The following is a 61,433-nucleotide window of genomic DNA, read 5'->3' as shown; positions in this document are numbered from 1 at the left end:
AATCCGCAGAACGCAACCCACCTGGAGACTGTGAGCATGTGCAAAGATATAGGCGCATCATCCGGAGGGCGGGGCCTCGGAAGCGACGCAGAGTTGCAGCTCATCTGTGGTTAAATGGGAGGGGCAAATCGGATCACGTGACTCCTCCTCGCGCGCGCTCTCTCTCTCTCTCTCCACCCACCCCCCCACCCCCTTCCCGGGGCAGTGACTCCAGCTGTCCATTACTCTTTGGAAAGAAGCAAACATGCCACTCACATCTCCTCTCACCCTAAATGTATTAGACATTTCACCCCCAGGAAAAATATATCGTCTGTCCACTCTATTTATTCCTCTCGTCATCTTATAAATGTCCAGTCTCACCCCAGCCTGCGCCGCTCTGGAGTAAACAACACAAGTTTGTGCAACCTCTCGTTACAGCTCATGCCCTCTAATCCAGGCAAAATCCTGGTAACCCGCTTCTGCGCCCTCTCCAAAGCCCCGACATCCTTGTGAGAATGGGGGCGACCAGAACTGTATGAAATACTTCAGATGTGGTCTTAAAACTGTGTTACGAACTGTTACGTTTTAGAGACGAACCAGCAGCAATAGAGTTCACACTGGAGTCTGGTTTTGATGTTTAAACCACTCTCTTTATTAGTATCTACTTATAGTAACAACGAAATAAAGGAAAGGTAACAGTGTTATGTGTGTATATGTGTAACTATAACTCTAAACTATCGAGCCTGAGGGAACAAAGCTTAGAGTCTTGAGATGGTAAAGTAGGAAAGTTCAGTCATCCCCGGAATAAATGATGGCAGAGAGATATTTGTGTTCCACGGTGAAACGTAGAGAAAAGGCCGTTACTTCGACATAACCGTCATCGAACATTTTATCCGTTGAATCTGTCCATATACGAGTTATCAGCGAAAGTGACCTGTCACAGGAATACCGTCTACCAGGGGTTACCGTACAACATACCCAAGCAAGGGTTAACACAAGGGACAACCATACACGTTCGTTGTGGTTCTGTGCACCAATGATCAACCCACTCTTCTGGGCATAGGAGAGTTCCAAGCCACAGCTGCAACAAACTGAAGCTATCAGCTTTTCCAGTCTCTCCTTCTCTCTTTAGACGGGCCGACTGCCTGTCTGCAGATCTCTCTCTCTCTCTCTCTCTCTCTCTCATGGTTAATCCACAGTCAGCGCCGTCAGCCTGTGACTGACGACATAGTCCCGCCCCCTCACGCTGGCGCTCTTAAAGAAACAGTTACGACCGCAGGCTCGTAACGGCTGCAACACAACTTCCCGACTTTTGAACTCAATGCTTCAACTAATGGCAACCACGCCATTTGCCTTCTGAACCACCCGATCAATCTGTGCAGTCTCTTTCAGGGAGCGTTGAACTTGGAGTCTGAGATCCCTCTGATCATCAACAGAGTTCAGGATTTTGCATTTAACAGTGTACTCATTGTCTCATACATTCCACCTACCGAGCTTCCGAGATTATCATCACTAATCAAATCTCACTGAGATTTCTCAGGTCCTGTTGAATTTATTGCCAAGTGCACAAGTACGGGAAGGTACAGGCAGAGAATCACTGACTTGTGGCAGCATCACAGGCAAGTACATTCAGATAACACACGGAACAAACAATGATACGATTCTCTGTCAGTAACAATCTATTATCTATAAATATGTCATTATGCGTATTTTAAATACAATACGTTCTGTCATATTCAATATTAAAATGTGCAATAACGGACTTGGAAATGTTGAATTTGGTCCCTGTTTCCATTCCTCCTGTAATCCACCACCAGCTCCTTTGTTTTTGTCACAATGAGGGAGAGATTGTTATCTTGACACCACTGTGTCGGGGTGATGACTTCTTCTCTGTGGGCTGTCTCGTTATTATTTGAGATTAGGCCAGTCAGTGCAGTGTCCTCACATATTTAATAAACTGATTGGAGCTGTGGGTGGCGACACAAGTCATGGATATACAGAGAGTAAAGGAGGGGGCAAGGAGACACCCCTGTGGGGTATGTGTGCTGAGGGTCAGAGAGACAGAGGTGAGGGAGCCCATTCTCGCGATCTGACAGGAAGTCCAGGATCCAGCTGCACAAGACAGGGTGAAGGCCGAGGTCTCTGAGCTTCTTGTCGATACGTCACGCCTTCGTATGGCTACTGCTCTGCCCATGACCGCAAGGAACTGCAGAGAACTTTGGAGAGCCGAGAACATCAGAGAAACAAGCCTCCCCTCAATGGACTCTTCCTACACTTCCCCAGCCTCGGAAAAGCAGGCCATGTACTCAATGATCCTCACAACCTGGACATTCTTGCTGCAAACCCGCTCCCCCATCGGGGAAGAGACACAAAAGCCTTAAAGCGTGTACCACCAGGCTCAATGTCGGCTTCCTGTCTGTGGTTATAATCCAAATGAATGGTCTTCAGTCCGATAAAATGGACTTAACCTCACAATGTAACTCGACGTGACCCTGCACCAGCTGTCTATCTACACTGCACTTTCTCTGCAGCCATAATGCTTTGTTACAGTTATTGTTTTGTCGTATATCAGCTCAATGTACTGTCGTAATATATTGATCTGTGTGGATGGTACGGCAGGCAAGATTTTCACAGTAGCTCGGTACGTGATAAGAAAAAAACGAATTCCCCATTTTAACTGTGTGGAAATATTAGACAGACTGAGCGTCTGCTTTGGAACCTCAGGAGGAAACTTAACTGAACTGTTGTCATTTCTGAGGAATGCAAATAAATAGAAAAGGCTTCAATCTCGCGTTACGATCTGCGGTAACTGGGATCAGGTGACCGGTGATCAGTTTACCACCGACAGATGCCGGGGGGACATAATAATCAGAAAGTCCCTAGTCGCAGCCGTATAAATAAAATGTGATATCAGTAGGTGTGTGGTGCATGACAATACACAATAGGTGCCGGAGTAGGCCATTCGGCCCTTCGAGCCTGCACCGCCAGTCAATGTGACCATGGCTGATCATCCACAATCAGTACCCCGTTCATACCTTATCCCCGTATCCCTTGACTCCGCTATCTTTAAAAGCTCTACTTAACTCTTTCTTGAAGACATCCAGGGAATTGGCCTTCACTGCCCTCTGCAGCAGAGTATTCCATAGATCCTCATCCCTGTGGGTGAAAATTTCCTGAACTCCGTTCTAAATGGCCTACCCCTTATTGTTAAACTGTGGCCTTTGGTTCCGGACTCCCCCAACATTGGGAACATGTTTCCTGCCTCCAGTGTGTCCAATCCGTAAATAATTTTATCTGTACCAATCAGATCCCTTCTCATCCTTCTAAGAATGTGAAGGAGATAGACAAGCTGAGCAAAGTCACAGATTGATGAAGGGGAGGAATGATCCATTTTGATACAGAGGGAAGCGGAGAGTTTGATATTGTTCCTGATGCCGGAACTGTAGCCAGTAAGAAGATGAAATCTTGTTTCTCCAAATTGTTCTGAGCTGTGACAGAGTTTTTTTTTTATCAGAAGACACCATGGAGACTAAAATTATCTGAGTTGAAATGTCCTTCACCCACTGACGTGCTTTGTAACGTTTTAACAGTGTAGAGAAGTCAAAGGATTTGTGTATGGGAATCTCAAACACAACAGCACGTTAGTTCCGCTGTATCTGTCAGTTCGCCAGTACTTGAATGCCACCGATCCTTGAATGTGGAGGCAGAGATGTTGGGGAAGACAGCGCCCCACTCGCTGCAAGGAGAGCCCGAACACGTGTCCATGTCCGTGATCTGATTTGATACATTGCCATGACTTGATAGCAGTGTGACGTCATTCACTGACGAAAGGTCTCGGCCCGAACGTTGACTGCTCGTTTCAACGGATGCTGCCCGACCTGCTGAGTTCATCCAGCTTGTTTGTACCTGTTGATGTCATTCACTGGCTCTCATTTTGGAAGGGATTCAGTCGGCCATCGCAGATACACCAGCAGCTTCGCACTGGGAAGCGGCCGTTCACCTGCTCCGTGTGTGTGAAGAGACTCATTCAGTTAACCCACCTTGTCATGCTCCGGTGAGTTCACAATAAATAGAAGCCACATTTCTGTCCGGAGTGAGCAAAGAGTTTTACTCAATCATCCCGGCTGCTGCAACGCCAACAACTTCACATCAGGGAGGAAGTTCAAATCAGCTCCGTGTTAAATGTTTAACCATCACGGTGACAGAAGGCAGCTGCAGGTTCATGAGGGACTGTTACTGTCAGATTCTGCAGTTCCTGCGACTGCTCATCGCACCCAGGATTGAACCCTGGTCACTGAGCATTGGAGGTTTCTGTTCTGCTGATGTTAGCCTTGAACTAGACTGGTGTTTAATATTGTGGATCCGTGAAAGATAAATCAGTTCTGTATTCACTCCACTGTCTCAGGTAGTTACTGACTTTACCACACTCACAATGTACGCTAGAAAAGCCACTCGGCCTATCTTACCCCTGCCCATGTTTCTGTTCCATATCAGTACATCAAAACCTATCCGTGCCATTCCCCTATCACTCTCCCTGAGATGATAGGTTTCAACTAGTCACCACACAGTGGGATAGGAGATTTCCGTTGAATTTCATAGAATCATAGAAGTCTACAGCATATTACAGCTGTGCCGACCATGTAAATTACTCTGGTAACTGTCTAGAATTTCCCTACCGCATAGACAGCTATTTTCCTGAGTTCCATTTACCTCTCTAAGAGTCTCTTAAAATACCCTATTGTATCCGCCTCTACCACCGGCGCTGGCAGTGCATTCCACACAGGCACCACACTTTGTTTTAAAAAACTTAGCTCTGGCATCTCCTCTGCAGGTACTTCCAAGCAGCTTAAACCTATTCCCCCTCGTGTTAGCCGTTTCAGCCCTGGGAAAAAGCCTCTGGCTATCCACACGACCAATGCCTCTCATCATCTCATACACCTGCATGAATCTCCTGCATGATTTTCTCCGGGCTGAACAAGACGATGAGCTCAATGTGGTTTTGACGTTCTTCAGGGCTCCGGACGAAGTTGGTTAAACTCCTTCTTCCCCGCTCTTTTCAACGTTTTGGGTCATTTTCACCAATTTTAAAGGACTGTGCCTCAGACAGCTGGGTTGTTGCAATTGTTACGTACCAGCAGCAATAGGTCACTAATGGAGTCTTGTTTCGATGTTAAATCCACTATCTTTATCAGTATCTACTCCAAATATAAAAGATTAAACGAAATAAACAGAAGTTAACAGCGTTATCGTATATATATGTACGTACGTAGAGCTTCCAAACTATCAAGCTTGGGAAACAATGCTTAAAGTCCTAAAATGGTAAGGTAGAAAAGTTCAGTAATCCACGGAATACGTGAGAGAGGGGAGAGATTTATAAATCCACCCGAACATGTAGAGAGAGGGCAATTACGAAGAATTCCACACACATTCCACGCTGGGTAAACGAAATATCAGTCGCCAAAGATCTTATCCGTTGATTCGTTCCGAAATCCACTTCGAACTATCACCAGGTGACAGTGACAGGAATACCGTCTTCAAGTGGTTACCGTAGAACACCCCGATACCAGGTAAGGGCCAACAAAAGTGATACCACAGTATACTCCAGCAAATTCACAAATATGGATTATACGAAGTGACAGTCACACATCCGTTGTGCACGGCGTGCCGATCATGAACCCGATTTTCTGGGCATTTCAACCCATAGCAGTGACAAGCTGAAGTTCCAACAGCTTCCTCTCTCTCTCTCTCTCTCTCTCTCTCTCTCTCTCTCTCTCTCTCTCTCTCTCTCTCTCTCTCTCTCTCTCTCTCCCTCTCTCTCTGCCGCAGCTTGTGTCTGACGTCACAGTCCCGCCTCACTCAGACATTTAAAGCGACACTCACAGTAAACGAACCTGCGGTCTCGCAACACAATGCATCTCTAAAGTCTGATAGTTGACTAGCTAGTGAATCTTCCATGGTGCAGTCGGAAACCAAAGAGTTGCCAGCCTTAGTCAGGGCTTTGGGGCTCCAGAGAGAGATGGGGCCTGGAGTTCACGAGGAGGAGGTGGAATCAAACCAGCAGGCTGTGGCTACAAAAGAAAGATCGGAAACATTTGGAAACAGGTTGCCCGAAAAAAAAAAGGTGGTTAATTTCTGGAAAATAGTAGTGGAAATTAACAGATCAGGCAATAAATGTGGAGAGGAATAAATAGACAACGTTTAGGCGGAGTTCCTTCTGCATTTTGTGTGTGTGCGTCTCTGTATTTCCAAAATGCAGAATCTCCTGCGTTTCAGATCTGCATTTTACTTTGGCATGAGATACACGTTGATACTGAGTATATTGTTTATCGGAGCCGCTTTCTGCGTTAAAACAGCTGCAGATTTTTCTATACACACGAAAAAAAATGAGGTACGGACATTAAACCAGTGCTTGCAGAAATGTTTAATGGCACCGTGACTACCCATAAGCCCCTGCGTTATAGTTTTTGGCCGGCATTGAAGCACAGATGAAATGCGCAGGCGTCAGGGTTGTGGCGTCTCTGAGTATGACGCATGCGCACAGTACTCAGAAGGCCTTTGAAATATCGTGTGCAGGTAAGAGCGATTTTCTGTCTCTTTACCTTAAACACCGATTTCGGGGCAATTCCTGTGACCCGCAACCCCAGGAGAGTCCTGCTCTCTTCCCTCTCTCTCAGCCCCCGATCCGTACACGGGCCCCAGGGAATGGGAACCGATGGTTCTCAGACAGAGCTGAGCTCCAGCTTGGGAACTCAGAGAAAGGGCACAAAATCTTTTACATCACCAGTTGAGAAAATCACCTTTGGTCTACCTCCAGTCGCAAGCAAGAGGAAATCTGCAGATGCTGGAAATGTAAGCAACGCACACAAAATGCCGGCGGAATTCAACATTAGCACTTTTTTCCATAGATTCTGCCTGGCTTGCTGAGTTCCTCCTGCCTTTTGTGTGTGTTGCTTGTTCTAACTCCTCTTGCTCTGGACTTTTCTACCAGTGAGAACATGTTTTATCTCATTCTGTCTGGGTACATAATGATATCAAACACCTTTGCCCTGGCAACAAGTAGCATTCACATCACAGATGTGCCAGACTACAATGAGACAGACTACTGCCCTTCCCTTCATATTCATTGGCATTGCCATCACTGAGTTCACCACTGTCAGTCATTTGGGGGTGGGTTCAGGGGAAATATTTATGTCCAATATAGAAACTGTTGTTACCTGTGTGGATTGTGGTGATGCAAAAGTTGCTGGAGAATTTGCAAGTGGGCAGAAGTGGAGTGATATTTGGAAATCTGACTTTTTAAAGTGTAATTTAGCAAGCAAACCACATATGAACAAAGTGCAAAAGCTCTGGTGAGAAAATCCTTCATTACCCTGTTACGTACCCCGTAACTGGGTGTCTTACCAGCAAAAATAGAAGTATCCGTTTATTTTCAAAACAGTGTTTATTAGTAAAATATACAAATCAATATCAACAATGCAAATATACAGATAATACACGTTAGCAATACTAAACTTAAAAGTGTGGGTATAATAATAATCAATAATAAACAAGCTATCGTTGTCTAGGGGATAATGAATTGTCATATGTGAGTATAAAGTTCAGTTCATACAGGCTGAGGTAGTTGTTGGTTGATGTGTTGTAATTGTCTTGCAAACCTTCCTTTACGATCTTGATCTATTGATGTGTTGTTGTGGCCATTCAGGTATGACCCCTATCACCTTTAGCTAGACCGTTCTTCTATGGTGGACTCGTCACCCAGGCAAGGGTGGACACACCCACAAGCCCCCACCGGCCTCGCTATAAACACTGTGAGTTAAAATTCTTCATTCGGTCTCTGATGTCACCAACTTTTCTCGTGGGTTCCAACACTTAAACAGTGCTCACTAGTGTGTCTCTTGGTGCGTCTGAGAGGTGTATCCCCAGACCTCACTTTTATCCCTACTCACAGGCTCTCAGGTGTCAATCAGTTTTGAATGGCTGAGCCCATCAAACCAGCCCACTCGGGCTGTCCACTGAGGAATTTTAATGAACAGAATAGTACCAAGTAAACAGCCCTCTCCGGAGCCGTGAGTCTTACAGGAGTCATAATATGGTCTCTCTCCCCCGGTGTTATCTAGCCCCTGCCTGAAGCAAATGTTCCATTCCAATATGTTTTGCTCCATCTCTTTCTCTCTCATTAACAGGCTGGCAACAGTAACGGTTTGTAATTCTCCCAGGGGAGGGGGACATGGGCAACCCTGCACCCTTCTGCCCATCAGAGCTGTTCATCCTTCGTAACAACCTGTTCCAGGCCTGTTAAACCAGTTGCGTGAGAGTGCAGATGAACTCGATTGAACCCAGAGGAGATCAAAGTTCCTATCGACAGTGATTTGCTAGCTATTAAAATGAATGCCTCTCCATATAAAATTCACTGTGCACATCTTGTCACTGGCTAAAAATGCACAGTACAAGATTTATGTGCACACTGGTCATTACAAATTAGGGGGGACATTGGTGGGTAGGTGAGGAGACCTCCAGTGTCCTTGAGGCCCTCACCTACAAGATGTGCATCCAGCTGCAGCTTGTAACCCTGCACTTGAAGGTGTTGGAACTTGAAATGGATGAATTCTGGATCATCCAGCAGTTGGAGGGCGTGATAGATATTACATGAAGAAAGGTGAGTTACACACAAGGTGCAGGACACAGGAAATTGGGTAAGAGTCAGGAAAGGAAATGAGGTTAAATAGCCATCGCAGAGTACTCTTGCGGCCATCCCCCATAACCACAGGGGGACCACTTTAGAAACTGTTGAGGGGAGTTGCCTGGCAGAGGAAAGTCAAAGGGGTGAGAGGGGATTGGTGAGTTAGGGGTGCAGAACAGGAAGGGGTCTAATATTCTAGCAGTGAGGCTTGCTAGAGCTAGTGTGGGGGAGGGTGATGTAAATTGTAAGGGGAATAGGAGGCAGAATGACAGAACAGATAGTGGAGAGATTGAATTGAATTGACTTTATTATGCGCATCCTTCATATACATGAACAGTAGGAACCTTTATATTGCATCTCCATCTAAATGTGCAATGTGTAATTTATAGTAATTAATAATAAATAGGACTGTCAATACAACATGAAAGTGCAATTGTATCAGCATGAATTAATCAGTCTGATGACCTGGTGGAAGATGATGTTGCCTGTTGCTCCTTTTGCTTTGGTACTGTTTCCTGGATGGTAGCAGCAGGTAGCAACAGTTGGTGTTTGTGGTGAATTGGGTCCCCAAAATCCTTTGGGCCCCTTTTACACAGCTGGCTTTGTAAATGTCCTGAATAGTGGGAAGTTCACATCTGCAGATATGCCGGGCTGTCCACACCACTCTCTGTAGGTTCCTGCGATTAAAGGAAGTACAGTTCCCATAACAGGCAGTGATGCAGCTGGTCAGGATGCTTTCAATTGTGTCCCTGCAGAAAGTTATTAGGATTTGGGGCCCCATCGCAAACTTCTTCAGCCGTCTGAAGTGAAAGAGGTGCTGTTTTGCTTTTCTCACAACATAGCCAGAATGTGCAGACAAAGTGAAATCTTGGTGATTTTTATACCAAAGAACTTAAAGCTGTTCACCCTCTGAACCCCAGATCCATTGGTGTCAATGTAGGTTAGTCTGTCTCCATTCCTCCTGTCGTCTACAATCAGCTCCTTTGTTTTTGTGATAATGAGGGAGAGTTTGTTTTCTGACACCAGTCAGATGTTGTTCAGACCTCAGACAGAGTCAGCAATCAAATGGCTGAGCGTGGTGCGATGAATGTGCTGAGCTGTGTATATCACAATGCAAGAAGCATCGTAGGAAAGCCAGATAAGCTCAGGACAGGGAATTATGATATTGAATCAATTACTAGGACTTGTTTCCACCCAACAATCTGTGGTGTTTGGAGGAACAGATTTGTCGGGAGATCACAATAGACAATAGGTGCAGAAGTAGACCATTCGACCCCTCGAGCCTGCACCACCATTCTGAGATCATGGCTGATCAACTACTATCAATACCCGGTCCCTGCCTTGTCCCCATATCCCTTGATTCCCCTATCCATAAGATACTTATCTAGCTCCTTCTTGAAAGCATCCAGAGAATTGGCCTCCACAACCTTCCATGACAGTGCATTCCAGGCCCCCACAACTCTCCTTAACTCCTTAGTTTTTCCTTAACTCTGTCCAAAATGACCAACCCCTTATTCTCAAACCATACCCTCTGGTACTGGACTCTGGAACATATTTCCTGCCTTTATCTTGTCCAATCCCTTAATGATCTTATATGTTTCAATCAGATCCCCTCTCAATCTCCTTAATTCCAGCGTGTAAAAGCCCAGTCTCTATAACCGCTCTGCGTAAGACAGTCCAGACATCCCAGGAATTAAACTCGTGAATCTACGCTGCACTTTCTCGACAGCCAGGATGTCATTCCTTAACCCTGGAGACCAAAACTGTACACAATACTCCAGGTGTAGTCTCACTAGGGCTCTGTACAAATGCAAGAGGATTTCCTTGCGCTTGTACTGAAATTCCCTTTGTAATAAAGGCCAATATTCCATTAGCCTTCTTCACTGCCTGCTGCATTTGCTCATTCACATTCAGTGACTGATGAACAAGGACTCCTAGATCTCTTACCTAACTCTACACCATTCAGATAATAGTCTGCCTTCCTGTTCTTACTCCCAAAGTGGATAACCTTACACTTATTCACATTAAACGTCATCTGCCAAGTATCTGCCCACTCACCCAGCCTATCCAAGTCACCCTGAATTCTCCTAACATCCTCATCACATGTCACCCAACATACCACCCAACTTAGTATCATCAGCAAATTTGCTGATGTTATTTTCAATGCCTTCATCCAAATCGTTGACATAAATTGTAAACAGCTGTGGTCCCAATACCGAGCCCTGTGGCACCCCACTAGTCACCACCTACCATTCCGAGAAACACCCATTCACCACTACCCTTTACTTTCTATCTGCCAGCCAGTTTTCTATCCATGTCAATGCCTTCCCCCCGATGCCATGAGCTTTGATTTTACCCACCAATCTCCTATGTGGGACCTTATCAAATGCCTTCTGAAAATCGAGGTACACTATATCCACTAGATCTCCCCCGTCTAACTTCCTGGTTACATCCTCGAAAAACTCCAACAGATTAGTCAAGCATGATTTACCCTTGGTAAATCCATGCTGGCTCGGCCCAATCCTATCACTGCTATCGAGATATGCCACTATTTCATCCTTAATAATGGACTCTAGCATCTTCCCCACCACCGATGTCAGGCTGACAGGTCGATAGTTCTCTGTTTTCTCCCTCCCTACTTTCTTAAAAAGAAAGATAACATTAGCCATTCTCCAATCCTCAGGAACTGATCCTGAATCTAAGGAACATTGGAAAATGATTACCAATGCATCCGCAATTTCCAGGGCCACCTCCTTTAATACCCTCGGATGCAGACCATCTGGACCTGGGGATTTGTCAGCCTTCAGTCCCATCAGTCTTCTCAACACCATTTCCTTCCTAATGTTAATGTGTTTCATTTCCTCTGTCACCCTATGTCCTTGGGTATCACAGACCATGCCAAGAAACAAAGGTTGATTCAATAACTGATTTTAACTTTCCATATTTTGACTAGGACTCCCATAATGTAAAAGGACTAGATGGGGTAGAGTTTGTCAAATGTGCCCTTATTCAGTACGTAGAATTCCCGATGCAGAAGTGTGCAATAAGCTGTTAGGAAATGATCCAGGGCTGGTGACAGACATTAGTGATCATAATGCCATGAGATTCAAAGTAAATATGGAAAAAGATAGGTCTGGACCACGGGTTGAGATTCTAAATTGGAGAAAGGTCAATTTGGATGGTATCAGAAAGGATCTGACGTGTGGTTTGGGACAGGCTGTTTTCTGGCAATGGTAAGTGGGAGGCCTTCAGAAATGAAATTTTGAGCGTGTGGAGTTTGAATGTGCCTGCCGAAATAAAAGCTGAAAGGTACCTGGTGCAGGGAGCTGTGCTTTTCAGGAGATATTGAGGCCCGGATCATTTTGTTCCTCTGAATGCCTCAGACTGTTGGGTGCTACCAAGACTCATTAATGACTACAAATCATAATTCCAAGCCTTGAGCTCATCTGACTTTTTTTTTACTCATTATCTGTTAGTTTCCAAAAGCTTCCCAATAGTTTTTGCTCTTTTGTTTGCCCTCACTTTGGCTTTTATGTTGGCTTTGGCTTCTCATTTCAGCCAAAGTTGTGTCCTCCTGCCTTTCCAATACTTCCACTTCTTTGGGATGTATCAATCACTCGGCTCCCGAATTGTTCCCAGAAACTCTAGCCATTGCAGCTCCATTGTCCCTCCTACCTTTTCCCTTCCAAACAAGTTTGGACAACTTCTCTGCCATAGAAATATGGAGAAGTTCAGTACAGAAACAGTCTATTTGGCCCATCTAGTCAATGCCGAAAAAACATTTAAGCTGTCTAATACAACTACCTGCTCCGGGATCATCACCCTCCATAACCCTACAATCCAGGTACCTATCAAACTTCTCTTAATCGTGAATTTGAGGTCATATTCACCACTTGCGCTGGCATCTCATTCCACACTCTCCCAACCATTTCAGTAAAGAGCTTTTCCACACTATCCCATTAAATGGTCACCTTCCACTTACCCATGACCTCTGGTTATCATCCCACCCAACCTCAGTGGAAAAAGCTGTCTGCATTTACCTGATCCATACCCTCATAATTTTCTATACTTCTCACAAATCCTCAAAGCAAGGTTTAATTTCCTTGTTTATATTTAGAGCCTTTTTTAGGTGTATAAAATGATGAGGGGTATTGATCGTGTGGATAGCCAGAGGTTTTTTTCTCAGGGTTGAAATGGCTAACTTGAGGGGGCATAGTTTCAAGGTGCTTGGAAATAGCTACCATGGGGATGTCAGCCATAAGTTTTTTATACACAGAGAGTTGTGGGTGATGGTAGCGGTGGTCGAGGCAGGTACAGTAGGGTCTTTTAACAGCCTCTTAGATAGGTACATGGAGCTTAGGAAAATAGAGGGCTATGCGCTGGGGAAATTCTGGGCAGTTACCAGAGTAAGTTACATGGTTGGCACATTTTAGGCTGAAAAATCTGGAATATGCTGTAGACTTCTATGTTTGAAGTTGAACAGCAAAGTAACTTCTCTTCTTTAAACTGTACATGTCTAGGATTTTAATGCCACTTTCCCACACTCCCATAGACCCTTTGTCCATCTCCTGAGTAAATAGAGATGAAAAATTATTTAAGATCTCGGCCATCTGCTTTGGTTCCACATGTGGGTTGCACTCTCTCTTGGAGGCTGCTTCGAGGGTCTCTCTCTCCTGAAGCAAATACAGTTCTCTTTATATCATGCAGTCATGTACACAGATACCTGTGGGTTCACCCCCCTTAGTTTCTCTACAGATGGGTATTGTTAACTTTATCAGTCATAAATTGTTTGTATAACAGTTTTATTTGCTACTATGTGTGGATGCAGACAGACACAGGCCCACCACCCAAAGTCTGCTGCCCTTGTAAATAGTCACTCGCTCTAATTGCTTATCTTGCAGGAGCCATGAGAAACACAAGGCACAATGTGCTTCTCACACCAAGGCTGCTCACCCGCTCAGCTTATCTCATGGGAAAGCAATTGTGCCTTTCTACTCTTATTCTCAAGCTCATGGATGCTATGACCTTTAAAAAAAATAGCCAGGGTCACAAGCGGCCTACGAGATGCTAACTTCTTAATATGACAGTGATATCTTAATTCCAGGTGTTGATCCACGCCCTTAACACATCCACCTGTCCTACACTGTTACTTGTATTGAAATATACCGGGCTCAGCATATTCACAGCACAATGCTCAACTTTTTCATTCCTGACTTTGAGGACAGAACAACATCTGTCTCCACCACCCCTCCAATATCTGTTCTGTTATTCAGGCTCCCATTCCCCCTGCAACTTTAGATTAAGCCCCCCCCCCCTTACCCCCACCTCCCACCATGCAGGTCTATCAGCCCTTTGGCTTTCCTCTCCCAGATCTATAAAAAGGAGGTGCATACCAGCTACAGGTAAATAGGAAGAAATGGGGTACAAGAAATTCAAGTGAATACTTATGAAAGAAATAAAAGAAGGCATGAGGTTGTCCCAGCAGACAAGGTGAAGGGAAATCCTCAGAGATTCTGCAGATGCGTTGAGAGCAAAAAGATTGCAAGCGAAAAAAAAAAAATCATCTGAACGATCAGAATATGAGGAGACAAAATAGATGGGGGAGATATTTTTCTGCTTCCGTATTTACACAGAAGATGGACACAGTATATAGAAGTGAGGCAAAGCAGCATCAACTCCATGGACCCTGTACAGATTACAGAGGTGGAGGTGTTTGCTGTCTTAAGGGAAATTACCATGGATAAGTTCCCAGGGCCTGTCAAGTTGTTCCCTTGGACCCTGTGGACGACAAGTGCAGAAATTGTTGGGGTCAAAGCACAGATACTTAAATCCCCGTTAGTGACAGGTGAGGAACTGGAGGATTGGAGGACAGCCAGTGTTGTTCCACTGTTCAAGAAAGACTCTAAAAATAAACTAGGAAATTATACATTGGTGAGCCTGATATCACTAGTGGGAAAGTTATTGGAAAGTGTGTGCAGGTTGCAGATATTTCATTTTAAAATCTTTTTTTAAATAAATTATTATTGATGATTAACAAAAAAGATACATTAAGTCGATATGTCATTATGTACAATAAAAAATTAAATTAGCAAATAACTGATTAACAGAGCTAAGCAATATATCAGTAATAATAAGAAAAAATAAATTTATAAGAATATTTTTTGAAAGAAAAAGAAGCAAAAAAATACCCTGTTAACTAAAAAAAACCCTGAAAGAAAAAAACAAAAAAAAGCATTAGCAGCAGAACCCCGGAGCTATACATCATACACGCTTGCATAAAAAATAAACATCAATCCACTAACTCAAATCCATTTAAAGAAAAATCAGAATGAAACCATATTAATTAACTCAAATCAGATGATAGAGGTGGGCAAATGAACTCCACCTTTTCTCAAAATCAAATCGAGAATCAAAAGTTTGACTTCTGATTTTCGCCAAACTAAGACATAACATCACCTGAGAAAACCATTGTATCAACGTAGGAGCAGAAGCATCTTTCCATTTCAACAAAATAGCCCTTCTGGCCGATAATGTGACAAATGCAATTACATGTTGGTCTGATGGAGAAATACCATGAAAATATTGAGGGATTATGCGAAATAAAACAGTCAATTTATTAGGTTGTAAATTAATTTTTAAAACTTTAGAAATTGTAGAGAAAATAAACTTCCAAAAATGTTTCAGTACAGAACATGACCAAAACATATAGGAGCTGGATATACAAGTATTTGGATCAATGTGGACTGATTCAGGATAGGCAGCATGGCTTGGTCCTGTCTAACCGATCTTACAGAGTCTCTCGAAGAAGTTATCAGGAAAGTGGATGAAGATAAGGCAGAGGATATCTACGTGGACTTCAGCAAGGCATTTGACGAAGTCTCATATGGGACGTTGGTCAAGAAGGTTCAGTCACTCAACATTCAGGATGAGATAGTAAATTGGATGAGTAAATTGGGAAAAGCCAGAGTGTGGTAGCAGATGGTTGCCTCTCTGACCGGAGGCCTGCGCCTAGTGGTGTGCCACAGGGATCACTGTTGGATCTGTTGGTGTTTGTCATCTATATCAGTAATCTGGATGTTAACATGGTTCGCTGGATCAGCAACTCTGTGGATGAAACCAAGATTTGGGTGTAGTGAACAGCAAGGAAGACTATCACGGCTTGCAGTGTGATCTGGACCCGCTGGAAAAATGGGTTATGTAATGCAAAATGGAATTTAATTGAGACAAGTTGCATTTTGGTAGGACCTAGGTCTTACACAGTGAATGGGAGGGCACTGAGGAACACTGTTGAAGAAAGGGATCTGGGAATACAGATTCACTGGGAATTCACTGCAAGTGGTGTCACAGTTTGATAGGGACGGAAAGAAAGATTTCGTCACATTGGCCTTAATAAACCAAAGTACTGAGTACAGGAGATGGATGTTATGTTGACTTTGTACAAGACATTGGTGAGGCCTAATTTGGAGTATTGTGTGCAGTTTTGGTCACCTACCTACATGAAAGATGTAAAAGAGGTTGAAAGAGTTCATTGAAAATTCACAAGGATGTTGCCAGGTCTGGAGCACTTGGGTTATAAGGGAAGATTGTACAGGTCAGGATTTTATTCCTTGGAACATAAAAGACTGAGGGGAGATTTGATTGTGATAGAGGGGCATAGCTCGGGTAAATGCAAGCTGGCTTTTACCACTGAGATGGGGTGGGACTACAACCAGCGACCATGGGTTAAGGGTGAAAGGTGAAACGTTAAGGGAAACATGAGGGGAAACTTCTTCACACAGACGGTCATCTGGGTGTGGAATGAGCAGCCAGCACAAGTGGTGCAATTTCAGCTTTTAAGATCTTTGTATAGGTACCTAAATGGTAAGGGTATGGGAGTGTGCAGTTGAAGTAGTTCAGCACTAACTAGATGGCCAAAATGGCCTGTTTCTGTGTTGTAATTTTCTATTACTGTAACAAGAACCTGAAATAATACAAAAATTCATTCTAAATCCTTTTAACAGCTGTGAAGACCAACCATTCATCTCAGCAGGAATTTTTTTTTATATATGGCATTAAAACTGTGGCACGTTAAGTTAAGGAAAATCCCAGTTGCACATCAAGAAAGACTATTTGCATGAGACTGTTTCAGTTACTGTGGGGCCAGGCACCAATGCTGCTCAGCAGGAACCGGGAATAATACCAATGCATAGAGTCAAACTGAGCCAAGGTACAAATTGGAGATGGCAGAAATGCCCATTCCTATAGAGACACAAGAGCATGAGGAAATTGATGGTCATTCCAGATACCAGCAATGTGCCCAGTCAGGAGATAATTTCTCTCTCCAACTTGGGTTGAACCTCACTGTAACAGTGTGATACCAGTTCAAACCTTGGCAACTCAAGTGATCTCATCTGAAATGTTGTCCTACACCCATTGATGGATTTTGTAAATCTTGTTACAGGTTGAGAATGAGAAGGAATTTATCTCCAAGACTCTCAAACACGGCACACCAGTTTTGCAGTCTCTGACTAGATACTTAAGAAGTGGAGCAAGAGATTCAATAGACCATCTGTCCTTCACAGACTGTGGGGAGGGATTCAATCGGTCCTTTGGCCAACTAGCATGTCTGTCATTTTACGCAGGGGAAAGGCTGTTCACCTGCTCAGACAGTGGGAATGGATTGACGCGGTTATCTCGATTGAAGGTACATCAGCAAGTTCACACTGGGTAAGGCCATTCACCTGTTCCGTGTGTGGGAAGGGATTCAGTCAGTCTTCCCACCTGTGCACACACTAGTCAGTTCATAACACACCAGGCAGAGGCTGGTCATCTGCTGAACTTCTGGGAAAGGATCCACTCAGTCATCTGACCTAATGGCTCATCAGCGAGTTCACACTGGGGATAAGCCGTTCACCTGCTCAGATTGTGGGAAGAGATTCATTCATTCATCCAGCCTACAGAGACATCAGCGAGTTCACACTGGGGAGAAGCCATTCATCTGCTCAGAATGTGGGAAGGGATTCACTGATTCATCCAGCCTACAGAGACATCAGCGAGTTCACACTGGGGAGAAGCCGTTCACCTGCTCAGAATGTGGGAAGAGATTCACTCAGTCATCCACCCTACAGAATCACCAGCGAGTTCACACTGGGGAGAAGCCATTCACCTGCACAATCTGTGGGAAGAGATTCACCCAGTCATCCACCCTACTGAGTCACCAGCGTGTTCACACTGGAGAGAGGCCATTCACCTGCTTAGAATGTGGGAAGAGATTCACTCATTCATCCACCCTACTGAGTCACAAGCAAGTTCACACGGGGGAGAGGCCGTTTACCTGCTCAGAATGTGGGAAGGGATTCATTGATTCATCCAGCCTGCAGAGACACCAGCGAATTCACACTGGGGAGAAGCCGTTCACCTGCTCAGAATGTGGGAAGGGATTCATTGATTCATCCAGCCTACGGAGACATCAGCGAGTTCACACTGGGGAGAGGCCATTCACCTGCTCAGAATGTGGGAAGGGATTCATTCAGTTATTCCACCTACAGAATCATCAGCGAGTTCACACTAGTGTGAGGCCGTTCACCTGCACAATCTGTGGGAAGAGATTCACCCAGTCATCCACCCTACTGAGTCATCAGCGAGTTCACACTGGAGAGAGGCCATTCACCTGCTCAGACTGTGGGAAGAGATTCACTCATTCATCCACCCTACTGAGTCACCAGCGAGTTCACACTGGGGAGAGGCCGTTCACCTGCTCAGAATGTGGGAAGGGATTCATTGATTCATCCAGCCTACAGAGACATCAGCGAGTTCACACTGGGGAGAGGCCATTCACCTGCTCAGAATGTGGGAAGGGATTCACTCAGTTATCCAACCTACTGAGTCATCAGCGAGTTCACACTGGAGAGAGGCCATTTGCCTGCTCAGACTGTGGGAAGAGATTCACTCATTCATCCACCGTACTGAGTCATCAGCGAGTTCACACTGGGGAGAGGCCGTTCAGCTGCTCAGTCTGTGGGAAGAGATTCACTCGGTCATCCGACCTACAGAGTCACCAACGAGTTCACATTAGGGAGAAGCCGTTCACTTGTTCATTCTGTGGGAAGGGATTCACTGAGTCATCCACACTACAGAGTCACCAGCGAGTTCACACTGGAGAGAGGCCATTCACCTACTCAGTCTGTGGGAAGAGATTCACTCAGTCATCCAACCTACAGACTCATCAGCGAGATCACACTGGGGAGAAGCCGTTTACCTGCTCAGATTGTGGGAAAAGATTCATTCATTCATCCAGCCTGCAGAGACATCAGCGAGTTCACACTGGGGAGAAGCCATTCATCTGCTCAGAATGTGGGAAGGGATTCACTGATTCATCCAGCCTACAGAGACATCAGCGAGTTCACACCGGGGAGAAGCCGTTCACCTGCTCAGAATGTGGGAAGAGATTCACTCAGTCATCCACCCTACAGAATCACCAGCGAGTTCACACTGGGGAGAAGCCATTCACCTGCACGATCTGTGGGAAGAGATTCACCCAGTCATCCACCCTACTGAGTCATCGGCGAGTTCACACTGGAGAGAGGCCATTCACCTGCTCAGACTGTGGGAAGAGATTCACTCATTCATCCACCCTACAGAGACACCAGCGAGTTCACACCGGGGAGAAGCCATTCATCTGTTCATAATTTGGGAAAGGATTCACTCAGTCATCCCAACTACTGGCACACCAGTCAGTTCACAATGGGGAGTGGCCGTTATTATGAATCCCTAGGTTTTGTTTGCTGTGGACTGTCATTTTAAGAGAGAGAGACAGAAATTAGGATGGTGAGTCAGTCTGACTTGCAGGTTGTTTAATTTGCTCACAGCTTGTTTAATTTTAACTGAGGACAGAGACACTCAGACGGAGAGGAAGGAGGAAAAGTGGAAGGATTGGAACCGGGGAACTAGTGGCTGAGGGTCACTGTTTGGAACTTTCCTGTGACCACAAGGGTGGGTTAATTATCGATTCACCATATATCGAATGTGTGGTTATCACCTCGTTTGATCCATGGGTGTGGATCGGATTTGGCGTATCCTGTGAAGACCACTTATGTGTTAACCCTTGTCTGGGTTTGATGTGATAATTCACTTGAAGATGATACCCCTTGTGACAAGTCACTTTCAGTGATAATTTGTATGTGGATTCGGAACGATGAAGCATAAAATCTACAGCGACTGTTGTCTCGTTTTACCACGGTGGAGCCTGTGGAATTCGACATAATTGCCTTCTCTCGCCATTTACCCTGGATTACAAATATCGCTCTCATCATCTATTCTGTGGTTGTACTGAACTTTCATACTCTAACACATCAAGACTTGAAGCCTTGTTTCCCCCAAGCTTAATAGTTTGGAAATTATATTTACACACATATATACACATAACTTATGATTATCTTGCTTAAGTTACTGTATTATAACTAGATTCTAATAAAGATCCTTTTATTATCAAAAACTATCTTCAGGTGTCGTCTATTGCTGCTGGTTCGTTTCTAAAGCGTTACGATTCATAACAAAATTGGGGGTGTGTCCTGGATATGAACAGATTTGGGAGCATATTGATTGATTAATTATTGATTTCATTGGGGAAATCCCTTTTGATTTATTTGTGTGTGGAATATCAGCATCAACAGATGTTGATAGATTTCCGGAAGCCTCAACCTCTGAGGCATTAGAGGATGCCAGTAGGATTGAGTTGTTGAGTATTGGTAAAAGGTGAAATTGACAATGAAGAGAGCACATATGAAGAGGATAATAGCAGAACATTATTTACCTGAGGGTGTGTTTAAAGTGGAGGAGTTGGAGGTGTTTTCTGAAAGCAATCTTAGCGAGCTGGAGGTCCAGTACAAGATAGAAAAATTAAAGATGGAGGCTGCAGAAAGGCAGAGGCAGTTTGAGGCTAGAGAGGCAGAAAAACAGAGGGAGGAAGCAGAAAGACAGAGGGTGTTAGAGCTGGAAAATATAGAGAGATTGCAGCAAAGGGGTCTGGCATTAGACTCTGGTGATAAGTTTGAGGCCAGTCAGTAAGTTAAATTGGTAGAACAAACATGAGGAAAGTGGTTCGACAGTGGTTCTCCCTATAGATGCTGCCTGGACTGCTGTGTTCCTCCAGCATTTTGTGTGTGTTAGTTAAATTGGTACCTCCTTTTTACGAGGCAGAGTTTGATGAATACTTTCAGCTGTTTGAGAAGGTTGCTCAGAGTTTAAAGTGGCCAAAAGAGGACTGGCATATTCTCTTACAAAGTGTAATTAAGGGGAAGGCTCAGGAAGCATATTCTGTTTTGACAGTTGATGAAGCAGCTGATTTTGACATAGTGAAACAGGGTGTGCTCTAAGCTTATGGGTTGGTCCCTGAAGCATACAGGCAAAAGTTTAGACATTTGGAAATCTGTGAGGCAGACTTATATGGAATTTGCTTATGAGAAGTATGTGTGTTTTGACCACTGGTGCACATATAAGAATATAAGTGATGATCTTAACAGCTTGAAAGAGTTGGTTTTAATTGAACAATTTGAAAGATGCGTCTCTGATGACATAAAGGCATATTTAGATGAAAAGGATGCTGCCACTTTGCAGGAGTCTGCTAGATCAGCAGATGAGTTTGCTTTAACTCATATTGTTAAAGTTACCCAGAATAAGAGTTTCCAAAAGAGTAGCAGGGATTACCAGGGTAAACCAGAAATTAAAGCTGGGACTAGTGACACGAGTAAGGATGAAGGGAAGCAGCTGAAGGAGAAATATTCTGGTCTTACTTGTTACTATTGTAAGAAAGCTGCTCATATGATGACCAATTGTTTAATTTGAACTTGCATTTGGTCAGAGAGTGAGGGAGCTTTGACCTTGTTACAGGTCCTGTAGTCTAGCAAGACATCTGAAGAAGAAAAAGAAAAAGGAACCAGTCCCGAATGCCTGTGTTCAGTATGTTGAAGCACCGATAACCCCATAGGGTTCTGAACATTCTGTTGAGACTCAGTTAAGGACTGAGAGGTCTGACTGAGTTAAGAAGGGATTTGATTATTATATATCTGATGGGTTTGTATTAGTACAGGAAGGGTCTGCGAAGGTACCAGTGAAAATTCTTCAAGATGCTGTGGCTTCTCAGTCACTTATATGAGACAGCGTTCTAAAGTTTGGTGATGACACTGACACTGGTGAGGTAAATCTTATTAAAGGCATTGGGGGCGGCGTGGTTTCTGTGCCATTGCACAAGGGACCTTTACAGTCAGGGTTGATTTCGGGACCTGCTAAGATCAGATTATGCTCCAGTTTACTGGTGGAAGATATTACTTTGCTGTTAGAGAATGACCTGGCAGATGGTAAAGTTGTTCCTGCAGTGCAGTTGACAACTAAGCCAACCACTGTCGACCCACAGATGGATTTTAACATTTATCCTTCCTGCGCAGTAACTCACAGTATGGCTAAAAAGTCTGCCGACGCAGACAGTTCTGTGCAGCATGATTCTGATACCCATGACAGCCAAAATCGGGATTCAGATTATGCTGACTTGTCAGGGACTTTTCTGCCTTCAGTGTTTAAACAGTATTCATGTAGACAGTCTGATGAGAAAGATTTATCCCTGTCTAGGAAGTAGTTTATAGCAGAACAGAACCGGGACCCTGAGATTGAAGCTTTAAAAGAAACAGCTCTTTCTGATGATGAGATTAAGAAAGTGCCAGTAGGGTATTATCTCAAGGATGGAGTGTTAATGAGGAAGTGGATGCCGCCTGCTATACCTGCAAGTGAGGAATGGGCAATTGTTCGCCAAGTTGTAGTTCCTAAAGTTTACAGGACTGAAAATTTAACTTTGGCCCACAGTATGTACTTTGGTGGCCATTTTGGAGTGAATTATACTGTAAAAAGGATTATGAAGGAATTTTACTACCTAATTTGAGGAAAGATGTTGTGATCTTTTGCAGAACCTGTCACACTTGTCAAGTTGTGGGTAAACCTGATCAGGTCATACCAATGGGCCCACTCCAGCCTATACCTGCATTCGGTGAACCCTTTTCCAAAGTTATAGTGGGTTGTTTTGGCCTATTGCCAAAGACTAAAGGAAGCCATCGGTATTTGCTAACTATTATGAATACCTCATCCAGATTCCCAGAGGCACTACCTCTCAGGAATATGAAAGCTCAAACTGTGACGAAGGCTCTTACCAAGTTTTTTACTTTATTTGGTTTGCCCAAAGAAATCCAATCTGATCAAGGAAGTAATTTTACATCTGGATTATTCCAGCAGGTAGTTTGTGAACTGGGAGCTAAACGAATTACATCGTCTGTGTACCATCCAGAATCACAAGGGGTTTAGAAAGATTTCATTCTACCCTCAAAACAATGATTAAGACATACTGTGTTGAAAATGGAAAAGTCTGCGATGAAGGAATACATTTGCTTTTGTTCGCAGTAAGAGAGTCAGTACAGGAATCACTGGGCTTTAGTCTATTTGAACTTGTGTTTGGTCAGAGAGTGAGGGACCTTTGACCTTGTTACAGGAACAGTGGATTGATGGGATGTACATGTTAACTTGTCAGACTATGTTTTGAAATTCAAAATCAAACTACACCAGTCCTGTAGTCTAGCAAGACAAAATTTAAAGATTTCTCGAAGCACAATGAAGTTTTGGTTTGATTAGTGGGCTTGCGAAAGAAAATACCAGGTGGGGGATAAGGTGCTTGCTTTATTTCCAATGTGGGTGAATCCACTTAAGGCGAAACTCAATGGACCGCATGAAATAATCTCTCGTTAACTATGTGAATTATGTTATTAAAAGACCTGACCAACGTAAACCAACACAGGTGGTACACATAAATAAGATAAAGCCTTATGTTGACAAGCAGGCACCATCTGTGAGTGTTGTCAAAACATTTGAATCTGGCAACCCTGAGAATGAAACAATTGACTCGTCCGAGACTTTTCACAAGCCAAACACTGTCCCAGTTAAGCTAATGAACTCGGTTGTTCAAGAAATCATTGATAACAAGTTGGCTCATCTGCAGCCAAAGCAACAACAACAGCTGAAGGAATTAATTCTGAAGTATAAAGATTTATTTCCCATCGTTCCCAAGCAAACTCCGGTCACAGTATATGACGTAGATATTGGTCAAGCCAACCCAATTAAACAATATTGTATTGTATGAATATATTGTATATTGTAACAATGAATATTGTATGAATGTAGAAGAGTGTAAATTGGCTGAGCAAGAAATTGAATATATGCTGAACAATGGTATTATTAGGCCTGTGATTATGGACTGTGCCTCTAAGAACCATGTCTGTAAAAGAGAGAGAGAGACAAGCACAAGCAGCTTGTTACAGAGACAGATAGAGCGGAGGGCCTGCATGAAGGACAGCTGGTGTTCAGCACAATGGTATTTAAAGGAGCATTGCTGTTTGTTTCATAGGACAGGCAGACACACAAAGGCTAGTGGGAAGAGTTGTCAGTGAAGTTTTAAATGCTCTCGCGTGTGGGGTTGAGGATCAGTTATGAGAAATCGGTCTGTGACTATTAGTGCATGTGAGAGCAACCCTGTGAAATCTGCTGAAACCCTTGCCTGGGTTGGTAGATTTCACTTGAAGAAGAAGCTCTTTAGTTGCTCGCATTTGACTACATTGGAAGATTCGGAGAACATCGACACCTGTTTACTTGGATGCCAAATCTCTCACTCACTTCAATCCCGTGAACTGAACTGAATATCCTTACCACACCAGCGTAAGATTGTATCATTTACCACCTAAGTTTGGGACATATATATTTAAAACTATATATGCATAACTCTGCTAAATTTTGCACTGATTATGGAAAGGTAAATGCAGTAACAATAACAGATGCCTATCCTATCCCTCAGTTGAATGATTGCATCGTAAGGTTGGAAAAGCTATATTTCTAACAAAGATTGATCTGTTGAGAGATTATCGGTGTGTTCCGTTGACGGACGGAGGTAGAGAAATTTCTGTGTTTCTGACACCATCTGGGTTGTACGATTACAATGTTTTGCCGTTTGGAATGAAAAATGCCCCAGGAACATTCCAGAGAATGGTTGATTCTGTAATTCGAGGGTTGGAACACACAGATACCTGTTCTAATGACGTAGTCACTGGGAGTGACACTTGGGAAGAGCATATCTCTGCAGTAGAGAAACTGTTTGACAGGCTTTCCCAGGCCAGCCTTACAGTTAACTTAGCTAAGAGTGAACTTGGCCATGCCACTGTGACCTATGATGGCTATGTTGTAGGTCAAGTCAAGTTGGCTTCTGTTCAGGCAAAAGTCCAGGTAATTTTCTGAAGTTTCTATTCCGACTGGTAACAAGGCTCTTGGAAGGTTTCTGGGAATGGTTGGATATTATCGTAAGAACTTTGTAAGAGCTTTGCTGGTATCGCTCTTCCGCTGACTAATCTCCTGAAGAAGGGTGACAAGTTTGTTTGGACCAAGTCTTGTCAGGAGATTGATTGAAAATTATTATTTGAGATTAGGCCTATCAATGTAGTGTCGTCAACAAATTAAATTCACAGATTGGAGCTGTGAGTGGCGACACAAGTTGTGAGTGCACAGAGAGTAAAGGAGGGGGCCAGGGAGACAACCATGTGGGGTATATGTGCTGAGGGTCAGAGAGACAGAGTGAGGGAGCCCACTCTCGCAATCTGACAGGAAGTCCAGGATCCAGCTGCACAAGACAGGGTGAAGGCCGAGGTCTCTGAGCTTCTTGTCGATACGTCACGCCTTCGTATGGCTACTGCTCTGCCCATGACCGCAAGGAACTGCAGAGAACTTTGGTGTGCAGAGAACATCAGAGAAACAAGCCTCCCCTCAATGGACTCTTCCTACACTTCCCCTGCCTCGGAAAAGCAGGCCATGTACTCAATGATCCTCACAACCTGGACATTCTTGCTGCAAATCCGCTCTCTCTTCAAGTAAGCGATACAAAGGCGCTAAAGCGCGTACCACCCGGCTCAAGGTCGACTTCCTGTCTGCGGTTATAAGCAAAATGAATGATAAAATGGACTCGGCCTCACAATGTAACTCGACGTGACACTGCACCATATGTCTATCTGCACTGCACTTTCTCTGCAGCCATAATGCTTTGTTACAGTTATTGTCTTGTTGTATATCAACTGAATGTACTGTCATAATGTATTGATCTGTGTGGATGGTACGTCAGGCAAGAGTTTCACTGTAGCTCAGTACATGATGATAATAAACAATATCCCCATTTTAATTGTCGGGAAATATTAGACAGACAGAGCTTCCGCTTTGGAACCACAGAAGGAAACTTAACTGTTGCCTTTTCTGAGGAATACCAATAAATAGAAAAGGCTTCAATCTCACATTACGGTAACTGGGATCAGGTGACCGGTGGTGGGTCTCCCATATCAATATCAGAATCAAGTTTAATTGCACCAGCATATGTCATGAAATTTGTTGTCTCTGCGGCAGCGGTAGAACCTAACTCATAACAATAGATTTTAACAGCTATGAGTTAAGAAAATATACACATTCTATAGTTAAATTAAATAAGTAGTACAAAATTTAAAATAATACAAATGTAATAAACTATTTTAATTGTGTGGAATTATTTGACTGACTGGGTTGTTGCTTTGGAAATTCTGGAGTGAAGCTTAGCTGAACTGTACACATTTATGAGAAGCTCAGATAAATCAAAAGGCTAAATTCTCACATAAAGGGGTCACACATCCAGAAACATTGGCTGCACTTCAGCAGGTAAAAACATTTCAATGAAATATGCTGAAAATATTGCAGGAAGAGAACATTGTCCACCCACAACGAGAGGAAGCGACAGATCCGGATCTCACTGCCTTGACTGAATGGGTGAAAGGTGAAGCTACACGTACATGTAGAGCAGTGACCCGCTGATGCTGCAGATCTGCAGAGAAACGTGAACAGGAAACGGGATCAGGTGACGGGTGGAGAGTCTCACACCTGAACCAGTGTCTCTGCTCCTCACACTTCACACGCTGCCCGACCCATCTGTTGCATTCCTCACATTATTCCATACTTACACCAGATACATGTTTAGTTTTTCTCTCCATATCTTCCCTGTCCCTTTCCCTCCAACCCCAGGTCACAGAGTCTTGGGCTCAATTCCCATCCCAATACAACACACAATTCAGACGCAAACAGGAAATGTTCAGTGTTCATTTAAATCAGTCTATGTTTATAAACACTAATTTCTATTCATATTCCTCCGGCCTCACTGGACAGGAACACTGAAACATCAAGTGAGAGACAACAAGAGGAGGCCATTCAGCCCCTCTAACCATCAATAAAATGGCGGCTGCTCTCTCATCTCACATGTTTCTGCACGATGCACATTTCCTCGATCCCTTCGGTCTCCACATTTCTGCCGGCCTCTGTTTTATGTGAGGACGATCACAGAGTCTTCACTGCCCACTGTGGTGTGTTTTTAGGGATATTCCCCACCCTCAGAGTGGAGACATTTCCCCTCATCTCAGTCCGGAACAGTCCATCCCCTTTTTCATAGACTGGGATCCCTGGTTCAACTGGTAATGATGTTGTGCATATCAATGTGTTCACCTCTCAGTCCTAAATGAAAGGGTTATCGCATTTGATCTTTCTCCATATGATGACCTCACCACTCCAGGGATCAGTCTGGTGAATCTTCATTGCACTCTCTATAACAAATACTCTCTAACCTCTTTGTTAATCCTCTACGGAATTATTTTCCATCTTCTGCAGCCCCGTGTTGCCCCAACCACTCAACTCCCACCCCTGTCACTATTTCCACCTTCCCACCTCGCCCCTCACCTGAATCCACCTCTCACTCCCCAGCTCTTGCCCCATCCCCATCCCTCACCTCCTTTCTCTGACTATTTCCCAACCACTCTCAGTCCAGAGGGAGGGTCTCAGCCCGAAATGTTGACGGTCCATTTCCCTCCACAGATGCTGCCCGACCCACTGAGTTCCTCCGGCAGTTTCTTCTTTGGTCTGTATAACCCGTGTTAGTATGGGGAGCGGGATTTTACACCATATTCCAGGTACAGTCTCAACAAAACCCAAATAACTGTCACTTGCGCAGACCATTGGCTCCAATTGCAGGGCAACTGTGTGCCGGTGTTTGCCCCCCAATGTGGTGAATCCGTCTGCTCGCCACCACCGTGGGTTCAGTCATTTCCACAGATGAGCCCCTCCTGTCCCCACCGGGACAAACATCCTGTCCGCCCCCCTCACACCATCTTCATCCTTTCAGTAAAATCATCCTCCTCTCTCCCGGAATCGCCGATGGGCTGAGCGGTCTCCTCCTACCTCTCAGTGATACATCAGACTCCGGCCTCAGGAGATGCTTCACAAACGCCCCAACTTCCCTTGGACGGAAATGGAAATAAATCAGAAAGCGGACATTTACTTTGGGATTTGTTCCGCCCTGACGGGAGATTGACACTTTAGTGGGAAAGTTTCCGCGAGGCAATATCCACTTGGCTTGTCTGCCTCCATTACTGGTTGTAACCAGTGATTGACATTGCTTCGCATCAACGGGAGTAGCGCAGCCCCTGAAGCTTTGGTTTACAGCGGTGGGGGTGGGGACGGTCACGCGATTGGTGGCTCAGCCGTTAAACCGATAAAGCTCGAGCTCACCAGCGTGTCGGTGATGTAAGACACCACGCACGCGAGGGCAGGTCCTGGTGTGGGCAGCCCATGTGTGACGTCAGGCGCGTGAATTCGCGTGTGTGACGTCACCTGTGTGGGAGCGCTTGTAATTAAAACACCTGAATGGACGTTTCTGATCATTCCAGTGGGACAACAACATTAATCTCGGGTTTCATCACTGAATCCAGTGTTGTGAGATATAAAGTCCCCTGATATGTGTCCGGCTGTGCCGTGTTGTTGGTGGAGTGGGCAGCGTGGTGTTTGTCTCGATTCGGGTCACAACACCAGAATTGCCAGCGGGGTCCACACACAGTGTATTAGTCAACAGAAAACCTCTCGTCCCTGCAGTCTTTGTCTCCTGGTAAACTCAACACCCTGACACTGTGGACCATAAACACCCCTTCCTCTCAGAGTCAGGGAATCATTCAGAGAGCTGATCGCTGGGAGGAATTATATTTATTGGTCATTAAAGTTCGCCCAGATTCGTTTGGACGGATTTGATGTGGAGTTCGGGGTGTCACAGTGAAAGGGCCGGACGGCCGATCTCTCTCCGTTGTACAAACATCTTTCCAGGTGAGGCGACACTTCACCTGTGAATCTTCCGGGGACGCCCGTTGTGTCCGCTGCTCCCGATGCGGCCGCCTCTACACTGGTGACACCAGCTCCTCCGCAGTTGTGCGGGGTAGGGTTGTTTTTTTGGGGGGCGGATCGATGTTATTGTTCCGTTTTGTGCGGGAGGGGTGGGTTTTGGGGGTTGATGATCGGGATGCCGTTCTTGTTGATGTGGGGGGTGGGGTGGGAGTTTGATTTTTCTCCCTGAAAGACTTTCATGCTCTTTCGTTGTTTTGTGGTTCTCTGGAGAAAAATAAAACGCGAGTTGTTTATGGATACCTGCTTTGATAATAAACTGACCTTTGAACTATCCGCTCCCGGCGGGACTTCCCAGTGTCCAAACATTTTCATTCTCATTCCCATTCCCATTCCCGTTCCGACGTGTCAACCCATTGCCTCCTCTTGTGCCAAGTTAAGGCCACCCTCAGGGTCCAGGATCTGCACCTTATATTCCGTCTGGGTAGCTCCTCCCCCTAACCTGATGGCATGAATATCAATTTCTCCTTCCAGTGAACACTCCCCCTCTTCCTCTCTGATTTTTCACGTCCTCTCACGTGCTTATCACTTCCCTCTGGATTCTATTTTCTTCAGCTCTTGAGCTTTCCCATCCACCTGGCTTCAACCTATCACCATCCCGGCAGGCATTTTCTCGCCCGCCCCGATTTTATTTAGATATTTCCCCCATTCCATCTCAATCTTGAAGGAGGGTTCAGCTGGAAACGTCGACTGTCGACCCTTTTCGATCGATGCTGCCGGGTCTGCTGAGTTCCACCAGCCTTTTGTTTGTGCTGAGCTGGATTTCCTGCATGTGCAGACTTTGTCACGTTTGTGATTTGCCGCTCCGTTGTCCCACACGCCTCCGAGCACTGGGGGCGCTGTATGGACCTCCGACCACTGGTGGCCATGTGTACCTCCGACCGCTGGTGGTGCTGCGGAGAACATCCTGATAAACGCATGCGCACTGCCGAAAGCAGCTGTCGTTGGGGTGAGTGGAGTTTGATCCCGGCGGGTTTGTGTAAATCCGGGCCGGTTGCATTGGGAAAGGGCCGGGCCCGAGCTCTGCTGGACGGCTGGAGCAGGGGTGCAGTGCCAGTCTTTTAGCTGCCAGAGCTGTACGAGGGGTAATTGATAAGTTCGTGGCCTAATGTAATACAGCTCTTGGTACCTGCACTATTTGAGTCATTTTGCAGAAAGTTTGAAGTTAATCAGTTTTGTGCTGTTTCCGTTGCAGATAACTGAAAATTGCTAGGTTTTGTAAAATTGACTCCTTTCATCTTAGGCCATGAACTTATCAGTCACCCCTAGTATGTCACACCCAATTTGTGTACCTGCTCCTTTCGTGTATTGGGCAACTTCCTTGTCCCATTCATTTGATGAGCAGGTACCCAAATTGGGGGTGTGTATATGTGTATATATATGTGTGTGTGTGTGCGTGTGGAAAGCTGCCGGAGCTGTACGAGGGATGATTGATAAGTTTATGGCCTATGTTAGGAGGTCTAGTTATACAGATCTCGGTACATGTATGTGATGTTCAACTATTTGAGTGATTATGAAAGTTTGAAATTAATCACTTTTGCCATATTTCTGTTTCAGATAATTGAAAATTGCAAGGTTTTCTAAAATCGACTCGTTCCACCTTAGGCCACGAACCTGTCAGTCACCCCTCTATGTCACACCCAATTTGTGTACCTGCTCATTTCATATACTGGGCAACTTCCCTGTCCCATTCATGTGATGAGCAGTTACACAAATTGGGGGGGGGGGGGTGCTTGTGTGTGTGTGTGTGTGTGTGTGTGTATATGAATTGAGCTTTTTATAATGTCAAACTCTAAACCAAGGTGAAAGAAATATATATGATTTCCAGAGCTCCACAGAAATACAGTGATAAATAAAACATTAACATGCTTATAACCAATCACTGCATTTCAGTATGTAACTGGTACAATAAAGCATATAACACTTAATTTAATAATAATACAAATATTGCACAGTTGCATTCACTAATTATCATAAAATATAATGATCAACCAAGTGAAATAAGGTTGTTTGCTTAGAAGCCATAAGGTTGTTAGTGAGAAAAATTTACTTTTGTATTAGTGAGTAATCCACGGACCACCACAGTCACAGCTCCAGGAGTTCACCAAAAGCTATCAAATATCTTATCTTAATGTTATTGGTAGTATTTTCCTCACTAGCCACCAACCCCTCTCCCTAACCCCAGTTTCCTTAAAATTCCCTCTATTTAATATGCGGCCGCTGTTAAATTCCCTGCTTGTTTATTTTTTTACTTATTTTCTAACGGAAGTGCTGGAGTGGTGCTCCGGTGAGGTCCGGAGGTGCTCTGCACCCCTGTTTAGATCCAAGTAACATGGACCCGGGGATCAAGCTGCCCGGGTTTATGAGCTGTTGAGCGAGTATTTCTGGTCTGGGATCTAGTGTTTTTTACAGAGGTGCTGGAGTGGTGCTCTGGTGAGGTCCGGAGGTGCTCTGCACCCCTGTTTCGATCCAAGTAAACTGGACCCGGGGATCAAGCTGCCCCGGTTTATGAGGTGTTGAGCGAGTATTTCTGGTCTGGGATCTAGTGTTTTTTACAGAGGTGCTGGAGTGGTGCTCCGGTGAGCTCCGGAGGTGCTCTGCACCCCTGTTTAGATCCAAGTAAAATGGACCCAGAGATCAAGCTGCCCGGGTTCATGAGGTGTTGAGCGAGTATTTCTGGTCTGGGATCAAATGTTTGCTTCTGGAGTTCCTTTGGAAGCAATGCTGCTAATCTGAGGAGGGAATGAGTTTGTATTCCATCCCTCACAAGGACAGGCTGTGAGTAAATGAGCTGTTCTGTGTTTGAACCAGTAGAAATAGACCTGGGGGGTTCAGTGTTCGAACTGTGTTTGGGAATTCCTCCTCGCTTTTTCCTGTCTGTCAGACAGTAGGAATCAAACAGAAACTCATGTTGCTGGAAATCTGCACTAAAAATGAAAAGTTCTGAATCCATTCTGACAAAAGATTGTGAACCTGAATCGTTAAATTTGTTGCTCTCCCCACAGCAGTTCCTTACCTTTTGAGCGATTCTGGTGATTCCGGTTTCTTTTTATTCCATTCACTGGGGAATGGTTTAAATTTCCCGATGGTCTGTTATACTTGGGAATGTGTTCAGTGCAGTTGTTACTAACAAGTTTCACCTGAATAATCTCAGGGATGATCGGCTTTATGTTTGAGGAGCATTTGATGGTTGTGGACCTGTGCTCAATGGGGTTCAGAGGGACGGTAGGGGTGGTGGAGGGATGTATGGTTAAGTAAACCTACCGAATGCTGGAAAGCCTGGATACAGTGGACATGGAGAGGATGTTTCCATTAGACAGAGAATCTGTGACCTGACAGCACAGGCTCAGAATAAAGATGCTTACCTTTAAAATTGAGTTGAGAAAAATTTCTTCATCCAAAAGATGACTGAACTGTGGAATTTGTTGCTGCAGAGGTTGGTTGAGGCTGCCATTTGGGTATATTTATGGCAGAGATTAATATACTCATGATTGCTAAGTAGCCTCAGGGTTACAGCAGGAAGTCAGGGATATGGTGTTGGAATAAATCTCAGCCATGGTTGAGTGGTGGAGCAGACTCGATGGATGGAATCACCTAATTCTGTTCCTGCATCTTACATCTTACCATGACAGAACGATGACTCCTTCCTATCCCACATCAGGTTTTGTGACGTGTCAGGGACAATTACAGATTTGTTCACTGAGATCATTATATTTGTCTTCAATATTTAGATTTCAGTGAGCAGAAATATTTTGTTGTCCTTTGTATTGTTAACATGCTTCATTATCTTTCATGTTAAAGTTAGACCTGCGGTGAGAGATTTATTGGAAGAAAAACCCACAACTGGAAGCAAACCACGACTGAAGACGAGGGAACAGCAGCAAGTGAACCAGCCCGAGGACTGAGAGCACCGACTGGAGAGAAACCCTTCTGACTCAGGGTTTCCATTGATTCAGTCAGGAGCAAGTCTGGTGAGTCTCATTTACTCAAACACTGGTCCTTTCGACATTACATACTTATAAAAGGAAGGTAGGGAATAGTTGGAGTGAGCTGAATGTGACCAGAAATACTATCAGATCCAGTTGCAATCATTCCAGGTCTGGTAATGTGCTGTCAGTATCCCAGCTCTTTAAAGTCACTCACATTCCCTCAGTGTTTGCTCATTTGAAGAACTTGTATCTTCTGAAGTAGCTTTTGGTCAGTTCTGAGTGTGGAGAGGGAAAGAGGGGTGTTTATATTTACTATCCTGCAAAAAGAAGTAATTATTTGCAATTACCTGATGCAGACTCACTGCCCATACCCTGTACATTCTCAACCAGATTATTGACATAGATGACAAGTAGCAATGGGTGTCACCCTGGGGAGCTCCAGGAGGCACGGGCCTTGACTCCAATAAACAGCCTCCCATCATCACCATCTGCTTCCTACCATCGAGCTGTTCCCAGACTCTGGGCTCTGTGACAAACACAATGTTAGTAGAAAGATTAGACAGTGAGTAATATAAAGAGATATTTGTTGCTTCCTGAAAGCTGTCTGATGCAATGGACCTGATCCTCCTTTGCTCACAACATGATCTGCCCTAAGACTCTTCCTCCCGGGTCACACTGTGTCCGATAACCCACATCCACAAACTCCCTCCACCCCGCCAGTAACCCCACAACTTTCCCACCATTTACCCCACACCCATACACGTAAACAGATCCTCGTTACCGACATCCACTTTCACTGCTTGGGGAACCAGAACTAACTGATCCTACATTCATGGCCCAGACTGTCCAGCCGTCTGGGTGGGTCCCGGCCCTTTCCCACTGCAAACGCCTTTCGATTTATACAAACTTGAGATCAGATCCTTCCTCATCGCTGCCCAACCAGGCTCAGAACTTGTTAAGGAGCCTCATGTGTGGCACCTTGTCAAAGTTCTGAAAATCCAAGTACATAACATCAACCAATTCTCCTTTGTCTACTCTGCTTATTATTTCTCAACAGATTCATCAGGCAAGATTTTACCTTGCAGAAACAATGTTGAGTCCAGCCTATTTTATCTTGTGCCTCCAAGTGTCCCGAACTCAGATCCTTAACAATCGACTCCAACATCTTTCAAACCACTCTCAGACTAAGTAGCCTATAGTTTCCTTTCTTCTGCCTCTCTTCCCTCTTGAAGAGTGGAGTGACATTTCTGAAATCTTTATGGGTTGAGCTAAGAAATCGCAGGGGTAAAAGGACCATGATGGCAGTTATCTACAGGCCTCTAAACAGCTGCAGTGATGTGGACTACAAATTACAACAGGAAATCGGCTGTACCGGATTGGGTATTGTGTAAGGAACCAGAGGTGATTTGAGAGATGGAAATGAAGGTAGTGATAACAACATGATTGTGTTCACTGTGAAATTTGAGAAAGAGAAGCCAAAATCCGATGTGTCGGTATTTCAGTGGAGTAAAGGAAATTACAGTGGCGTTAGACAGGAACTGGCCAAGGTTGACTGGAAAGGGACACTGGCAGGAATGACGGCAGAGCAGCAGTGGCTGGAGTTTATGCGAGAAGTGAGGAAGGTGCAAGACAGATATATTGCAAAGAAGAAAACATTTTTGAAAGGAAAAAGGATGCATCCGTGGCTGACAAAAGAAGTCAAAGCCAAAGTAAAAGCAAAGCAGAGGGCATATGGTTATGGGGTTCTGCTTCTACAACATGATACAAAACATGGCCAAAGGCTCTGTAGGACACAGCCAATAATCAAAATTAATACAATCAGACTTCCGAAATGCAAAAACAACCTCCAGAAGTCCTTGAATATGTTGAAGGGCCAGGGCCACCCCCCCTGCCTTACTGGTCCCAAAATTATGTAGCTTACTGCCAACATCTTGAATTTTCTGAATCTCTTCGATTATGCCTTTAGACAGGTCAGTAATATTGGAAGATTCATCAGGGATTTAAGTACAGCATTCGTTACCTGTGATAGCACAGGTCCCACCTTTTTCTGCTAATATAAAGTCATGGACCACCTGATTCTGTCGCACTGTTTGGCGAATTTGGGTGTGGTTCCATGCCGCTGCCCTGTTCTTTCTCCCGGCAGCCAGGGGTAGGCCCTATTTCCACAAAGCCAATAAGTTCCATTTAGTGGTTCAGGGGTATCATTAGTTTGACTCTTGGTACAGTTACTATTTCCCACTTGATAGGGTGCACTCTCATTCTGGTTACACCAGCAAGCAGTACTAGTGTACGTATTCAGGCAACAATAAATATATGAGTTCGGCAAGGGTTTATTATAACAAACAACACGTATATTAAACACAGAAAACAAACCCCCAAAAGTAAACAAACACTAACGTAACCGGAAACAGCTGCTGTGCGGCAGCCCAAACAGTTCTTAAAGCGATATTGCAAAAACAGTTCTTTAAAGTGGTATTGCCAGAAGTTCGATATGCTCACAGTCCATTTAAAAGGAGAGACTTTATAAGACGATTTAAATTCTCTTTCACGTTGCTTGGCTTCGATCCCCGACGTCGAACTTCCCACGAAGAATTTACGAAACGAAACGGCTTAAAGGCACTGACCTTTCCTTCTTCACTACCTTCAATCCTTTCTGGTAAAACCCAGGGATTAACACGAGGATAGTCAACGAAATCCTTCCGTATAAGGATCAAACAAAGGTTGAAACCCGTTTCACCGTAGAAAGCGATTCTCCTCGACCTTGAACTCTCGAACTTCGATCTTCACTCTCCACTGTCTCTAGCAGAATTCTAAAGAACCTGTTGGCAATGACCTTTTAAACTTTAGGCATTAGATAAAAACTTCATCCTTCAACTAAACTGCGTCATCACCTAAAACACGCAGTGGCATGAAGTCAACTTGGCAAATCCAGCCACGAACTGCCCCTCCTCACAGGGTGGGGTCTTCCTTTTATAACCTGTAAAAAAAAAAACCTGTCACATGATCTCTACTGGCGGGAAAATTATGTCATTCCACCATCACAAGACCATACCTCAAGTCCAGTATAGCTTCAACCCCAGTCATGTGACAAGGGTACCACTGTCATGTGTCACGAGTACGTAACACTAGCCACTGCTGGAGACGTAACTCCTACCCCCGGCCATAGCTTGGAGGGGTCTACGACTCCAACACTCAAAGCAACACCATCCCCAGTTTCCTCTTCCAGAGCTGGATATGGTGCCATTGACAATGCTACCATTACGGCTATCAGAAAACACCAGAACCGAATTGACTGCGCTAGTATTCAGGGGCGCCACTGACATAGTCTTACCCTGTTGGAGAATTCCGGCACATACCCAACATGCTCCCCGCTCAACTTGCTTAGCATAGGTGTGGTAGAGGGACAGGAAACTGTTAAACTGGGGGCCTCCCAAGACAGGGGCAGGTTCCCTTAGGGTCATTAAAATCAGCATTAACCAGTACATTATTCAGTCTTATCAGTTCTGCCAGGAACTTGTTTACAGTCCGTTCGATGTATCCGCCAGAGCTGCCCTTCCACCATCACTGCAGGAGGTGTTGTCAGTAGCACTTGGGACAGTCCTCTCCAGTTCAGTCCCAACTTCTTATCATCCCAGTTCTTGAGCAGGACAATTCTCTAGGCTGGATGGTGGAGTAGTCACCTGTAGTTTGGGGTTCATCCTCTCGATAGGCCTGTCGTACCTGTGAATGCAAGCTTTGGAGAGTGTTAGTTACTTTGCATAAGTATTTTCCCATCTCCTCCCCCAAGGTATGAATATCCAATGTTGCAGGTAAGCTTTCAGGGAGGAGCGGCAGACAAGGTCGGGGTCCCCATGGGGTTCTCATGGGCTGCCCGTAGATAATTTCTGCCAGTGATAGCCCTGTCTAACTTGATGGCGTGATTCTCATCTGGAATAGGACGAAGGGTAAAACCTTCAATCAGGTCAATCCAGTTTCTTGTGTAAGTTTTGCCAACTTATCTTTCAAAGTACCATTGGTTCGTTCCAATGTTGCTGCGTTCAGATGATGGGTGCAGTGGAACTGCTGTTTTATAGCAAGTTCTTTACAGATTTCCTCATTTATTTTGGCCCATTGTCCGAACTTATCATTTCTGAAAGTCCATAGTGTTACGTATTCAGGCAACAATATATATATGAGTTCAGCAAGGGATTATATAACAAACAAAACTTTTATTAAACACTGAAAACAAACCCCCCAAAAGTAAACAAACTTGATGAGTTTGTATCTCCTTAGGTAATCCAAAATAAGTGAAGAATTTTATAATTCTTATAATTTATATTTTTCAATTTGTCATTGTTTTAGCTTTTATATTGGTAAGTGGTACTAACTTAAGTGGCTAAGTGGCTAAGTGGTGTGGCTAAGTGGCTAAGTGGTACTGGCTAAGTGGCTTATATTGGCTAAGTGGTACTGCCTCTGGAAACCTAGACAAAGTACACATAATAGTCAACAAATACTGATAACCAGTTTTTGTCTTTGGTAATGGACCAACACAATCTATAATAACTTAAGAAAATGGTTCACCAAGTGCTGGAATAGGTTGTAATGGAGCTACTGGTGTGGTTTGGTTTACCCACAATTTGACAAGTATGGCACATTTTGCAAAACATCGCCACATCTTTTCTTAGACCAGGCCAGTAAAAATGTTTTAAAATGTTGTCCACAGTTTTCCTTACCCCTTGATGTCCACCGAAAGGCACACTATGAGCTAAAGTCAAAATCTCATTTCAATAATCTTTCGGTACAACTACCTGGTAAACAACATTCCAATCCTCACTTGCAGGAATTGTAGGTGATCTCCACTTCCTCATCAACCCCCCTTTTTCCAAGTAATATCCTAATGGCACCTTCTCAATTTCACTACCTAGTAAAGCTTGCTCTCTTAATTTTATAATCTCAGAGTCTCTATTCTGCTCTGCTATCATCTCCTTCCGAGACAGAGATAAATCTTCATAGTCAGACTTCCCCCAAGAATCTTGATCAATCAACGAAGATAAGAAAGTCTCTGACACATCCGCAAAACTCGAATCCTAAGTTGAACAGTCCTGAGTAACAACCTCATTTTGCACGTCAATCTTTTTAGCCATAGCTCTAGTCACAATACAGGAAGAATCTGTGTTGGAATTCAACTCTGGTTCCTCTGACTCCATTGTCAAATGCACTTCAGGAAAAACTTGTCCACCTGCCAAGTCATTACCTAACAATAAAGCAATACCCTTCACAGGTAAGCTATGCTGTAATCGTACTTTAACAAATCCTGTAACGAACCCTGACTTTAAATTTACTTTATGTAATTTACCTCACGAGTATCAGACTCTTTAAACTTAAACACACTGTCTAACATCAGTGATTGAGAAGCTCCAGTATCCCTAAGGATTCTTATTGGCACCAGAGTAGATCCTTCTTTCAAAGATACAAAAGCTTCAGTTATAAAATGATCATATCCCTTCCTAACTTGGTCAGCCTGTAACAAAACCTCATTTGTGTTTATCAAACCCTGTAACTTTACAGGTGCTTCAGTATGTTGCACACAAGCATCTGGAACTGCTTCCTTCTCTTTCTTTTTCAAGCTGAAACAGTTAGCTATGACATGGCCAGGCTTCTTACACTAGCTACAATTAAAACCAAACTGACTTTCTGGTGTTCCAGAAACAAACTGGTTTTCCTTCCTCCTTACCTTTCTCATTAACTTCTGATTTAATTTCTGATTTACCTTGAGTCTCCATGTTATTTTTCCTCTTAAAAATTAAGCCCTGAGGAAATTTATTCGTATGGATTAAAACATACTCATCAGCTAATCTAGTACAGTCTTGCAATTTATCAGTATCCCTCTCATTTAAGTAGGTCCTTACTTCAACGGGAATGCTTCTTTTAAATTCCTCCATTAAAAACAGCTCTCTCAATTTATCATAGTCCCCATTTACATTTATAGAAGAAACCCATCTCTCAAAACACATAGCTTTATCGTAGGCAAATTCCACATAGGTTTTATCCCCAGACTTTTTCAGAGTTCTGAATCTTTCCCTATAAGCTTCTGGGACTAATTCATATGCTTTTAGAATATGCATTTTCACAATATCATAATCAAGTTCTTGTGCAGCAGTTAAAGCTGTGTAAACTTGTTGTGCTTTGCCTTTAATTACACTCTGTAACAACACTGACCGTTTATCTCTCGGCCACTCTGATATCCGAGCAATAGTTTCAAAATGTTGAAAATATCTTTCCACTTCTGTTTCACTAAATGGAGGGACCAATTTAATTTCTTGACTAGCAACAAATGGTTTTCTAGAAGCAGAAGACTGCTTCCCAGACCTTAATTCCTCCATTGCATATGCAAATGCTCTCTGCTTTTGTTCAGCCTCTAATTTACAACGCTCTAACATCATTTGTTCGATTTGTAACTGCATCTCCAGAGCACTTATTGGAAACGACTCTAAAATAGATACATCAAAAACACCCGAATCCACATAGTGTGACGCGATTTTTCTCTGTATGACAGCCATAGATGTAGTCGTCAAAATACTTTTAAGTTGCAATCTACGAGCTATCTCAGAGACCTCAGTTTTTTTTGCCTTCACTAAGAACCCCGCGACTGGCGAAACCAGAAACTCATCAATATTCATTGTTGCCGAATACCACTCACAAGCCAATCAAACAAAAGAATCTAGTATTCTCCTTTTCCAAAACACCGATTCAAAAGTTAGCAACCATCTAAGCTCAAACGATCCAATTCGGACGCAGCCCCCATATTTATGTTACGTATTCAGGCAACAATAAATATATGAGTTAGGCAACGGATTATATAACAAACAACACTTTTATTAAACACTGTAAACAAACCCCCCAAAAGTAAACAAACACTAACGTAACCGGAAACAGCTGCTGTGCGGCAGCTTAAACAGTTCTTAAAGCGATGTTGCAAAAACAGTTCTTTAAAGTAGTATTGCCAAAAGTTCAGAAATGCTCACAGTCCAATTAAAAGGAGAGACTTTATAAGACGATTTAAATTCTCTTTCACGTTGTTCTGCTTCGATCCCCGACGTCAAACTTTTCCCACAAAGAGTTTACGAAATGAAACGGCTTAAAGGCACTGACCTTTCCTTTATCACAATCTTCTGCTATCTCGCAGAGATTAACACGAGAACAGTCAACGAATTCCTTCCAAATAAGGATTAAATAAGGTCGAACCTGTTTCACCGTCGAAATAGATTCTCCTCGATCTTTAACTCCCGAACTCCGATCCTCACTCTCCACTGATTCTCAACTAGTAGTATTGTAAAGAAACAGCTGGCAATGACCTTTTAAACTTTAGGCATTAGATAAAAACTTCATCCTTCAACTAAACTGCGTCATCGCATTAAATCACGCAGTGGCATGAAGTCAACTTGGCAAATCCAGCCACGAACTGCCCCTCCTCACAGGGTGGGGTCTTCCTTTTATAACCTGTTAATAAAAAAAACCTGTCACATGATCTCTACTGGCGGGAAAATGACATCACTCCACCGTCACAAGACCATTACCTCCAGTATAGCTTCAACCCCAGTCACGTGACAAGGGTACCACTGTCATGGCACAAGTATATAACAATAGCGAGGAGTTATTTCTTTTAGCAATATGTTCACAACAGTCATAGTGGTATCATTAGTTGTAGGAACAGCTTCAATCCATCTGCTAAATGCATCTACTATCACTGAGCAACACCTATAACAATGTACTCAGGTGATTCTATAAACTGAAGTTACAAGCAAGGAAAAGGTCCACCAGGCAAGGGGGTAGTTCCCGAACCACAAGGCATCCCCTTTCCAGCATCTGTTTTTTTTTACAATTTAAGCATGCTTTGGCTGGTTTTTCAGCTGCTCTCTGGAAGTCAAGATTGTAATAATGTATTAACCATTCCCTCCTTGCACAAGCGTGTACAATTATGTACATAATCTATCAAAATAGGTACGAACACAGAGGGAACACGGAGCTGTCCCGCAGGGGTCACCCATAAATTGGTCTGAGGTTCCAGGTGGAAACCCATTTGGGACCATAGTTTGCGCTCTCCTTCAGGGGGGTCCCCCTGTTAGTTACGTATTTCCCCCATGTCTGGCATACCCGTGCTTAGATTTTGACTAATAGGAGCTTGCTGGGTTCCCCAGGGGACTAAAAGTGTGAGATTCAAGGCTGTCTGTTTGGCCGCTGCATCAGCCCGAACATTACCCTGGAACATCTCATCAAACTCCCCAGTATGGGCTGCACATTTAATAATAGTGAAAACTCGAGGTAGCTGTAGTTGTTTACAAAGGTAGCATTACTAATGGGGTGGTCAGAGGATGTCAGGAATCCCTAAAGCCCCGTAGTCAGTTCCTAACGGGAGTCCATGTAAAAGTCCGCACTTCAGTCTGTTGCTAGGACACAGGCAGGAGTCAGAGCAAACAGCTCAGCCTTCTGGGCAGAGACAGCTGATTCAAAAGAGGCCTGCTCAATTACAATGGCATGCAAAAGCTTGGTTACCCCGGTCAAAATTTCTGTTACTGTTAAACGAGTAAAAGTTGAACTGATTTCCAAAAGACGTAAGTTAAAGATCACACATTTTAAGCAAGGAATTTTTTTTTTTTTAATTTCCATCTTTTACAGTTCCAAAATAACAAAAAAGGCAAAGGGCCTGAAGCAAAAGTTTGGGCACCCTGCATGGTCAACACCTAGTAACACCCCCTTTTGGCAAGTATCACAGCTTGTAAATGCTTTTTGTAGCCAGCTAATGGTCTTTCAATTCTTGTTTGGGGGAGTTTCGCCCATTCTTCCTTGTAAAAGGCTTCTAGTTCTGTGAGACTCTTGAGCCATCTTGCATGCACTGCTCTTTTGAGGTCTATCCCCCGATTCTCAATGATGTTTAGGTTGGGGAACTGTGAGGGCCTTGGCAAAACCTTCAGCTTGCACCTCTTGAGGTCGTCCATTGTGGATTTTGAGTTATGTGTAGGATCATTATCCTGTTGTAGAAGCCATCCTCTTTTCATCTTTGGCTTTTTTACAGACAGTGTGATGTTTGCTTCCAGAATTTGCTGGTATTTAATTGAATAAATTCTTTCCTCTACCAGGAAATGTTCCCTGTGTCACTGGCTGCAACACAAGCTAAAAGCATGATCGATCCACCCCCATGCTCAACAGATGGAGAGGTATTCTTCTCATGAAATTCTGCACCCTTTTTTCCCCAAAGATATCTTTGCTCATTGCCATTAAAGAGTTCTATTTTAACTTCATCAGTCCACAGGACTTGTTTCCAAAATGCATCAGACTTGTTTAGATGTTCTTTGAAGCTTCTGAATTGAACTCTGGGCTCTTTGGCTTTCACCCAGGGCAAACCCAGACAGTGATATAGGGAAGCATCAGTTCTGTCTGTCGCCAAAGGAAATCCAGAACTATAGGGAGAAATGCGCTGACCTCTTTTCCTTTAACCTCTCCAATCACCGTGACTGGGAACTTCTGTCCCTCGAGGGGTGCATAATATTGGCTTTCCTCAGTTGAGCACCCTGGAGGGTCATAGATTCTGCAGGCTTAGGTTTGCTTTGATGTACTTTAGTGATGTATGCAGGTTGCTGGAGAGCCCTTTCCAAGGGTTGAATAATCCGGTCTGTCTGTTCATTCTCATTATGGTTTCCCAACTGTAACTCCAGGTAGCTTTGGTATCTGCCTTCCGTTTCCGCCCCTCATCAGCTGAGAGAATCATGCAGCAGAGCGAATAAATCTTGCGGAGTCGCATTATGCATTCAGCATCAAAGTCACTGTCCTCAAACAGGGTCGGTATGCCAGTCATATGTTTGGTATCCCTTGTTTCACTTATCAGTTAGAACTTCATACTGATGTTCCTATGTAGGCCGGCCTTGATTTGCTTACGTTGTTTTCCCTACTCTCGTTTTCGGTGTCCATCCACCCTTTCATGCTCCGCTTTCAGCCTCTCCCAACCTTTGGTGTTCCTTCTGCAGTGCATACCTCGATCCCTTTGTCACATGCATTATTCCTCAAACTTGCTAATAATGTACTGTTCCACTTTTCAACTGCCTTATCCTTCCATTCCCTTTTCAGTAATTTCCACTTCTTTCCACAGTTCTTTTTCCATATCAAATTTACTGCTTGTTCTCACGAGGTAATATCCCAGGCTCCCCCCCGGTGGCCAGATTTTGTTCCCCAATTTCTTATTCAGTGCTGCACTCAACATTCGCAAATCTTTTCCCTTGTCTGGAAAACTCTCACACATATTGTGTTGGGCTGCTGTTGTCCCACCCATATCACTCGACTGCAATTGACCCATGTTCTTTACCCAGCACAAAGCCTTCTGTTCAATTAACAAGCAGATAAATTTACATGGCTGGCACCTCCTGTTAAATTGATAAATTTACCTGGGACCACCTCCTGCCCACTTACTAAAATTTACCCGGCCCATCTGCCTCCTCAGTAAAATTTTGCCCACCTTATACAAGTCTCCCAACAGATTCTTTCCCGATCCCGTCAAGGTATGCGATCAGCTTGGGCGAGGGACCGTACCTCGAAAGGAACTAACGGAGAATGAGAAAATACCTATTGGGCGCCCGGTCAGTCTCCGCAGTCCCCAGAGTGGTCCAGCCACTTACTCAGCCCGTCTGCTTGGCACTCCCTATATTGGGATCCTGTTCGTGACACCAAATGTTAAAGTTGAATCTGAATAAAACATGAGAGACCAGCTATCATCACCACAGTTTATTGCGCATTCTCCTGTAGGAGTTGGAGACCCAGTTGTCAAAGGGAAGGCACGTAAGCAGTCAGGTTACAGTCGTGTATTTATACATACTAAGCCCCATACATTACTATTTGCAAGATGTTATTTGAACTGGTATGCTCATCAAGTCTGTTGGTGCAAAACTTAATTACTTAGATAAGAGAGTTCATTAAATGAAGGTTTTAATTGCAGATGCACGTGCTGTTCTGTCCTTATCAGTTATTCCCTTTGCAAGGCCCTGACTTAGTTACAGACAGATGTTCATTCCTGTCCTTTTCAGTGAGTCCTCATCCCTTTACTCAAATAAGGGTACAATGTATAATGTTATCAACTAACGAGGGTATAATGTATAATGTTATCAGCTCTCAGTGTGTCTCTCTGTAAGCCAGAGAGAAAATGGGAATGTGTCTGCCTTAGTTAACCGCTGAAGACAGAGTTCACTTAAGTTCAAAAATTCCTATTCAGTCCCAATTATTCTTTTAGCCAGAGGTTACAAAGGATCAAAATGATTTTGTTATATATCCTCAATTCCTCAGGAGTGCTCAGGGGAAATACCCATGTTACCTGTAGTTATTGTGGCGATGCAGTAGTTGCTGGATAATTTACAAGTGCGAAGAAGTGTAGTGATATTTGGAAATCTGACATTTTAAAGTGTAATTTAGCAAGCAAATCGCATATGGACAAAGTGCAAAAGCCCTGGTGAGAAAAGTTTTCAATACCCGTTACAAGTCTACTACATAGGTTGTGTGAGAGTGCAGATGAACTTGATCTAACTCAGAGATCAAAGTGTTTATGGACAATGCTTTGCAAGCTGTTAAAATGAATACCTCTCTATATAAAATGCACTGTGCACATGTTGTCACTGGGTTAAAAAAATGCACATTACGAGATTTATGTGTCCACTGGTCATTACAAGTTAGAGGGGACATTGGTGGGAAGGTGGGGAGTCCTCCAGTGTCCTTGATGCCCTCACCTACAAGATGTGCATCCTGCTGCAGCTTGTAACCATGCAGTTTAAGGAGTTGGAACTTGAAATGGATGAATTCTGGATCATCCAGGAGTTAGAGGGGGTGATAGCTATGACATGAAGTGAGGTGAGTTATACCCAAGGTACAGGACACCAGAAACTGGGTGAAAGTGAGGAAAGGGATGAGGTTAAACATCCCTCACATAATACTCCTGTGACCATCCCACACAACAACAGGTGGACCACTTTAGAAACTGTTGGGGATTATTAGCAGAGGAAAGTCAAAGGGGTGATATGGGATTCGTTAGTTAGGGGAACAGAACAAGAAGGAATGAATATCCTCGTGGTAAGGCTTTCTAATGATAGTGTGGGGGGAGGGGTGATGTGATTAAAGTAAGTTGTCGGGGGAACGGTAACCAGAATGACAGAACAGATAGTGGAGAGGGTTAATTGAATTGAATTTATTACATACATTCTGCATCTACATGAGTAGTAAAAATCTTCAATTTACGTCTCTGTCTAAATGTGTCATTTATAGTAATATATAACAAATAGTATGTAGATAGGGCAGTCAATATGACATAGAAATCAATTAATCAGTCTGATGTCCTGGTGGAAGACGTTCTCCCGGAGCCCGTTGGTCCTTTTATTGTGGTACCGTTTCCGGGATGGTAGCAGCAGGATCAGTTTGTGGTTGTGGTGAATTGGGTCCTCATTATCCTTCGGGCCCTTTTAACACACCTGACTCTGCAAATGTCCTGAATAGTGGGAAGTTCACATCTAGAGATGTGCTAGGCTATGCGCACCCCTCTCTGTAGGTTCTTGCAATTAAGGAAAGTGCAGTTGACCAGGCAGTCATTCAGCCAGTCAGGATGCTCTCATTTGTGTTCCTGTAGAAAGGTCTAAGGATTTGGGTCCCCATCCCAAACTTCAACCGTCTGAGGTGAAAGAGGTACTGTTGTATTTTTATCACAACACAGCTAGTATATACAGACCATGTCAGATCCTTGGTGACCCTCTCAACCCCAGATCCATTGATGCCAATAGGGGTTAGCCTGTCCCCATTCCTTTTGTCATCCACAATTAGCTCCTTTGGGTTTGTGACAATGATTGAGAGGTTGTTTTCTTGACACCAGTCAGATGTTGTTCAGACCAAAGACAGAGTCAGCAATCAAATGGTTGAGCATGGTGCGATGAATGTGCTGAGCTGTGTATATCACAATGCAAGAAGCATCGTAGGAAAGCCAGATGAGCTCAGGACAGGGAAATATGATATTGTAGCCATTACTGGGACTTGGTTACACCCAACAGTCTGAGAGATTTAGAGCAACAAATTTGTAGAGAGATCACAGACCATGCCAAGAAACAAAGGTTGATTCAGTTGGTGATTTTAACTTCCCAGATATTGACTGGGATTCCCATACTGTGAAAGGACTAGAAGGGGCAGAGTTTGTCAAATGTGCCCTTAATCAGGACGTAGAATTCCTGACGTAAATTGTGCAATAAGCTGTTAGGAAATGACCCAGGGCTGTTAACAGGAATTAGTGATCATAATGCCATGAAATTGAAAGTAAATATGGAAAAAGAGTTCTGGACCATGGGTTGAGAATCTAAACTGGGGAAAGGTCAATTTTGATGGTATCAGAAAGGATCTGACAAGTGTGGTTTGGGACAGGCTGTGTTCTGGCAAAGGAGTAGTTGTAAGTGGGAGGCCTTCAGAAGTGAAATTTTAAGTGTGTGGGTTTTTATGTGCCTGTCAAAATAAAAGCTGAAAGGTAACTGGTGCAGGGAACCTTGGTTCTCAAGAGATATTGAGGCCCCGGATATTTTGTTCCTCTAAATGCCTCAGACTGTTGGGTGCTGCCAAGACTCATTAACGATGACTCATTAATCATCATTCCAATTCCTGAGCTCATCTGACATTTTTTTTAGTCGTCTTCTGTTGGTTCCTAAAAGCTTCCCAATAGTTTTTGCTCTTTTGTTTGCCTTCTGGTTGGCTTCTCCTTTCAGCCATTGTTGTGTCCTCCTGCCTTTCCAATGCTTCCACTTCTTTCGTAAGTATCGATCATTCAACTCCCGAGTTGCTGCCAGAAACTTCAGCCATTGCTGTTCCATTGTCACTCCAACTTGTTTTCCCTTTGAAGCAAGTTAGCCCTGCTTCTCCATCACAGAAACATGGAAAAGTTCAGCACAGAAACAGGCTATTTGGCCCATATAGTCAATGCCAAAAAAACATTTAAGCTGTCTAATACATCTACCTGCACCGGGACCATTGCCCTCCATACCCCTACCATCCAGGCTCCCATCCAAACCTCTTTTAAATGGTGAAACCGAGCTCACATTCATCACTTGTGCTGGCATCTCATTCCACACTCTCGCGACCATTTCAGTGAAGGGCTTTTCCACATATTCCTGTCAAATTTTCACCTTCCCCACTGACCCATGAACTCTGGTTGTCATCCCACCCAACCTCAGTGGAAAGAGCTGCTGGCATTTAACCTATCGTTTTCCTCATAGTTTTGTAGACTTCTAATAAATCCTCAAAGCAATGTATAATTTCCTTGTTTATGTTTAGAGACTTTTTTTAGGTGGATAAGATGATGAGGGGCATTGATCGTGTGGATAGTCAGAGGTTTCTTTCCCAGGGTTGAAATGGCTAACACAAGGGGGCATAGTTTTAAGGTGCTTTGAAGTAGATACCGAGGGGATGTCAGGGGTAAGTTTTTTTACACAGAAAATGGTGGGTGCGTAGAGAGTGTTTCAGTTCCTGTGGGACCAGGCAATGAGCACCGATGCGGCTCATTGGGAACAGGGAATAAAACCAATGGAGAGAGACAACTGAGCCAGATCACAGGTTGGAAATGGCAGAACTGCCCCTATGTTATAGATTCTGGAAGAGCATCAGAGAGTTTGATGATCATTCCAGATACCAGCACTGTGCCCAGTTAGAAGATGATTTCTCTCTCCAACTTGGATTGAACTTTACTGTAACAGTGTGATGTCAGCTCACACCTTGCCAACTCAAGTGATCTCATCTGAAATGTTGTCCCACACCCATTGATCGATTTTGTAAATCTTTTTACAGGTTAAATATGACAAGGAATTTGTCTATGGGAATCTCGAACACAACACGCCAGTTTTGCTGTCTCTGTCCAGATATTTAGGAAGAGGAGCAAGGGATTCACTCGATCATCAGAACAACTGGCGTGCCGGTCATTTTACACGGGGGGAATGCATTCATCTGCTCAGGCAGTGGGAACGGATTCACTCGGTCATTTCAACTGAAGGTACATCAGCAAGTTCACACCGGACAAGGCCATTCACCTGTTGTAAGTGTGAGAAGGGATCTAGTCAGTTATCCCACTTGTGGACACACCAGTCAGTTCACACTGGGCAGAGGCTGGTCATTTGCTGAGTTTGTGGGGAATGAATCACTCGATCATCTAACCGAATGGCACACCAGTCAGTTCACACTAGAGAGAGGCCATTCACCTGCTCAGACTGTGGGAAGGGATTCACTTGCTCATCTAACCTGAAGGAACATCAGAGAGTTCACACTGGAGAGAGGCCGTTCACCTGCTCAGACTGTGGGAAGGGATTCAGTTCTTCGTCCCATCTGAAGGTACATCAGCGAGTTCACACTGGAGAGAGGCCGTTCACCTGCACAGACTGTGGGAAGGTTTTCACTTCTTTGTCCCAACTGAAGGTACATCAGCGAGTTCACACCGGGGAGAGGCCATTCTCCTGCTCAGACTGTGGGAAGGGATTCACTTGCTCATCTAAACTAAAGGAACATCAGCGAGTTCACACTGGAGAGAGGCCGTTCACCTGCCTAGACTGTGGGAAGGGATTCACTTGCTCATCTGAATTGAAGGGACATCAGCGAGCTCATACTGGAGAGAGGCCGTTCACCTGCTCAGACTGTGGGAAGGGATTCAGTTCTTCATCCCATCTGAAGGTACATCAGCGAGTTCACACTGGAGAGAGGCCGTTCACCTGCACAGACTGTGGGAAGGGATTCACTTCTTTGTCCCAACTGAAGGTACATCAGCGAGTTCACACCGGGGAGAGGCCATTCTCCTGCTCAGACTGTGGGATGGGATTCACTTGCTCATCTAAACTAAAGGAACATCAGAGAGTTCACACTGGAGAGAGGCCGTTCAGCTGCCTAGACTGTGGGAAGGGATTCACTTGCTCATCTGAATTGAAGGGACATCAGCGAGCTCATACTGGAGAGAGGCCATTCACATGCTCAGACTGTGGGAAGGGATTCACTCGACCATCCCACCTACAGCTGCACAGGTCTGTTCACACTGGGGAGCGGCCGTTCACCTGCTCAGACTGTGGGAAGGGATTCACTCGACCATCCCACCTACAGCTGCACAGGTCTGTTCACACTGGGGAGCGGCCGTTCACCTGCTCAGACTGTGGGAAGGGATTCACTCGACCATCCCACCTACAGCTGCACAGGTCTGTTCACACTGGGGAGCGGCCGTTCACCTGCTCAGACTGTGGGAAGGGATTCACTTGCTCATCTAAACTGAAGGAACACCAGCGAGTTCACACTGGGGAGAGGCCATTCACCTGCTCAGACTGTGGGAAGGGATTCACTTCTTCGTCCCAACTGAAGATACATCAGCGTGTTCACACTGGACAGAGGCCATTCACCTGCTCAGTGTGTGGGAAGGGATTCACTCAGTCATCTAAACTGAAGGAACATCAGAGAGTTCACACTGGGGAGAGGCCATTCACCTGCTCAGACTGTGGGAAGGGATTCACTTCTTCGTCCCAACTGAAGATACATCAGCGTGTTCACACTGGACAGAGGCCATTCACCTGCTCAGACTGTGGGAAGGGATTCACTCAGTCATCTAAACTGAAGGAACATCAGAGAGTTCACACTGGGGAGTGGCCGTTCACCTGCTCAGAATGTGGGAAGGGATTCATTAAATCATCTCACCTACAGTTGCACAGGTCTGTTCACACCGGGGCGAGGCCGTTCACCTGCTCAGACTGTGGGAAGGGATTCACTTGCTCATCTAAACTGAAGATACATCAGCGAGTTCACACTGGGGAGAGGCCATTCACCTGCTCAGACTGTGGGAAGGGATTCAGTTCTTCGTCCCATCTGAAGGTACATCAGCGAGTTCACACTGGAGAGAGGCCGTTCACCTGCACAGACTGTGGGAAGGTATTCACTTCTTTGTCCCAACTGAAGGTACATCAGCGAGTTCACACCGGGGAGAGGCCATTCTCCTGCTCAGACTGTGGGAAGGGATTCACTTGCTCATCTAAACTAAAGGAACATCAGCGAGTTCACACTGGAGAGAGGCCGTTCACCTGCCTAGACTGTGGGAAGGGATTCACTTGCTCATCTGAATTGAAGGGACATCAGCGAGCTCATACTGGAGAGAGGCCGTTCACCTGCTCAGACTGTGGGAAGGGATTCAGTTCTTCATCCCATCTGAAGGTACATCAGCGAGTTCACACTGGAGAGAGGCCGTTCACCTGCACAGACTGTGGGAAGGGATTCACTTCTTTGTCCCAACTGAAGGTACATCAGCGAGTTCACACCGGGGAGAGGCCATTCTCCTGCTCAGACTGTGGGATGGGATTCACTTGCTCATCTAAACTAAAGGAACATCAGAGAGTTCACACTGGAGAGAGGCCGTTCAGCTGCCTAGACTGTGGGAAGGGATTCACTTGCTCATCTGAATTGAAGGGACATCAGCGAGCTCATACTGGAGAGAGGCCATTCACATGCTCAGACTGTGGGAAGGGATTCACTCGACCATCCCACCTACAGCTGCACAGGTCTGTTCACACTGGGGAGCGGCCGTTCACCTGCTCAGACTGTGGGAAGGGATTCACTCGACCATCCCACCTACAGCTGCACAGGTCTGTTCACACTGGGGAGCGGCCGTTCACCTGCTCAGACTGTGGGAAGGGATTCACTCGACCATCCCACCTACAGCTGCACAGGTCTGTTCACACTGGGGAGCGGCCGTTCACCTGCTCAGACTGTGGGAAGGGATTCACTTGCTCATCTAAACTGAAGGAACACCAGCGAGTTCACACTGGGGAGAGGCCATTCACCTGCTCAGACTGTGGGAAGGGATTCACTTCTTCGTCCCAACTGAAGATACATCAGCGTGTTCACACTGGACAGAGGCCATTCACCTGCTCAGTGTGTGGGAAGGGATTCACTCAGTCATCTAAACTGAAGGAACATCAGAGAGTTCACACTGGGGAGAGGCCATTCACCTGCTCAGACTGTGGGAAGGGATTCACTTCTTCGTCCCAACTGAAGATACATCAGCGTGTTCACACTGGACAGAGGCCATTCACCTGCTCAGACTGTGGGAAGGGATTCACTCAGTCATCTAAACTGAAGGAACATCAGAGAGTTCACACTGGGGAGTGGCCGTTCACCTGCTCAGAATGTGGGAAGGGATTCATTAAATCATCTCACCTACAGTTGCACAGGTCTGTTCACACCGGGGCGAGGCCGTTCACCTGCTCAGACTGTGGGAAGGGATTCACTTGCTCATCTAAACTGAAGATACATCAGCGAGTTCACACTGGGGAGAGGCCATTCACCTGCTCAGTGTGTGGGAAGGGGTTCACTCAGTCATCTGAACTGAAGGTACATCAGCGAGTTCACACTGGGGAGAGGCCATTCACCTGCTCAGACTGTGGGAAGGGATTCACTAAATCATCTCACGTACTGAGACACCAGTCAGTTCATACTGGCGAATGGCCGTTCACCTGCTCAGACTGTGGGAGGGGATTCACTTGCTCATCTCAACTGAAGGTACATCAGCAAGTTCACACTGAGGAGAGGACATTCACCTGCTCAGACTGTGGGAAGGGATTCACTAAATCATCTCACGTACTGAGACACCAGTCAGTTCATACTGGCGAATGGCCATTCACCTGCTCAGACTGTGGGAAGGGATTCACGTGCTCATCTAAATTGAAGGAACATCAGAGAGTTCACACTGGGGAGAAGCCGTTCACCTGCTCGGACTGTGGGAAGGGATTCACTTCTTCATCCCAACTGAAGGTACATCAGCGAGTTCACACTGGGGAGAGGCCGTTCACCTGCTCGGACTGTGGGAAGGGATTCACACAGTCATCTCAACTGAAAGTACATCAGCGAGTTCACACTGGAGAGAGGCCATTCACCTGCTCAGTGTGTGGGAAGGGATTCATTAAATCATCTCACCTACTGAGCCACCAGTCAGTTCACACTGGCGAGCGGCCGTTCACTTGCTCAGACTGTGGGAAGGGATTCACTTGCTCATCCGACCTGAGGGTACATCAGCGAGTTCACAATGGGGAGAGGCCATTCACCTGCTCTGACTGTGGGAAGGGATTCACTTGCTCATCCGACCTGAAGGTACATCAGCGAGTTCACACTGAGGAGAGGCCGTTCACCTGCTCAGTGTGTGGGAAGGGATTCTCTCAGTCATCTGAACTGAAGGTACATCAGCGAGTTCACACTGGGGAGAGGCCATTCACCTGCTCAGTCTGTGGGAAGGGATTCATTAAATCATCTCACCTACTGAGACACCAGTCAATTCACACTGGCGAGCGGCCGTTCACCTGCTCAGACTGTGGGAAGGGATTCACTTGCTCATCGAAACTGAAGGTACATCAGCGAGTTCACACTGGGGGAGGCCGTTCACCTGCTCAGACTGTGGGAAGGGATTCACTTGTTCATCCCAACTAAAGGTACATCAGCGAGTTCACACTGGGAGAGGCCGTTTACCTGCTCAGACTGTGGGTAGGGATTCACTTGCTCATCTAAACTGAAGGTACATCAGCGAGTTCACACTGGGAGAGGCCGTTTACCTGCTCAGTGTGTGGGAAGGGATTGACTCAGTCATCTCATCTACAGACACACAGGCAAGTTCACACAGGAGAGAGGCTGATCAGCTGCTGAGACTTTGGGAAGTAATTCTGTCAGCAAAATCAACCAAATGTGTATCATTGAGTTCACAGTGGGGAGAGGCCATTCACCTTCTGTGAATGTGGGGAGCGATTCACTCAGGTCATTTAACCTTATGTAACTCTTGCTTCAGCTAGCAACTTAATATAGGGGGTGATAGCCCCTGAGCTTGGCCAAACCTAAGAAATCTTGTTTGTGTGAATGCTGCATGATGTGTCCCCTGTTACAAATCAGTACCCCAAAAATAACAAGTGCTACACAATATGCGATTAAACAATTGAGCTATTGAATTCTTACTTTGAGTATAGGATTAGTAAAGGAAACAATAAAAGTAAAATTGCCCTTTCTCTCCATTCGTGTCTTCTCATCTCTCCCTGGCAAAAGACCGTGAAAATCTACCTTCCAGACTCACAGGAAAGAACAATATCTCTCTCATTGGATAGCTAGGCACTCCAAAACCCTGTTATTTCTAGTCATAAGCTAAACATCGCTGCTGCAGAGAAACCATTTGCTCTGCAGTGAAACATAACAGAGAGACCATTACATTAGCAATGAAATCTCACAGCATTTTACACTTGTGACACACTACCGGGTTCACACAGGGGAGAAAGTTTCAATAAGCTGCATGCTGGATATTTGTCCATCACTGTTGCTAAAGCTATTTTGAGAGTGACTATCAGTGCTGAACTCTACAATTATTGCTGCTGCTCACCGCATCCAGTTCTGGGCATGGGAGGAGTTTCTTCTACTGCATATTTACCTTCAATGGGACTGGAGTTTAATATTGACTGGGGTGGAGTGTGGCCAGTGAAGAACTGGAGCTTTGAAGCTTTGGCTCAAGTAGTTTTGGCAGATGGATTGTGCAATCAAGTCAATCAAGATTTGAATAGCTCCTGGAGGCTGCGCTTGTCTGTAAATGGAGTAACATCAGTTTCTGAGCTGCTCCTAATTTTGTCCCTTTCCCCCTAGTTTAAACCAAATTTAATATCTTCATTTGCAGATTCTTGAAGGGGAACAATGTGTCTTTGAGGAGTGGGAAGTACTTGTCTGAACCTAGTGATAAAGGCAACGGGAAAGGAAAGATGCAACAGGAAGGATCTGATGAAATGCCATTGTGGGCTGAAGATATGGCTTGGAAACAGTTCACTTAAAGACTAACTTGAAAAGAATAGTAATGAAATGATGTCATTTCTTGGAAAACTTAAGGACCTGTAAGCACAAGTCACTACACACAAAGAGGAATTGAAGATAATTAAGCAAAAATTGCTTGGAAGTAAAATAAAGTAAGACTCGTTTGGAAAGATATCGAAATAAGATTATAGACCTGGAAACTAGGTCTCGCCGAAGGAATATACAAATTGTTGGGCTGCAAGAAGGAGTTGAAAATGGAGTTTTAACTGCTTACATTGGTAAGCTTTTTCATACCTTATTTCCTTCTATATTATCACAGCCGCCAACTACAGAAAAAACACACAGAACACTTCGAGATCTCAAGATCCAAATAAACCAAGGGCTGTTCTGGTTTGTTCTCAATATTTTAAGATTGAAGGTCAAATAATGTGACAGGCAAGAAAACAGAGTTTTTAGATTTGAGACATCTGAGCTAGGTTTTTATGAAGATTTTTCTAAGGAGGTAATGGAACAAAGATTAAAATTTACTCTGGTAATGAAACAGGGATATGATAAGAAATTGTTTCCTTCCTTGCGTAACCCAATGAGGATTAAAGTTCTTCCTCCTAATTCTCCTCCTCGTACATTTTGTGATCCTAAAGTTGCACTGGCATTTGTTTAAACTACACCTGCTGCGACTGCCGATTGAACTGTCTGGCACATTATCTGCATAATAGCATTTCGGAAAGAAGATTTATGAAGGCTACTTGGACACTTCATTGAGAGATTATTAAAAGAAGATTAGGGGACTTGTTTATTACTGCAGATCATTGTTTTTTTCGGTAAGAAGATTTATGGTTCAAGTATGACTGTTTAAATGGTTATTTGGACATTCGACGAAGAAAAAGCACATAAAAGGACTTAGTCCTTTAACCTAATATCTGGTTTGATACTTTTTGTGTTTTTTTTTTAATTAACTAACTGGTAGTTTTTCCTACTAATGGGGATATTTCCTTTTCTTATATATACTTAGTGGAGGTTTCAATTATTTGTATAATATTTAGTTTTAAAGATTGTGTTGATCTGTTATTCTGTTATTAAACACTATGCTTGGTTTCTCTAGGTAATATGTTTCACATTTTAATAACTGCTTATTTTTAAAATTCTTTTCAATATATTAGTATTTTTTATATAATGAATATTATTGCATCTTATAACTGAATTTAAAGCTTTTTTAGGGGATTTAATGTTAATGTTAAGATGGAACTGTTTTTCACTTTCTAAGAGATAACAATTTTTTGGTTTCCTCTGTTTAAAAAAAGATTAAATAAAACATGGGAAAGTTTGTAGATGCTGGAATGTAAACATTTTCCTTTGTTGAGACTTTGTCGTTCCTCTTACAAGGTCAGTGGGTTCCATTTTTTAACGGGGGAGGGATAGAGAAACTTTTTTTAATCTTTTGGACAGACAGAGCAGTCTTGGCTGTGTTTCCTATCATAGGATGCCTGCTTTTTCTGGGCTGTGGGGGGAGTGGGATGGGGTTAGAATTAGGGTTTTTTTCCCATTGGTTGGTTCCGGAGCATGTGTGTTTTCTGTGTGGTTGTATTCTCCATCGCCACCATTTTTGATCATCCCGTATTGGTCTGTGCTCGGCACATGTGTAAAGTAGAATAAAATTATAGTATGGAATCTAAACAGATTAATGTAATAAGTTAGAGTGTACGTGGTTGGAATCATCCTATCAAATGTAAAAAGACTTTTAAAATCATCAATCAATTTCAACCTGATACAATTTTTGCCCAGGAGACACATATCAAGGCGGGAGATCAAAATAGGTTTTTTGGATCGTGGAAGAGTTTGCAATTTCACTTCACTTCTCAAAGTAAAACTAAAGGAGTGTCTATTTTTATTAAATCCAGTATTTTGTTCATTCAAGAGGATATTAAGTCAGATTATTTACTAGATTTTTAATTGTTAATGGGGTAATTTGTAACAGAAAAGCTGTTTTGGTCAATTTGTCCGGTCCTAACTTAGATGATTTTTTTAAAAAAAATGTATTTACTTTACTGTCTCATTTAAATGAATATATGTAGATAATGGGCAGGGATTTTAACTGTTGTTTAAATCCTTTGATTGACATGAGCTCAACCAACCAGTAATTTCCAAATCACTCTGCATTACTTATTAATTCCTTTTTGACTGATTTTTGGATTGATTGAATTATGCAGATATTTACACCCCGATGATAGAGATTTTTTTTTGTCGCATGTTTATAGAAAATTATTCAAGGATCGATTATATTATAGTTGACCTTTGCTTCTTGCCTAGTTTTAAGAATTGTGGATATGACACTATCGCTCTATCTGCTCATGCAGCTTTCAGTTTGTCTTTCGAATTTGATGATGCAATCCTTGCCCACCCACCTTGGCGCCTGTCTCAGACATCATTGCAGAATTCAGACTTTGTTCGCTTCATTGAAAACCAGGTAAAATATTTTTTTTTTCTTTTTAATGTTATATGGGGTACATCTAAATTAATCATATGGGATATATTTAAAGCATTTTAAGGTGGTCAGATCATTTCTTAATCTGCTAACCTGAAAAACCAGGATAAAGTAGAATTAATAAGATTTCAAAGCAAGTTAAAGACTTGGATAATATTTATGCTATTTCCCCTAATATTGACTTATTTTAACAAAGGATGGAACTTCAATCACAATATAATTTATTATTAACTCATCCTATTGAAGACTATTAGCTTCAGCTAAAACGTCAATTTTGTATGTTTTGAGATAAAAACAACAAACTGCTTGTATCTCAATAAAAAATGGCCTGAACAAAACGGCAAATTTTGAAAATCTGTAGGAAAGATGGTACCCTGGCTTGGGAATATGAAGACATTGATAAGATTTTTCAAGGTTTTTATAATGATCTTTATAAATCTAAATTTCCAGTCGATTCTTTTAAAATGATTTTTTTTTTCTTATGGAAGATTGTTTTTCCTCGAATTTCAGTTAAGGATCAAAAAACTCTTGATGCCCAAATTACTGAAGCCAACATTCATAAAGCTAATTTTTCAATGGCATCTGGTAAGGCCCCTGGACTTGATGGCTACCCTGTAGAATTATATAAAAAAGATGGAAAATTTCTCTCTTGGTATATGTAGGAAATGCTTAAGGACTCTTTTGTGAAAGGCAATTTAAACTTTACTTTTTATGACGCTTCTAATGCTTTAATTCTTAAAAAGGATAAAAGTCATTCTGATCGTGCCTCATATAGACCTATTTCATTACTGAATGATGATGCTAAGATCCTGTCAAAGATAATGGCCAAGTGGTTGGAAAATTTTTGGGTAAAGTTATTTTTATAGATCAAACAGGCTTTAGAAACGGCCATTATTCCTTTTCAAATGTTCGGAGATTATTTAACATTATATACCCGTCTTCTTTTAAAACCCCACAACGTGTCGTCTCTAGATGCTGAAAAAGCATTTGATCAATTTGCATGGAAGGATTTGTTTAATGTTTTGGAGAAATTTGGTTTTGGTGTTAATGTAAAAAAATTGGATTAGAATGATATATAAAACTCCTATTGCCTCTGCTATTACTAATAATTGTAGATCTCTTTTTTCAGTTTTCACGGAGGACAAGACAAGGTTGTCTATTAAGTCCTTTGTTATTTAACTTAAAACTAGAATCCCTTGGTATCACTCTTCGTGAAGCTAAAGATCTTCATGGGATTCTTGTGAATGAGATTTCTCTACGCTGACGATTTTCTGGTTTATATATCTAATCCCAAAGAATCTCCCTGCCTTGCTAAAATTATTTAATGAATTTGGAGATTTTTCAGGATATAAAATAAATTTTAATAAAAATGAACTGTTTCCTTTAAATTAATCTGTTTCCATATATGTAATACTCCATTCAACATTATGGATTCTTTTAGATATTTATGCGTTATAATCTGTTTAAAAAAAAAAGGATCTTTACAAAGCTAATTTTGTTCCCTGAGTAGATTCTATGAAGTATTTATTTAGTGGCTGGAACCCACTTACATCTTCACTTGTTGGTCACATCCATATAGTCAAAATGATGATTTTACCAAAATTGTTATATTTATTTCAGAATATCCCTGTTTTTTTTTTGATCTGATTGATTCTATTATCTCATCTTTTATTTGGAATGATAAAAGACCAAGAATTAGTAAACGTCACTTACAAAAATTGAAAAGGATGGAGGTCTTACTTCGCCTAACTTAAGAATGTATTCCTGGGCTGTTAATGTGCAATATATGTCCTTTTAGTTTCACGGGGTTGACAAGAACAAATGGCCAGTTTGGGTAGATTTGGAATTGAAAGTTGTGAAACAGTTTTATTTAACCTCTTTATTGGGAGCTGCTTTACCTATACAATTAGCTAAAGTTGCTAATTTAAATTTATGCCCTTTGATTAAATATTCTTTACAAATTTGGCTCCAATTCCGTAATTATTTAATCTAGTTTAATTTATTGAATTTTTTTAAGCATTCTTTGAGTGATCCAATTTTTTTACTTTGGCAAAATAAAGGCATTAATTCTTTTTTGAATCTATTTAAAGAAGATAGACTGCTGTCTTTTGAACAATTAGTTGATAAATATTCTCATTCTTACTCATACTTTTTACAATACCTTAAAGTTAGACAGTTCTTACAAAAACATTTAACTAATTTTCCTTACATATTGAATGCCGGCTTGTTAGGTACTATTACGAGTATGAACCCACTGATGAAGGGTTCCATTGGAAGAATTCATAATTTACTATTACAATGGGATAAGTGTCCTTTATTTAAGATTAAACAAGATTGGAACTTAATTTGTCTTTAATGATGGAGGACTGGACACGGATTCTGAAGTTGGTTAACTCTTCTTTGATTTGTGCTAGTCATGCAGTGATTCAGTTTAAAGTTGTACTCATTACTATTTGACGAAGGAGAGATTGGCTAAAATATTTCCTAATTTTGACAGTTATTGTGATAGATGTAAAAGTGAGCCAGCTACACTGACACAGATGTTTTGGTCTTGTTCTACACTGAAACGGTTCTGGAAGTCAGTTTTTTTCTACAATTTCTAAAACGCTAAAATTAATTTACAACCTAACAAATTAACTGTACTTTTTGGAATAATTCTTTAAAATATCCAAGCTATTTCTTTGTCTGACTAACATGTTATTGCCTTTGTTACAATGATAGTTAGGAGAGCCATTCTGTTGAAGTGGAAAGGTATGTCAGCTCTTACTCTGTTACAATGGTTCTCTCAAGCGATGCTACGTCTTAGTTTGGAGAAAATTAGAAGTCGAGCCTTTGAACCTGTGTTTGATTATGATAAAAGAAGGATTTCATTTGCTCATTATTACCATTGAAGTTAATTGATAATTTTCTCCATGACCTAATTGTATTTTTTTTCTTGCTGGCGGTTTGCTGGTTATCTTCAGAAGCTTTTTGCATGGCGCATGGCTCCGGGGTTGAACGCTTAATATGTTTTTTCCTCACTTTTCTTTGCTTTAGTGTTTTTCTTTTCTTTTCTTTTTTTGTGTCACCATATTTTTCAATCTTTAAAACAATGTTTTTTTTTCCTTTACACATCTTAAGAGTTATTTACTTCGATGTACTCTTGTTATTTTGGACAATAATAATGAAAAGATTTGAATAGTTCAGACTCAGCAGAAAGCAGCTGACTGGGCAATCGAGGGCAGGTGACCAAGCAGTCTGATTGGGTAATCGTAAATTGAGTAGCTCAACAAACAAATAAAAAGAGGGGTAGATCAAGTAGAGCGGCCAGTGAGTGAGTGGGGCCAGAGCAGCAGTGGAGCTTTGAGGCTTTGATTCGAGAGGTTTTGGCGAGCAGAGGTGGAGGACGAACTTGCTCCCAGTGGGTAAGGCTGGGTAAGGTTCTTTAATTAATTTAATTAACTTAGGAGTTGGTGATGGAGGTAGTAGGTAGGGCAGTCCAGTGCTCCGATTGTAGGATGTAGGAGTCAGGGACAACACAATTGCCACTGATGACTATACCAGCATGGGAAGCATCCAGTTTCAGCTCTTGTCAAACCGAGTTAGGAAACTGGAGCTGGATGAACTTCGGATCATTCGGGAGGCAGAGGCAGTAATAGGTAGAAGTTTCAAGGAGACAGTCTCCCTTAAAAATCAGGAGACAGGTAACTAACTGGGTGACTGTCCGGGGAGGGAGGGAGAATAGACAGAGAGAGCAGAGCACCCCAGTGGCCGTTCCCATCAACAATAAATTTACTGTTTTGGATATTGTTCGTGGAGATGACCTACCAGGGACAAGTTGTACTGGTCGTGTCTCTGGCACAGTGACTGGCCCATTTGCTGAGAAAGGAAGGAGGGAAAAGAGGAGAGCAGTAGTGATTGGGGATTCGATAGTCACGGGGACAGATAAAAGGTTCTGTGGGAAAGATCGAGAATCCTGGATGGTGTGTGGCCTCCCTGGTGCTAGGGTCCGTGATTTCTTGGATCGAGTTCTCGGTATTCTCAGGAAAGAGGGTGAGCAGTCAGCTGTGGTCCGAGTGGGGACCAATGACATAGATAGGAGTAGGGATGAGGTCCTGAAGAAGGAATATAGAGAGTTAATATAAAAGTTAAAAAGCAAGGGTGGTAACCTCAGGATTGCTGGCAGAGAGGGTAGGAACTGGAAGTCATGGCCGTTGAATGGGTGGCTGAAGAGTTGGTGCAGGGGAAATGGGTTCAGATTTCTGGAACATTGGGATCTCTTCCGGGAAAGGTCAAAGTGGACTGGCTGCACATGAACTGGAAAGGGACCAATATCCTGGCGGCCAGGTTTGTTAGAGCTGTTGGAGAGGGTTTAGACTTGTTTGGCAGGGGGTGGGAATCAGAATGTGAGTGCAGAGATTAGGGTACAAGGACAAGGGCATGATGCTATGTGTTCTAAGTTGGTGAGGAAGGACAGGCAGGAGATAAAACATAAATGTCGCCACGGAGGGGTTGAAATGTTTCTATTTCAATGCTAAGAGTATTAGGAATAAAGTGGATGAACTTCGAGCATGGATCAGTATGTGGAGTTATGACACTGGCCGTTACTGAAACCTGGCTGGAGGAAGGACAGCATTGGCTGATGGAGGTACCGAGGTTGAGGTGTTTTAAAAGGAATAGGATGGGAGGTAGAAAGGTGGGGGGGGGGGGGGGAATAGCAGTACTGGTCATGGAAAGTTTCACGTCTATAGAAAAGGGAAGATGCTGCAGAGGGCGTATCCATTGAGTCGGTGTGGGTGGACATCAGAAAAAGGAAGAGAACAATCACGTGTGCTGGGAGTAGTCTATATGCCTCACTCCGAGGAGCAGATAAGCAGCCAGGTTTTAGAATGGTGCAGGAAATACAGGGTTGTAGTTATTGGTGATTTCACCTTCCCTCATATTGACTGACACCGCCTGACTGCAAGGGGCTGAATTTGTCAGGTGTGTTCAAGAAGGATTCCTGATACAGTATGTGGACTGGCTGATGAGAGGAGAAGCCATACCGGATCTAGTTATAGGTAATGGACCTGATCAGGTGGCAGAACATTTTGGTGAGAGTGACCTCAACTCCCTTAGCTTCAGCATTGCTATGGAAAAGGATAAAAACAGGCAATGGGAAAGTGCTTAACTGGGGAATGGCTAACTGAAGGGATGAGGCAGGAACTAGCAGGAGTAAATTGGAAACAGATGTTCAAAGGTGAAAGCACATAAGTAACGTGAAGGAAGTTTAGGG

General features: G+C 43.6%; 2 protein-coding genes and 1 long non-coding RNA gene across 6 annotated transcripts; all 3 read left to right on the top strand.

Annotated features, from left to right (window-relative positions):
* Positions 1–6,490: 6,490 nt before the first annotated feature.
* LOC132388685 (gastrula zinc finger protein XlCGF26.1-like) lies at positions 6,491–20,373 on the top strand. Of its 4 annotated transcripts, none has more exons than XM_059961061.1 (2): positions 6,491–6,552; positions 17,100–20,373. In XM_059961061.1, exon 2 carries the CDS (start codon positions 17,512–17,514, stop codon positions 19,324–19,326), a length of 1,815 nt encoding a protein of 604 aa, XP_059817044.1. In that variant the 5' UTR covers positions 6,491–6,552; positions 17,100–17,511; the 3' UTR covers positions 19,327–20,373. The 4 variants fall into 4 exon arrangements, with proteins under 4 accessions (XP_059817044.1, XP_059817043.1, XP_059817042.1 ...); XM_059961060.1 differs by lacking the exon at positions 6,491–6,552 and adding an exon at positions 7,679–7,787; XM_059961059.1 differs by lacking the exon at positions 6,491–6,552 and adding an exon at positions 7,725–7,787 and having other exon boundaries at positions 16,660–20,373.
* On the top strand, positions 7,679–51,587 carry LOC132388683 (zinc finger protein 208-like). Its single transcript, XM_059961057.1, has 4 exons — positions 7,679–7,787; positions 32,747–32,916; positions 47,698–51,395; positions 51,557–51,587. Exons 3-4 carry the CDS (start codon positions 48,064–48,066, stop codon positions 51,585–51,587), a joined length of 3,363 nt encoding a protein of 1,120 aa, XP_059817040.1. The 5' UTR covers positions 7,679–7,787; positions 32,747–32,916; positions 47,698–48,063.
* A 459-nt stretch (positions 51,588–52,046) lies between these two features.
* Positions 52,047–57,477, top strand: LOC132388686 (uncharacterized). Its single transcript, XR_009510312.1, has 4 exons — positions 52,047–52,266; positions 53,567–54,518; positions 56,052–56,161; positions 57,309–57,477. It is a non-coding gene; the product is annotated as an uncharacterized LOC132388686 (long non-coding RNA).
* Positions 57,478–61,433: the final 3,956 nt, after the last annotated feature.

This window comes from Hypanus sabinus, unplaced genomic scaffold (genome assembly GCF_030144855.1).
Source record: "Hypanus sabinus isolate sHypSab1 unplaced genomic scaffold, sHypSab1.hap1 scaffold_378, whole genome shotgun sequence".
Lineage (NCBI taxonomy): Eukaryota > Metazoa > Chordata > Chondrichthyes > Myliobatiformes > Dasyatidae > Hypanus > Hypanus sabinus.
The sequence above is the reverse complement of the archived record's forward strand: the minus strand, read 5'-3'. Positions and strand labels throughout refer to the sequence as shown.

Coding starts and splice junctions, on each gene's coding strand:
- LOC132388685 (XM_059961061.1), top strand. CDS start 17,512: ATGGCTCATCAGCGAGTTCACACTGGGGATAAGCCGTTCACCTGCTCA.
- LOC132388683 (XM_059961057.1), top strand. CDS start 48,064: ATGGCACACCAGTCAGTTCACACTAGAGAGAGGCCATTCACCTGCTCA. Junction 51,396..51,556: donor TTCACCTGCTCAGACTGTGG/GAGGGGATTCAC, acceptor TCACCTGCTCAG/ACTGTGGGAAGGGATTCACG.